The 72,089-nt window shown below is 39.2% G+C and overlaps 3 protein-coding genes across 6 annotated transcripts in view; 1 reads left to right on the top strand and 2 right to left on the bottom strand.

Moving 5' to 3' along the window:
• The window catches only part of zgc:136971 (S9 family peptidase), a 17,695-nt gene extending 384 nt beyond the window's left edge, over positions 1–17,311 (bottom strand). Inside the window, exons 1-22 of one of the 2 annotated variants that reach the window (XM_017468778.3) lie at positions 17,156–17,311; positions 14,966–15,110; positions 13,403–13,529; positions 13,104–13,179; positions 12,938–13,013; positions 12,705–12,823; positions 12,365–12,499; positions 11,631–11,722; positions 11,510–11,547; positions 11,250–11,371; positions 9,072–9,132; positions 8,869–8,963; positions 8,646–8,703; positions 8,443–8,531; positions 6,947–7,085; positions 6,732–6,815; positions 6,540–6,620; positions 6,348–6,436; positions 5,783–5,976; positions 4,926–5,028; positions 4,625–4,731; positions 1–4,488 (exon numbers count right to left, since the gene is read on the bottom strand). The exon at positions 1–4,488 is cut by the window's left edge and continues 384 nt beyond it. In XM_017468778.3, coding sequence (XP_017324267.1) covers positions 4,380–4,488; positions 4,625–4,731; positions 4,926–5,028; positions 5,783–5,976; positions 6,348–6,436; positions 6,540–6,620; positions 6,732–6,815; positions 6,947–7,085; positions 8,443–8,531; positions 8,646–8,703; positions 8,869–8,963; positions 9,072–9,132; positions 11,250–11,371; positions 11,510–11,547; positions 11,631–11,722; positions 12,365–12,499; positions 12,705–12,823; positions 12,938–13,013; positions 13,104–13,179; positions 13,403–13,529; positions 14,966–15,110 — 2,139 coding nt within the window. In that variant the 5' untranslated portion in view covers positions 17,156–17,311 and the 3' untranslated portion in view covers positions 1–4,379. Of the gene's footprint in view, positions 4,489–4,624; positions 4,732–4,925; positions 5,029–5,782; positions 5,977–6,347; positions 6,437–6,539; positions 6,621–6,731; positions 6,816–6,946; positions 7,086–8,442; positions 8,532–8,645; positions 8,704–8,868; positions 8,964–9,071; positions 9,133–11,249; positions 11,372–11,509; positions 11,548–11,630; positions 11,723–12,364; positions 12,500–12,704; positions 12,824–12,937; positions 13,014–13,103; positions 13,180–13,402; positions 13,530–14,965; positions 15,129–17,155 lie in introns of both variants that reach the window. The other variant, XM_017468779.3, reaches the window with a different exon arrangement.
• A 5,161-nt stretch (positions 17,312–22,472) lies between these two features.
• Positions 22,473–55,803, bottom strand: spats2 (spermatogenesis associated serine rich 2). Of its 3 annotated transcripts, none has more exons than XM_017468395.3 (13): positions 55,649–55,803; positions 50,522–50,601; positions 42,803–42,882; positions 41,618–41,726; positions 40,978–41,027; positions 40,509–40,746; positions 38,761–38,970; positions 33,135–33,270; positions 31,206–31,264; positions 26,048–26,157; positions 25,858–25,960; positions 25,595–25,743; positions 22,473–25,120 (listed from the first exon to the last, which is right to left on the bottom strand). In XM_017468395.3, exons 2-13 carry the CDS (start codon positions 50,544–50,546, stop codon positions 24,782–24,784), a joined length of 1,608 nt encoding a protein of 535 aa, XP_017323884.1. In that variant the 5' UTR covers positions 50,547–50,601; positions 55,649–55,803; the 3' UTR covers positions 22,473–24,781. The 3 variants fall into 3 exon arrangements, with proteins under 3 accessions (XP_017323884.1, XP_017323885.1, XP_017323888.1); XM_017468396.3 differs by lacking the exon at positions 55,649–55,803 and adding an exon at positions 51,584–51,894; XM_017468399.3 differs by lacking the exons at positions 50,522–50,601; positions 55,649–55,803 and adding an exon at positions 43,302–43,356.
• Positions 55,804–62,196: 6,393 nt separating this feature from the next.
• Positions 62,197–68,943, top strand: pym1 (PYM homolog 1, exon junction complex associated factor). The gene is made up of 3 exons (XM_017469018.3): positions 62,197–62,255; positions 63,530–63,623; positions 66,387–68,943. The coding sequence occupies exons 1-3, from the start codon at positions 62,225–62,227 to the stop codon at positions 66,877–66,879; spliced, it is 618 nt and encodes a 205-aa protein (XP_017324507.1). The 5' UTR covers positions 62,197–62,224; the 3' UTR covers positions 66,880–68,943.
• Positions 68,944–72,089: the final 3,146 nt, after the last annotated feature.

The raw sequence follows: 72,089 nt of genomic DNA, 5'->3' as shown, positions 1-72,089 counted from the left end.
TTTCCTGGTATTTATATGTAGATGTGTTAAATGGCATAGAATATAGCACAGTTTTGTATCAGACCACCCAATTTGTAAGTGAGCAAAAAATATTGGAGCATGTGACTGACAGGCGTTTCTTGTTATCCAGGTGTGTTCTGGTTGTTTAAACAATAAATAGCTCTGAACCTCTACTCTTAGTTTTAGCCTTCAGTTTCACCAATGAAGACTGCAATTGTTGTTAAAAATGAGCAGTTATTGCAAGCAAGGGATATGCAGACAAATATTAATTGCTATTTACTTTCATTTACTTCAAGATTGAATCTGTTCCTATACTTTTGCTCACCTAAAAATTGGGTGGTCTGATACAAAAGGTTCTATGTTTTATGTTGTTTAACACATCTAAATGTAAACACGAGGAAATAAAAGTTGAAATCCCAAACTCTCGCCTCATATCCATATTTTAATCTCAAACCCAAATGTCTTTGGTGTATAGCCCAAACAATGAATTGGCCTTGTCGTTCCGATAGTTTCCAAGGGACTGTATGCTAAATTTCATTTTCTGAATGATGGCACTGAAATTGGAGGATATTGGGGAGAAAAATACTTGGAAAATAAATACAGAGAGAAAAAAACTATAGTTAAGGACAAGCAAAGAATCTGGAAGACAAAAACAACTGCCAGTGAAATTAGTAACTCTAGAGTACAGGAAAAATTACTTATCACATAATAATAATAATAATAATAATAATAATAATAATTCAGCAGAGTGGATATAGAGGATAAAATAGAACATACAAACACACTTTACTGCCAAGGTGTAACTGATACCAGGGTAGCAGTTTTTAGAAGACAAAGCCTTCATTTGTCACATATACATTACAGCACAGTGAAATTCTTTTCTTCGCACATCCCAGCTTGTTAGGGAGTTGGGGTCAGAGTGCAGGGTCAGCCATGATACAGGACCCCTGGAGCAGAGAGGGTTAAGAACCCAACAGTGGCAGCTTGGCGGTGTTGGGGCTTGAACCCTGACCTTCTGATTAGTAACCCTGATTAACCTTAATCATTGAACCACCATTGCCGCGCTAGCTAGAAGGAGGTTGTGGATGGGAAAAGAAATCTGCAGGTGGCATTGTTTGGGCTAGTTTAAAAGTAGCGTGCAGCCACCAAGTCTTTGGTTTAAAGCAAAATCATTTGATTTGAAGCTAATACATTGTTTAAAATTCCATTCAAATGGATAATTTGCATTTGAAAACCGTTCCACATCATTGTCTATTAGACTGCTGTTTAATATTGCCTGGCATAATAGTTGTAGAAGACCACAGGGGGGTGATATAACAGATCCTCTAGATACACTTGATCTCAATCACTTCTCTGGCATGTAATATGGATAAATCTTGTGGGTCTTCCTGATGCGACAATCATTGGGAAAAATTTCCCACTTACTGATACTTGAAAAAAGGCCAAGCCTATCTACGATGTATTTACAACCATTTATGTTTTATAGAGTAGGTTATAGAGTGGATCATGGCCACACCAGGCAATAATACAAAGTCGTACTGCAGATATTGCAAATCGGAAATGCACGCGCACCATGGTGAACTACGTTTTCAGGCAAAGAAAGAGGAAAAAGAAGCAGACTGTATTTCCCTTTTGAAAACATTTGGAGCTCGTCTTAGATTATTCTGTGCCGTTTTTGAGAAGTAGCTGGGCTGGAAATTTTACTGAAACCTGGCAACCCTGGCCCAGATAGGAATCCAAGGCTCTAAAACAAGATGAGAGTACTAATAAGTGCTACTAATGCCTTGGAGATATGTACAGTAAAGAACTGATTTCACAGTACACTGACTCACTGTATTAAAATATGGGGTTTAGTGGGGGTTATAAAGCTCAGGCATGTGAGAGCCTGTGTCGTTTTTTAACATAACAGAAACAACATTCTAGAGAAAAACCAACTGCTACCTAGACTCAGATGGCTATGACACAAAAACATTCCACAAAACATACCGTCATGGCAACTGCGGTTAGCTTAAATTCGCTTAAACTCAATCAGGCACTTTGCTTGATGGAAAACAAAGTCCAAAAGCCTTCAGCACAATCAAGAAATACTTTATCTAAAAAGATAATTGTGGGAAAGACAGCAACGCTCAAGTTATACTATAATTATGCTAAAACACATAGTACTAATACTGATAAATATTTCACGATGCTCTATAGTCTCACTGCCCGTCCTGGTGTACTGAAGGAAGGCACATGTGATTTTTCATATTGATCACATTTTCAGGGCATGACTGAGGAGGGATTTTCAAGTTGGCTGCAAATGCCCACAGTCCAGATCAGCCTATCTGGAGTTCATTTAACTAAATGTAATCTGTTTTCTGTGAACTGATAAATCAGCCGGCCTGTGATTTGGCTAAATCAGCTCTGGATTTCAAATTATGTTTTGTTTAAATTTTTTTAAGCAGTCTTTCTGAACAGACTGACAGAATCTTCCTTTGAAAGATGGTAAAGGTTTTTATGGAGATTCTCATGTAGATAAAAATTATTTTAAAGGACATTTCCCCATTAAAATAGTTTCTATTTAGGAAGTAACCTGTAAAGATAAAATTACATATTAGTACCAGCCAGTGTTAATTCTGATAGCTGATTTGGACTTGGTTTTAGTATTCTGACAAAAATACGTACAAGTTTTAGTTATTTGGCTAAATAACTAAAAGTAATTTAATTAAAAAGTAAAAGTAAAATGACTTTTTTATGTAAAAGTAATTAGTTGTAGTCTAGATTTACTTTCATCGACCGCCATTTTAACCAGATACAACTGAGCAATTTTAGTCAATGAAAATAAAACTTTTTAGTTTTTATTTCTCAGATTTCAACTGTATACATTTTTTTATTTCCCTAACTCAAATGCAGTCATTTCCCAAGTTTTAAATACTTCTTGTGGAATTGAAATGGAATGACACTATGCCATTATGGGCTTATTAACCCTTTTCTTTCGTGTTCTTTAATATGCACTGGCTAAGATGTTAGATATTATCTAGCTAGTTCGTATTAGTACTATTAGAATTAAACATGAGCCTAACCAGGTTAGGAAAACAAAGATTTTCTTTCTTAGTTATCATGACCAAAATTAACTCAGACACTATCACAACGTTTCAGTCCTGTGGACAACATCCTATTCTGCACTGATCATTATGTATCATGTATTTTTCCACCTCAATCAAGAAAAAAAAAATCTCATCAATTTAATTGTAAAGAGGAACTTTACAGAAACAAAAGAGATACTTCAACTAGTCTAATACTAATCTCAAAGGGCAACTTCAGCTTTTCTGGCTTCTTTTTGTTTTTGTTCATTTTGTTTGCAAAATGCTTCTTGTTGTGAATGGAACATCAGGTCTGCCACCTAGTGGTTAGCATTAGTAGTCACTGACAACCAGGGAAAGGTTACACTTGAGGGTGATCTATAATAATCAATTTAATGCAACGTTAGAGTTCCTTTTCATTTAAAGAGTCAGGGAACAAAAAACTATATAGTGATCCCGATCTGCTCTGACTCACCCCAACATCCTTGTAACCGTAATTAACAGCCAGCACTGTGTCAGTGGGCTGGGGTGAAATTTGGCAGGAAATTTGCTATACATCAGTGCAGACATGTCAAACGTCATCACGTCCTAACTTTAAGCACAAAAGAATTCTGGCTGCACTGTGACAGGCAAGAGCTGGCAGCTAATCAACTATATTTCTCGCTGAACAGCTAAGGCATTTATTCTCTGACAAAGCCAGAGAACTCATGATAGCCAGCTAGTGCCTAATGTGGTGTGTTTGACGAGTTATGTGCATTGATCTCAATTCAGTTTATGAATTTATCTGAAGTTCAGTTAAATTCTATTAAACACGTCAACTGATACTTCTGTTCACTCTTGGTGAGTGTAATGTTGACAGATTTGTGTCCATTTATTCATTTGTTCTGTTTCATCTACTGCACTAACATTTAGACAATTAGTGGCTAACTGGAATTTTGGTTCTTTTCTGTAGTTCAAACTCAGAATGTGGCTTGAGATGAATGTGGCCCTGAACGCTTACTGAATATGTACGTTATATCCACTGTTTATAGTCTGCATAGTCCATTTATTGTTTCATTATGTCCAGCCTTCAGAGTTGCTGCATCTGATTTCACTGCACCTTTGTACCAGCTACGAGTGAGCATGTGACAAATAAAGCTTTGTATCTTGAATCATAAATCTGTTATTTGGGAGTCGTCAGATTAATCTGCACAGTGGAAATGGAGCTCGCAAGTTATGCAAGTAGCACACAATAGCATTTTGTTTTACCAGTGAATTCCAAAGTCTTAACTTGGCAGCTTCAATGATGTTGATGTCTTAATTTAATCAAGTGGAAGTTCAGTTCATGTTTAAATGCTGTTTGAACCATAGTGCAACATTGAGGAAACAGTCTGACTGAGTTTCCACTTTAGACAGGGAATGGCCCTCACTGTCATACCATAACAGCCTGAGAGAGAGTGAGAGAGAGAGAGAGTCAGGGATAGGAACAGAGCGAGCAATAGTTAATGAAAGCTATCATGTTTCTCTCAATAGCAAAACTCTGTTCATTATGTTTGTGTGTGTGTGTGTGTGTATAAACATACCTGACAGGTGAGTTCCTACTCTTGAGGGCTTTGTAAAGCTCCAGACCTTGATAAGGCGACACTCTCTTATCCTTCCCACCTAACATAAGCAAGACTGGGGTGCGGATCTACTCCACACACACACACACACACACACACACACACACACACACACGCATGCACACAGATGAGTTAATGAATATGCAGCGTGCAACAGATGCTTTCAGTAATGTGGTAGTAAAAACATTTAGCAAACATGTGTGTGTGTGTGTGTGTGTGTGTGTGTGTGTGTGTGTGTGTGTGTGTGTGTGTGTGTGTGTACCTGCGCTGCATGCACTATAGGTGATTTGTCCAGCATGGTTGTCAGGGCTTGTGAAGTGGGCAGCTGGTCAAAGCTGTATTCCAGACCTACAGAGGAATATCTCCTGTAGGGGGCAGCAGAGCACACAGCAGCTCATTTACTACAATTAATTTACCGCACTAACCCATCATCTACTGTCTATAGCAATGTTGCCATCTGTTATCAGTCCGTACAGGATTTTGTTTATTCGGTTCGGGGTTTTTATTGTGATTGTTGCGGACATAAATGCTGTGGCTTTATTTTTCCTCAAAATATTTTGTATATACTTGAATTGGCAAAATTGCATTTGCAAAAATTTGTCTTTCGCAGTGATGTTTGTTGGTAAATGAGACCTTTTATCTGCACTCATGTTCGGCACCCATGAATCGAAGAGGGCTTTGGCTGAATGCGCGCTGTGATGACGTCACATGGTGACTCTTGGCCCAAATCTGCAAAAAAGCCCCTCTGAATATTGCAAAGTTTGCTTGATTTTGCCTCCATTTCTAAGGAAATTCCAGGAGGGACTGTTATATTCATAACTTAAGATTGGAGGAGCAGTTTCAGGATGAACATATATGTGTGTTACATGAGATTTATCCAGTCTGATCATTTTAAGAAAACACTTAAATGTTTACAAAAACAATACGCAACAATTTACAAGTATAAATGTTATACATTAGTGATCATTTCTTCAACATGCTGATTGATTTACACCTGTAGTGCCATTATATCTCATAAAGCATTAAAACATTCAGTTCCTGGGGCCCTCATTTATTCGCAGGTTCTAAATTGTTTCTTGAGCTTAAAATGTAGAATTATCGCACGGTGTAAATGTTTACCAGTCAGTGATGTCACTGGTCCCGAGCAGTGTGGCCGCGTTGATGACGGGGTTCCGTGCTGCACATGCTCTGTAGAACTCTGGATACTGACCAATCAGATGACACGCCAGGAATCCACCATGAGACCCACCCATCACAGCCACCCTATCAGGATCAAGGGTCTTGTTACTCTGCAGGACATGCAGCACAGCCCTCTGCGTAAGAGGAATATAAGAATATGGAATATGGGAAAGGTGAGGAGGCAAAAAGGGAGAAAAATAAACGTCATGATGCCATTCATTTCAGATTTAACATGTTTATCATGTTTTGCATTAAAAACAAACAAAAAATACAATCATGGAATGTACTATTTAATTATAATATCATTATTATTGTTATCATTATTGTTATTATAATTATTATGAGAAAACCAGATATTTTTGTTTTTTATCACTGGTAGCTTTTGATTAAATTAAAAGCTTCTTTTGGGTAAAAATGTCTACTGGATATTTTAGCTAGAAACAATTTTATTTACCAGCTTGGACTATTTTCATGAGAATGTGTGTGCGTGTGTGTCTGCACAAACCTGCACGTCTTTGACATCCTGACTGCCGATGTTTCCAAGGAGAGAATCGATAGCGTCTTGACCAAAACCAGTGGAACCTCTATAGTTAACTATTCACACATGTAATTATCCAGTCCATCATTCAAAGTTGTATCAGATTCCTCACCTATATTTTGGTAGCAAACACAACACTCACAGAAATATAACACTCACCCATGAGCACAGAGAAACCCAGTTTAGTCAAAGCTGCAGCAGTGACATTCCATTCAGCTGCAAAATGAGAATGAGGCCCTCCTGCACACACAAACACAGCTGGCACTGAACCAATTCACAGAGCATTATTCGAAGGTAATCGTCTGTGGATACTGTGAAATCTATAGTACTGTACAATGTATGTGCATGCACCATGTATGAAGACAACCAGAGGAAACTTCACAGCTTTGAAAGACCTTGCTGGTTTCAACAGCATGGCACCAGAACATATGCCAGCTAATGAGAGAGAGAGAGAGAGAGAGAGAGAGAGAGAGAGAGAGAGAGAGAGAGAGCGAGAGAGAGAGGGAATAAGATCATTACATGTTCTAATTCAGCAGGTTTATTTTACACATAGACATGCTACTCACAGAACTGATGGTTTTCCTCTTCTGGTGTGGGAGTGATTATCATCGACTCCCAATCAAAGTTCTCGTATGTATTAGCTCCGCCCAAGTGAGACCACTGTACACTCTGTACATGCTTTCCATCAGGTACAAACCCTACTTTCTGTGCACGCGCACACACACACAGTTAAATATGTAAAAACATTATACACATGAAGTCTAGATTTCATGATTTCTGTATCTGAATCAATGTGTGAACCTCTTTTTTTACAAAAAAAAAAGAAAGAAAAAAGTACGGAAACCTATTTACCATCAACTCAATTATAACGGAAGTCTAAGGGCAGTCAGTGAGACAGTCAATAAATAAAATACACAGCAATATAACATTATTTTTTCCAGAAGGTCTTACCAAAGCTGGTGTTGAGGGCAAAATACAGTAAAAGGAATTACAGTAACACTTTTTCTAAGCTTTAGTAGTATGTATCCATGTGCAATCGGGTGCACTCTTCTACACTTTTAACACACGATGCATCTCTGACACCATCAGATTCTTATACAAATGCTTTTGACTTTAGAATTAATGAAAGCTTTGTACAGTCTGTAGCAGTGGACAAATCATTAGCCTGGGATGTGTGCAACAACCAGAATTCATTTCTACACTATTATGCATAGTTGCTTGCCATGCAAGAGGTTCAAGAACCTTTTTGTCTTTTGTATTTTTATTTAATTTTGTTTTGTCTGTTTAAACAGAACTTACTGTACTTCACAATGATGTGACTCACCTTGATACAGTCACTGTAGCATGCACGTTCAAATCCCACCACCTGCTGCACTACACTCATATGTGCACTCTTTTCAGAATCAGGAACATGCAGGTTTGTGGAAACACTGACAAAATTGAGCAAATTAAAGCACAGTGCAAAGCTGCTATATACAGTAAAGTCCTGGTAGCACAACATGCACGGTTAAACACAATGAGAGGATATAAAGGCATTAAGCAGGCGTAAATAATATTCTGACCTGCGATGCACAGAGAGGACACGGTCAAGGTTGTAAAAAAGATGAAAGGAAAAAAAAAGTTTATCAGGAGACGGTAAGGACTATGGCTACCCATCGGAATCCATATACTCATTCATTTTTTATTAATCTGTATTTATGATTTAATTATTAACTAGCTGGCCACATGTTCTTATATTATTATAGCTTCTAATTTAAGCCTAGCCAATTAATCAGCCAAAACATGGGAATGGGCAGCACATTGGAGCTTTTACTGGCTTTCATTTGTCCACCCCTGAGTCTGTGTTGCACATAAATATACCTCAAACTGCCCATAGACTTCCACTATAAATGAGTTCCGGGTTTCATATAAACAAGTTTTCCGTTCATCTGGTGTATGGAGAAATGTGACTTTATGTGACTATGAACTGTGTACATGGATAACATCTGCTACACGCATTCACACCAAGAACCATGTTGTATCATGTGATCTACAGTGTGTGAGTGGGTGTGGTTGGGTGTACCAGGCTAGGTGGGTGATTAGGAGCAGAGCAGGACATCACCATCAGGTCTTTGATTACTGCTAACAGCTTGACACTCCCAAACTCGTTCCCTGAGGACATACACACACATAAATGTAAAACCCGACCTCGAACAAAATGAACACACACTGTCAAATAACTCAAGCACACACACAGCAACAATAAACACACATACACATACATACACGCAGTGTCCTGCACAGGTGTTACTGTTCCGGTTCGTCTCTCCACAGAGTACAGCATCTAGCAGAGAAGAAATCATGAGTTCATTTTACAATATTCAGAATATAACACAGCATATTCTGGCAGAAAGTTTCCGGAAGATTCCGCCTCAACATGTGTGTTTGGTTTTCTAACACCCTCCACTTGCTCTATCGTTCAGTGATGTAGATTTGCTCTTTTCTGTACCTTGCTGTTTTCACAGGCACTGCTGAAGAAGATTCTCTCACTGTCTGACGACCAGCAGTGAAGAGGAAGAGGTTCATACACACCCATAAACTGACCTGCACACACATTTCGATGTCATATCACATACTCACGGTACAAAAATAAACATGAAAACACTAGAGAAAGAGAGTGAGATGGAAAGATATACTTGTGTGTGCAGGTACCTTTCTCTGCTCTTCTCACTACATCCACCAACACTGAGGTAGTTCTGTTCTTCATGTCATACTGAGAAAGAGAGAAAGAGAGAGAGAGAGAGAGAGAGAGAGAGAGAGAGAGAAAGAGAGAGAGAGAGGAGACCTGTTGTCTGTGGAATGCACTGTGCTGTCATTACAGCTGTACTCATTTCCCTGAATGGCCTGCTATCCTCTGTATGATGTCATTATAGCAGCAGTGCTCCTATCAGTCTGCCATTTCCTGTATTTTAGCCCTGGGTGCAGCTGAGTCACTGGAGACACTCCGAACTGCCCTCCTAATTAACCTGCTTGTTAACCTGCTCATTATCTTCCAGTTGGCCATCAGAGAATCACGTCAATGTGTGTTAATGTGTGTCTACACACAAACACACACACACACAGAGTATAAAGAGTGCAGACATGTACATTGATCATGGAAATGTCTTTAATACAGTCTTCTTCCTCTTTGTATCTGATTCATCAGCATAGAAAGGACAGGAGACTGCAGAGAGGTCTCATGTGAACTTTGAACTGAATTTGTCTGCATTCATATACCGCTATGTGTATCACGCACATCTGCCAACAGCCGGTTCTGAAAACCTGTCTGTGTGTGTGTGTGTGTGTGTGTGTGTGTGTGTGTGTGTGTGTGTGTGTGTGTGTACGCAAGAAACTGTTTACACCTGACTGTTTCATGTGTAGGTCTGGACAATGATGATACAATATAATTTATCTCAATAGAGATGTCACGATACATTTTCTGAGATATCACAAGTATTGAGATATGTTTTTAGAACCTTTTTACATTTTTTAATAAATACAAATTGCAAAGAAGTAGCTTCTGTTTTAGTTCAGATGTAGACACTATAAAGATTTACATGCATATTACGTATAGCGATTAATAAGCAAGTAATAAGCTGTAAACTTTTCCACTGTCTACATCTTAACTAAAACTGATAAGCAGTATCTCTTTCGCCAAATGCTTGGAGATTTTCCAGGGTAACACCCTCCGAAAGCACCTACAATGGGCAACTGTGCAATGAAAGAAGCATCAGGATGCACTGTGGGAAGAAGACAAGTTGGTGGAGGAAGTGTGATGCTCTGGGAAATGTTCTGCTGGGAAACCTTGAGTCCTCGCATTCACGTGGATGTTACTTTGACATGTAGCCCCTACCTAAACATTGTTGCAGACCAAGTACACCTCTTTATGACAATGGTATTCCCTGATGGCAGTGGCCTCTTTCAGTAGGATAATGCACCCTAACACACTGCAAAAAAATGTTCAGGAACGGTTTGAGGAACATGACAGAGAGTTCAAGGTGTTGACATGTCCTCCAAATTCCCCAGATGTCAATCCAATCGAGCATCTGTGGGATGTGCTGGACAAACAAGTCCGATCCATGGAGGCCCCACGTTGTAACTTACAGGACATAAAGGATGTGCTGCTAACGTCTTGGTGTCAGATACCACAGCACACCTTCGGAAGTCTCGTGGAGCCATGCATTGATGGGTCAAATCTGTTTTGGTGGCACGGGGGGACCTTCACAATATTAGGCAGGTGATTTTATTGTTATGGCTGATCGGTGTAAGTTTCTACCATGACAAGCTTGGCCGCAATGTTTGAATATATCTGCGCTGATTGATGCAGGAGAGAAAATGTAATCCCTTTCTAATCATCATCATTACCATTTGCAAACTGTTAGATTTGGCCAAAACGTTTTAGTCGTAAAAGTCAATTTTTCAGCGGGATCCCAAATAAGTGTAGTTAAGTGATATTAGAGAAGTCATTATACTTCTCTAATATTATCAAAGTCAGACATACATTCATATATTTTATTTCACATTGACAGTAAAGACAATTGTGGGCACTGCATCTTTCAAGTGGAAAACAAGACAAGATATTACTGTGAGATGGGGGAAGTTAAAAACACCTATGCAACTGTCAATCATTCCAGACATACAGTATATCAAATGACTCATCTGGTAATAAAATGTACTTAGTTTAATTTTCATATTACTCATGATAGTAATCTGTTTAACTGGACACATTTTTGCAGACAAGTGTGTATGCCGTTAAAGTTATATCAGGATACAGTCAAGATATAACACACAAAAGGAGCAGGTGTAAATGGGGTCTGAGATTTTTTTTTTTTTTAAAGTGTCTATCTTTACCAGCATCATGCGGAGACATTGTTGATGTGGGCCAAACACTTGTCCCTGCAGATAGACCAGCCAAAGAGAGTCTGGACTCAGTCGAGGACTCATCACCGAGCCGGAATCACATGACAGGAGCTCTAATGTGGGTCAGAAGTCAAACAGAGATCCCAAATATAGAGTATGTACTGTATGGGAAATAATGAATGTCTACATTATTACTCTACATATATACAGTATGGTCCATGCTGTATTCAATAACATATAGCAAATCTTACCAGAATTTCCTTTCAAGTCAATAGAGAAGACAGCTGACCTGAAACCAGATAAATCTCATTAATAGTTAGCATTTACAAAAATGGTATAGATGTGATAAGCATGCCAACTCTGCCCCCTCACCTCCGATTGGAACAGAACTTCAGGCCCAATCGGAAGGGTTCATGCCACCAGCCCACGAAGATCACGGCCTTGCCGTCACCTGTCCACAAGGCCTGAGTGATGGCACTTACAGGTGAGTGAAGTCACAAAACCAAATTATCTACGTTCTCAGTAGTGCCAGTTCAGCACTGGTTCAGGTTTTCCCTCTCTACAAACACACCTAAGCCAACTCATCAGCTTTCATAGACGATAGGGTATGTTAGCAGTAGCGAAGTGGATTTTGGTCAGTTTTGACAGCTCAAATACAGAGAAAATAAGCGAGTACTGGAATTTTTGTAGGGTTGGGAGAGGGTTTCTCTCGCTATGCGTCAGTATAGTATAAGTTCTGTTAATGGCAGTGTGGCTATACTGAGTCATTATGAGAGAAACCCTCTCTTCTCCCTAAGGATTTTTGGATAATAATTAATCATTCAAAAAATGCCAACAATGATTTCTTGGATTTATTCAAAGCCTCCTGTATGTTGCATTTCTCTCGTTCGTGTAGCTGCTTGTTCTGTGTCATTCTGCTTTACACTATCTGCCTACTGATGAAAGAAAACTCCCATGATGTTCAGCTGAGCCTGACCTGAATATCTCTCTGTGTGTTCATTCATTCATGTACAGGAGAGTGCCTGAGAATTCCTGATTTTAATTATGATGATGATGATGATTATTATTGTTATTATTATTAGAGTAAATTAGCAATAGTGGTTTACCTGTCCAGGTGACACATGACATGGGACTCCAGAACATATGTTCACTTCTCCTTTAGTTAGATTTGCTACACACAACACTGGGGCACTTTTACCAACCAGACCCTCGCCCCAATCTTCCACATACGCATTCTTATCCTGAAACACACACACACACACACACACATAATTGAGAGAAGCTTTATAAATGAAGTACAGCCTATCCTAGTGTATGGATGCCAATCAAAGCTCTATTAATGTAACAAATTGTCATAGAATTGTAACCATCTCCAGATTAGAATATGATGAGTACTTAAGATCCTTTCGTATATGAGAAAGTTTGCTTTTTTTAAAGTCTACTTACCTCTTCTTCAAGCACACTCAAACTTCCACTGTCATTGGCTGATGACCCCTCCCTCTTCTTCTCTGCTATGTAAAGTAACCTTCCCTCACACGGTGACCAAACTAGACATGCAAAGTGTGCTAAATACACAAATACATACAAATAAATGACAAAGTAAAACCAACAGCCCAAATTAATATCTCCAGCAAAACAATAAAACAGGGGAAGAGTTGTGCAAAAGAAGGCCTCCGTACCATCTTCATAGACTTTTCCGTGTTTGTTCAGGGCTGTGAGGTCTAAGCTTTTCTCCAGTCCACCACAGCCCCATACCTGAGAAGTGACAATTCACCCAAGCTTAAAAAAAAAAAAAAAGGAATACACTAATCACTTAGTGGTTTGTGATTGGATGGCCATAATTACCTCAAGGTACTGATGCCCCACACCATCTCGGATGACCGCTCTGCGTACTCCAGAGGGGGAACGGCTACTAAGCAGCCTGCAATTAGAGGAGGAGATGTGGGTTAAAATAAGAGTCATTTAGGTGCATTTATATGATCCTTTTATATTATATGTATACAGTATAAGTGTGTTTATTGTAGATTCATGTTATTTAGTTCAAATGTATCTGGAAGTGTACAGCTCATACAGTATATGTATATATACACACAGTATATACATATACATTATGGGTTTTGTGTATGCGTGTGCCAATGCCTTACTCTCCATGTGTGTGTATAGAGGGTCCCAGACACACAAACTTTTCCAGAGTATATTCATTACACTGAAGAGTCCACTGCTGACTAAAGCGCAATCTAACGCCTCGGTCAACATCACACTGACTCCACTCTGAAAAGAGACAGATGTATAATCTTAGCAATGACTTTTGTTAGAAAGAAAGAAAGAAAGAAAGAAAGAAAGAAAGAGAGAGAGTTGGTACATAGCAGGAATATTGGGCACGTGTAAGGAGGATCTAAGCGACTTTGACAAGCACCAAATTGAGATTGCAAGACAACTGGATCAGGGCATCTCAAAAACGGCAGGTCTTGTGTGGTGTTCCCGGTATGCAGTGGTTAGTACCTATTAAATGTGGTCCAAGAAAGGACAACTGAAAGATCTACATGCATATTATGTATAGCAATTAATAAACTGTACATGTAAACTTTTCTAGTGTCTACATCTTAACTAAAACTGACAAGCAGCATCTCTTTCCCCAAACACTTGGGGATTTTCCAGGGTAAAACCCTCCGAAAGCACCAACAATGGGCAAGTGAGCAATGGAAGCAGCACCAGGATGCACTATGGGAAGAAGGCAAGCCGGCAGAGGATGTGTGATGCTCTGGGAAATGTTCTGCTGGGAAACCTTGAGTCCTGGCATTCATGTGGATGTTACTTTGATACGTACCACCTACCTAATCATTGTTGCAGACCAAGTACACCTCTTCATGATAACAATATTCATTAATGGCAGTGGCCTCTTTCAGCAGGATAATGCGCCCTGCCACACTGCAAAAACTGTTCAGGAATGGTTTGAGGAACATGAAAAATTGTTCAAGGTGTTGACTTGGCCTCTAAATTCCCCAGATCTCAATCCGAATGAGCATCTGTTACACGAGCTGAACTAACAAGTCTGATCCATGCAGGCTCCACCACACAACGTAGAGGGCGTAAAGGATCTGCTGCTAATGTCTTGGCACCAGATACCACAGCACACCTTCAGAAGTCTCGTGGAGTCCATGCCTCGATGGGTCAGTGTATTGCTCCCAACTCTCTCTGAGGCCTGTAATTCAGCTGTACCGTGAAAACATTTCAGAATTTATGGACCACTGGCACTTATGAACATGCTCACTAGAGTAGGAAGAAACCCAGACGTTACTCAAAGTTTTGTAAATCTGGTGGAATGTTCTCGTTTGGTTTTGGCGACAAAACCATTTACAAACACCTGTAATAAATGATTTATAAACGATTTATAAATGAGGCCCATTGTACCATAAATAGCCATAACCACTGGATAGCCATAATGCACTTTCACTAAGAATGATGGTTGCTAAGATGGCAATGTCATTGTGCTTCTCAGACATTAAATTGTAAATGCAGGTCTTTTCTATAGTCACGTGCATTCATTTTGTAGTTTGCTTGGTTACTTTATTGTCCTTAGGTTTGAAACATGTCAAATAATTCTAAACAAAATCATTTCCTTCAACCATGAATTCTGTACCTTATAACAATGTTTAATTTGGAACTACTGTTTTTTTTTAATGCAGGGAATAAACAACTAATCTTACCAGTGCTTATAGTGAGATTCTGGGTCTTGGTGTCAGACCCAATGCCTTTTTCAGTAGTGATGAAGGCAGACACAGGAACAGGATATCTGTTGTAGCTTTTGAACACATTTCTGATCACACCCTCCTCCATCATCTTCATCATCATCTGCAGAAAATACAAGATCTACATGTTCTGTGGCGTTATTCACAGTACACCAATTAGAATAAATGTATATTAACTCACACATGGAGGTTAGATCCGATTAGTAGGATCGACTTGAAACTGTGGTTTAATTCACTAAATAAGCAGTCATATGCACTTACATCTTTTCTTACTGATAAATGGGTTTAGTACTCAGTAAGACCTTTATACATAGCAGACATACTCACAAGACTATTTATTAGATTGTTTAGATGAAGTGTGGAACTATGACAACCTATGATAACCTTATAAATAATAAGATAAATACAAATTAACGTTACACTTCAGTTAGGTTAGATTTGCACACCCATTGAAGGCACATCAGCTTAAGGCCAAACAGATACAGGTAGATAAAGGTCGACCGATAGTGGATTGTACTGATACCGGTAGATAAGTTGGGCAGTACCTACCTGCCTACAACTGATTAATCAAACGATAGTTTTTAAAATTGATACTGAATGAAAACACAACAATCAAAGTAAAACATTGCTGAACTTTATTACAAAAATAAACAGTAATGACTGTACCATGGAAATCTACTGTAATTTTCTAAATGTAGTAAATATATTCATATTAATATATATTAACTATTAATAAATATTAACATAAATAAAAGATATACATCCAATAGAATTTTAATAGAAATAGGGAATAGAGACATCCAAAATGGAAAGAAGAAAAAAAAACACTTCAAATAACACAACAAAATTTGTCAGTGATGGTTTCGCCTCTAGAGGCCGCTCTCGTACTGTATAATCACAGCGGACCATTCTCAGCCACTCCTGCAATGGACGCAAGGGGGAAATACTATTGGTGTGGATTTTCGCCGATAACCGATAGTTCCAGCAACCGCAATCTGCAAAACCGACCAATCTACATGTAGACAACAATTTTGGTCGCATCAATCATTTTTCAGATTTTGGTATAAATATGTCTCCTCTTAGATTGCAATAATAAAAATATCATAACTTTTTTTTTCTCAAGTTTTTTCTTGTGACCTCCACACGTTTGAAAAAGGCTAGAGCGCCGTCCACCTCACAATCATGCCAGGTCATAGTATATCACTGAAAAACCTGTTTCCTGATATTTATATGTCAAGTCATGAGTCAGTATGATACATGTCATCTTTTAAACAATGTTCCTTAAGATCACTTCTCTTCTATATTCAGACTCTGAAATCAGAATCAGTTTCTAGATGACCTGCATTCGTGAAATTTTTAAAATCCTTATTCCTACATAGAAGGAAGAAGAATTTCCCAAAATGTTGATTATTCTTGGAGTTACATTAGATTTTAAGAAGCAGCTTTTTGGTTTGACTAAATGCAAGTATATCAGCGATGAACTGGTGGAAAATGATCGTGATCTCTACCTTTTTTCCACCTGTACTGTCTTGCCTTGTGTTAAATCTGCACAAGGATTACGGCTATCAAGTCTTTTGTAGACATGTGACGTGATGTGATAATTGAGGATGTCATTTTTCCCCCAAAGTAAACCTACTTTTAAACAATGATCAAGCTGGGGTTTTAAAACAGGCTGTTGATGGTTATTCTAGAGTATACGCTGATAAATTACAGAGGCTTGGCCACAGCAGTGCCACCCCAATGGCATGTCAAAAGACGTTATTACTCCTTTATATGCAGCATTAATAAATCCTATCTCTCTCATGTGTATTTAAATCATCACTGTGATGTTGTAGGGATTTTTACTAAGTGCTGTGAGATTTATGAACTACAGGGCCAGTCCAGTAATGCCATTATGTCATTATTTCAGTCACTCATTTTTAATCAATGAATAAATCATCCATTCTGGAAATGTGATCTTGTCCTGTATATTAATAGATGGTGTGAATAAAGAAAAGGGTTTTCACATTAAAAAAATAAACAAACATATATAAAAAAAAAAAAAAAAACAACTCACCCCACCTTTACAAAACATCTTATTTTAAAGAAAACCGAGCAATAAAGAAACTTACTGATTATAATAAACCACAGAGGGAAGACCATACTTACAAATATTAAGTTTAGACTCTGCGAAAATGCGGACGTGAATTTAAACGCTTCATGTAGTATGTCATTACGTTAAAAATTGATTACTGCTCGCGCGCATTGTCCAGCCGCGGCTTATTTGTGTTTGTGGTCGTTTTTCTTCTTCTTCTACTGGTTATGGAAAGCCCGCTCTGTGCACATTACCGCCACCTAGTGGAGACGTTCTGTATACTTCACAAAAATACCTGTGCGGTTAAACATACTCCCCTGAGGCCTATTCGTCCCCGAACATCAAGCGTCGCTTCGTGTTCAGCTTCAGTGACTTTCAGACACACACACACACACACACACACAGTTTCACTAGTACAAAGGGTCATAATGTTGCAGAGAGCAACACAAAGTCTTAGACACCCCTTTTTTTAGTTAAAATAAATGTTGTAGATATTTATTTTATGAATTCTGCATTATTGAGTCAGTACATTTTGATATCCAAACATTAGTTTTCCAGCACAGAGTTAAATGTTACAGGAAAAATGTTTGTTGTATGTCAGTAAAGAATGGGGGTGGGGCATGGGGTGGGAGCGAAGAATCGTCACACCAAATATTGAGTTTCTTTAGTTTATTACTGTTCACTGCACATTGTAGTATTTTTATTTTTAGCAGGAAGATTTAATTTCAATAGTTTTGAAGTAATCTTTAAAATAATCTCTGCATGAGCCTAAGACTTTTGCACAGTACTGTACATGTACACAGATGGTAGAAACAGGACTTAGCTAGAAAGTAAAGCATTTAAATGCTATTGACTATTATCCATTGGCTTTTCCTAAGTCTGGTGAATAACAATTTCAATAATTATTCAGGTTTACTGTGTATGTAAATAAATAAATAAATCAATAAATAAATAAATAAATAAATAACTATTTGTAATATCTTTTACGTCAATAGGGGGCGCAATTGTATTGCCGTGCATGACACTTGAATGAAAACTATTTAATTGAATTAAATATATTTGTAAAATTTCCCCAAAAAATTGGGAAATGTAGCTCTATCCAGCACTTGCTATTTAATTTTCTTTCATGTTAAAGCCTTAATGATCGTGATAACGAGTTGATTATTTCAAACAACTGTGTGCACTGAATATGCAGCTTTTGATTCGTTTGATTCAATCTAATTCATTTAGAGAAGCAAGGACAGACAATCCAAACCTCTTCACTGATTGGACTTAAATAAAAGAAATTATCACATTAAACAAGTTTAATCTTCTTGCTTGTATTAACTTTCTACTGTTTCCTTTGTACTTGGGAACTGATTCACTAGATTGACAAATGACTCATCCATAAATCAACAATTAATAAACACCTGGATAGAAGTACAACAGCTTTATTTCGTGTTATTTGCCTATTCAGCATTTGCACATTTAGACAAGTCTTGAGAATCATTAGGTTTGCTTCTGGGTCTCTCTTGAGAACTCCACCTGCCACAGAAGACAGGCAGCTGGGCTTCATGCACCATTAGTTTCTTCTCCTCACACACAAAATTAATTCATTCACTTTATATATATATATATATATATATATATATATATATATATATATATACACACACACACACACACACACATCCATATGTGTATGTATGTATACACACATATCTAATAACAAAGGTTGTGGTCTACATTTCACACTTTTCATTCTAATCTATTTCAATCAGATGGCTGTAAGCTACACAGCCAGCTTACACTGGCTGGTTTGTTTTACACACAGTACCACTGTGCCTGTTCCAGTTCCCCAGACAATGCCAATTATTTTTGGCAAATACACTTTAGCTAATGCGCTCTGGTTAAAGTACTACAAAATGAAATCGGGTCAAAACATTCTGGATGGAGCCTCAAAACCTATACTAGGACATGAAAAATATTCTTGTGATAAAGTCATTGAATATATATTTCCTAGAGCATTAACAAAAGATGAACACTGGACATTAACATGTACAGGACGTTCCCTTCCAGATGAATGGACCTGTACTGCCGCAGGCTTTGTCAGTTCTCCTGTGAACTAGAAGAGATCTGTACAGGGACCAAGAAGCTAATGAACAATAGAACCATCTTTATGGTAACTGAGGTTTCAGACCTATCTACAGAGACACATACTCTTGGGGCAAATAGACTCTAAACAAGATAGGAGGAAGTGGAGAAAGAAAACCATGAGAGACAAAAGACTGAGTCACTCTCACAATCTCTTATGAACTCTTTACCAGCCTCATAAACTGAAAAAAACAACAACTGTCAAGCAGCATCTTGAGACATCATGGTTCTACTAAGAACAACTACATACTTACACGTGACTCTTTACCAGTCATGTTCTCCTCAAGTACTGAAAATGTACAACATACTGTAATTCATAATACAGGATTAAAGGTGGTGTAAGTTCTCATAGTATGGCAGCTCTTAATAAAAGCTCGGAAACTAGTGGAACAAATATATGACACAGTCCAAAAACATCTAACCAATCAATCAATCAATCAATCATGTTGCCTTTCAATTCAGAAAGCTCTCAGTCAAGTCTACATTTAAATTCCCTCTCCTGACAATGAGTTACCCTGTTTAGCCACAGCTGCTGTTAAGAAGACACAATCCTGAGTCAACCAATGCAAAACTGCTGAACCAGACATCAGCAGTAGCATGGGCTAACTAGTAAATGTCTTCAAAGACCTCTTCAACCATTAACTAAGTCAGGGCAGTCATTCTCATATGTTTAGACCAGTGCCAAAGAAATCAGCTGTGACCCAACTTAATGACTATCACCCTGTATTTACACTGGTTAGCCATCCTTAGTTCAGATCCTTATGCTTCCTGCTTTCAACAAATCAACTTTGAGGACTGACTGTTCACTTGCTGCCTAATATATCCCACCCCTTGACAGGTGCCATTGTAACGAGATAATCAATGTTATTCACTTCACCTGTTAGTTGTTTTACTGTTCTGGCTGTACATCATTCATCATAAGGGGCTTCAAATAACTAGTCACATGTGACATAAAAAGTAGCCTCCCTATGTAACTGGATTCCCTACAGTTTGCATATCACCCTATCCATTACTGGCTCTGTTCCATCCCTTACTTATGTAAGAATGCTATATAGTGATTTCAGCTCCCCACTGAACATAATCCCACAGAAGTTAGTTGTAAATTTCAACCTTCTGTCCTTTAACTCCCTCTGTAACTGGACCTTGGACTGTAGGCAGTCTGGGTTGGGAACATCACCTCCAGGACCCCAACATTGAGCTCTGGTGCCTTCCAGGACTACATGCTCAGCCCACTACTGTTCACATTGATGGCATATCGCTGTACTGGCAAGCAGAGCTCAAACCACATCACCTTGGCTGATGACACAACTGTGGTGGGTCACTTCAGTAACAATGAAGCAATACGCAGAGTGGAAGTGGAACAGTAGTAGACTGGCGGAGAAACAACAATATACCAAAGGATTGTTTATTTCAGAAAGATCTGTGGTGATCAGCTTCCTACTGCACCTCAACAGCTTGCGAGTGTAGACAGTCAAGAGCTTCAAGTACCTGGGCGTGCATACATCAAAAGAGGCCCTACCTGGACATTCAAGATCACATCTCCAGACAAGAAAGCAATGTGGTACCTCCATTTTCTGTGATAGTTGAGGGCAGCAAGTCCACTCACCATGTTATACAGGAATGCAAATGAAGTGTTCTCAGCAGATGTGTAGTTTTAGAACTGCAATGCCTCAGGCTACAGGTTCCCAACACTGGTCTTAAGAGTACCCCACATGTTGCACATTTGAGTGTTTTCCCTGCTCCAATACACCTGATCCTTAATAGCTCTTCTTGTGTTGAAGTGGGTGTGTTAGAGCATGGAAAACACTCATGTGCAGGACAGGGTACTCCAGGACCTGTGCAACTGCAGAAGACACTGAGAATATCATTGGAATCCCCTCCATCCCATTCAGGACACGACCACACTGCTTCAGTAAAGGCCTCCGGTATAGTGTTGGACCCTTCCCACCCTCAATGGATTCTTTGCAGTCCAGCTGTCTATCAAAAGGTATCACAGCATCTAGACCAATTCCACCAGACTCTGCAACATCATCTTCATCCAGGCTGGCAGGATTATCAACTAAAAGTCAATCATAGGCTCACTCCATCACAGCCTGCTTCTCTAGACAGTTAATATTTACCAACAGGCTGTTGGCTTGCTGATGTACATTTTTATGCAGATACTGAGTGGTTAAGTGTCATGCAATGTTGTTGTTCCATATAATTTCATATAATTAGCATTTAATCTACTCTGGTAGCATTACTCGATCTCATTTTACATTCTACTGTCTTGACCTCTGTATTAATTAAATGTATTATGTTTTTTCTTGTATGTTGCACTTGGCCTTGGAGGCAACTGCTTCATCCTGGTCACGTTTGTGCTGAATCCTAAGACTATCCTGGGAATACTGAGTATAAGACAGAAATACACCTTGGACAGGACACACGTTCAGCACAGTGTCCCGACCCCCCTGTTTTTGGGAGGGAGGAGGAAACTATGAGAACACACAGTAAACCCAATAGGACACGAGGGATATGTATGAAACTCCCCAAATAGTAACCCAAATTCAGGATCAAAAGCATCTGCTTTCTATAAACATTTTTGGCTTGCTCAATGCCATTTTCTGTAAAGCTGGGTCAAGCCTGTGTGCCTCGAGTCACAGCAGTGTAGAGTCTGTGTTCCAGAACAAGTGTTCTGACAACTCAAGCTGTAGCAGTGGTGGAAAATAAAATGTGTCTAAAGTAACATTTCTAACCTTGCTTCATGAAGAATGTTTCACTGGTAATCACATGTTTGAATGAGTAGTGATAGTTGAGATTTTTGTCAGCCTAAGCATTCCTCAGAACTAGTACATCAGGTTGACTTCAAAGTTTTGTACAGTGGTTTCCGTAAGCAACTCAAAGAACCTAAGACCAAATCTACGTGAACATTCACTCTTCAAATCAGAAACAAATCATGTATTTGCTAACCATTCTTCTTTTTTTTTTTTTATTCATAGCAACTGAGAAGTGTGCCAATCAGTGACAGAGGGGAAGGAGACTTGTCCAAGTGCTGCTTGTACTGTAGGCAGATGGGGACATATCCTGTACAGTGGAGACTGGAAAGGGCTAGAGATGTCTTTGGTCCACACTTGAAAATGATGGGATGGGACAGGAATGACATGTAGGCAAGGAACTACAGAAGGCACTTGAGTTTACAGTTGTCTCATAATTGGAACCAAAGAAATGAACAGGACATGATTTTTTTTTTTCTATACATCAGGAAGAATGAAACTGCACTATACTTTTTTTTTTAATTATTTTTTTTTTTAAACAACTGTATGTAAACCATAGGCCTAACAATACAACATACATATGTCCCAACACAGGGACTCAAAAACAAAATGTATAGATACATATGTACAGATACTACTGCGGAAGGAAGGGAAGAATGGGCGAATATAAACTGAAGTCAGTGACCCATTAGGAAGAGACACAAATTAGAAATAGGAATATTATTAACAATGAAACTTAAACAAAACAAAAAATAAATGTCTTTGGCAAAAATTTGCATGAAAACAAAAAAACGGGCTGGATTTGTGGTTGAGGTTGAACAACAATCAAGACTTCCCTGCTTAGCCAACAATCTTTAGTATCAGACATGAACATTCAAACGTGCACACAAACAAAGTGAACCAAATCCCAATTTCATGCGAATTCCAACCTAGATGACGACACAAACTTTGTTAATCTTCAAGCTGTATTTTGGTGGAGGGGCAGCAGACTCCAGAAGAAAACAGTGGTGCCATTTCGTCATTGTGACAAGAATGCACAAACGGATGCAAACACTTCACTGTTGCCACAGTAATAGTAAGCATGCAGTGACTGTATTGAGAGACCAGGAATGAAAACCACAAAGCAGCAGCTAATCACAACAGAGTTTCAACCTTTCATGTACTGAAACGCACTGGAGAAAAAGGTCATTCTACAAATCAGCCATTAAAGAGAACAGCCTTATAGGCTGCAGGTTGAGATGTTAAGGCAGTGGAATGGGACTTATCAGGGCATTGAGATTATTTATTTTAAAAACAGACTTTGTTTAGTGTTTATAATGCACTTCTCAAACCCAAATTAAGCAAAGCACAGCCCTGGTTTTCAGTATGGACTATCAGAGTTATAACGGCCGATGTATGAGGTATATCAGTCACTGTATACGAGTGAGAAAGAGATGAAGTCCTACATTTCAGTTTTAGCACCTTCAAAGGGGTCAAATGACATGCACTCGACAAACTTCAACTGTATTTCTTTACTTGGTAAAATTGTGGACCAATGGTAATACAGCATATGTGTTTAGTGAAATAACTAGTTGTACATATGTATGTACATACACACAGCCTTATCATAAAAAGATTAAAGTGAGGTTGTTCTGTGATCAAAGGCAGGTATAATAAAAATGCACCGCTTGCATACTGTGGAAGATCGATAAGGGCGCACAGGTCTAACCTCTGTGCCCATTGTGGCCTTTAAATAGAGGTGAAATGGTGATCAAGGCTGTGAAACACTGCACAGCGCTCTTGGGGAGAGCTGAACAAAACTCAAATCAATAAATAAAAAGGCAATGACGATGACCATACATTCGTACCTAAATGCTGGCTGACCGCGATCAGAACATCTAGCCCCGTGGACAGTCTACATTAATTTTGTCAGCAGCACTTCTTAAAATTTCTACAGAGACTAACGGTCGTGTTTCTACTTTTTACAACCATATCTACCCTTCAACACTGCAGTTAACAATTGACTTCAGAATCAAATGTCAAAATCTAGTAACCCAGCAGCTAAACATATACTTTCCAATTTTAATCAAGAGAGAGAGGAGGGGGGAAGGAAAAAAGAAAAAAAAAAAAAAAAAATCACTAAAAGAAAGGGGGGGGCACATTTGAAGAACAGAAGATATATTAAAGCTCAAAAGCTTGAAGTATGATAAGCGCACTATATAAAAAAATAAAAATAAAGGAAAGACAAAACAATTTTACAAAACTGAAGACAAAATTGAAAGCTAAAAGAAAGAAATACGAACAGTGTAAACACTACTTGTTTACAAATTATGACTAAACAAGATTCGTGAGTGAAAGCTCTTAGCCAGTTACGACGCATCATAGGTCTCTCCCAAATGAGGAAACAAATAAAACAAAATTGATAAGTCTTAAAGAAAGAAGAATGACAAGGGAAACAGCCATTTAAAAAAAAATGTTTTTTTGAAGAATGACATTCAAACTGGGTTAAACATGGAATGCACGACTGAAGGTAGGGGGGTAAAAGACAAAGGGACAAGTGAACAAAATAAGTGAAGATATGGGGAAAAGGAAGAGGTGGCACTACAACTGACAAAAAAGAAAAGAATAAAAAAAGAAAATCAAAAAAAACAACAGCAAGAGATGTAAACTTTAATTTTATTCTTCATGTGTATGGAACAGCTGAGCAAATCAGGGAAGTGGGGCTTTAAGGGAGTGGAGGAAGGGGTGTGGGTAGGGTTTGGATGAAGGATACTGGCGGGGAGGGAGGGAGATGGGAGGGGAACTGGAACACGGGTGCAGGGCATTTAGGGTGTGTCAGGGGTTTTTCGGGGGTGTCCGAGGTTGCCTCTGTGGCAGCCCATTTTGGGCAGGGCGATCTTGCCGGTAGGATAACACAGAGGGGTGGGCGGGGCCTTTCGTGCTGTTTGAGAACTGCAAGTTGGAGGAGTTGCCCGGGGCACGGTCGCCCGGGGCACGGTCGCCCGGGGCACGGTCGCCCGGGGCACGGTCGCCCGGGGCACGGTCGCCCGGGGCACGGTGGTCTCCTGAATAGCGGTAGTTGGTCCGGTTGGAATTACGGTCGTAGTAGGAGCTGCTGCCGTTGTGGCGCTGACCCGGATAACCCTGAAATATACGTCTGTTACCCTGGAACACCTTCACAAAACACACAGAGAGATGAAGAGAAATGAATAAATTCAATGCAATTGTTACACATTGTGTACTTATATAAATAATGTAAAGGAACTTTTTAGATCCCACCCACTAGCTAGGTTCTCCCTCATCACATGATAGCCACCAACTGGGGAGGATAAATGCTAGCACGTGCATACTCTGAGACATGCGAAGCCAGCCGCCGCATTAACACTAACCACCCCCAACCCCCCCATGACATGCTCATGCTATGTCAAAGGGCAGCTGAAGACACTCAGATGAAGGTGCTATACATAGCTCACACACCCACGATTGGCTAATTTTGCTTTGATTGACACTTGAGAGAGTAATCCTCCGCCCACCAAGAAAGCAGGGCCAATTTTGTGCTCTCGGACTCTCTTTGTGTAAAAGGGTGCATGCATGTCATATCTGCCATGGGAGGGACGGCAGGGAAGTTTGCGTTTGTGTGCACATTACCTGTTTGTGTGGGACGTTGGGGCGACTTGTGTAACCAGAAGCCTGGGGCTGAACTTGAGCTGGGGCTTCTACAGGGGCGGAGCCAGTGACTGACGAAGAAGTGGAACTACAGCGAGAGCGATGGGAGTAACCAATCTGTGGATGATATACTACACAAGGAGGCAAAAAAAAAAAAAAAAAAAAAAAAAAAAAAAGCGAGAGGGTGTTAAAACGTCCAACAGAATTTCAATAGTCTCTCACATTCAGATATGTCAAACCCCTACCTGATCCAAAGCCCATGATGCTGGCTTTAAGAGGTTCCAGTTCATAAGTGAATTTAACAGCTTTTCCAAGATCCTCATCATACTTTCTCTCACTCACAAAATGCTGAAATACAGAGAAGAGAAAACAAGGTTAACCATTTCTGTATGTATACGTGTACACGTGCGTATGTGTATATGCACACGTCCATACCTTGATGTCGGCACGGAGTTCTGTTAGTTGCTCTTCGGACATGGAGGCAGACTTGTCAGTGAGTCTCCTTAAATCCTCCGCTCGCTTCTGACGCTTATCCAGGATAGCCACTACACCAGATGAATATGAAGAACAGTCAACATCACACAAAACCACAATGAGAAGGTGCTTATCCTGCTCGAGTAGGAAGAACGCATCTCGACATGTCCACTGTTAACAGGACGCTTCTCCATGTGCACTTTCAAACGCATTAGAAGGAAGGAAGATCTTTTAGTCATTCCACTCTGAAATATGAATATGAGAACATATATTCCAATAATAGAATAGGAGAGTGTAGCTAAAATGCACAAGAGCAGGCATGACTCACAGCGGTTATAACATTGCTTCATTCTTGTGGTAAACCTTTTATATTCGTAAGAGTGCAACTAAACATGCTATTTTATCAAATGATTTATAAGCTTCAGATTAGATTTAAGAGGCAGTTTGCAATTCTATCTACTCAAATTGTGATGAAAATGCTTGTAGCCTTATCACCCCCAAATGATCCCAGTCCACCCCCGTTTAGGGCCCATGAAATCGAATTTTAGAAGTTTTTGTACGAAGCTCTTGGCATTGTGAACAAATACGTTAGTATAGATTTTATAAAATGCTTACATTTTCATATCATTTTTGGGAAAACTTTTGGTGACTCATCCTGTACTTGTCCAATCAAATGCTCTCTAAAATACATGGTGTTTCTTAAACTGCAGGTATCACTCACTAACAGATAATAGCATACAAGTGCTGTGAAAAAAGATTTGCTCCCATGCTGATTTTCTGTGTCTCATACTAAATAGTTTTAGATCTTCAAATGAAATACAAACATAAAGCAAAGGCAACTAGAGTAAACACACAATATAGTATTTATTCATTTAAATAAATAAATAAATGAATGAATATTGAAGAAAAAAAAAGAAAAGAAAAAAAAGAAAGTTATCCAACACCCATCATCAATGTGAAAAACAAATTGCCCCCTTAAACTTAAAATCTGGTTGTGCCAACTTAGCAGCAATTACTGCAACCAAGCCGGGGCAACTGTGGCTCTCGCGGTAGAGCAGGCTGTGCACTAATCGTAGGGTTGGCGGTTCAATTCCTGGCCCACAGGACACCACATGCCGAAGTGTCCTTAGGCAAGACTGTGAACCCCAAGTTGCTCCCAATGGCAAGCTAGCGCCTTGTATGGCAGCTCTGCTACCATTGGTGTGTGAGCAAATGGGTGATTGAAAACAAGTGTAAACTGTAAGGTTAAATAAAGCACTAATATATTTTTTATATTATATTATATTATATTATATTATATATATATATAAATAATATAATATAATATATAGTGTGTGTGTGTGTGTATATACATATAAAATGTGTGTGTGTGTGTGTGTGTGTGTGTGTGTGTATGTATATTAGTGCTTTATTTAACCTTACAGTTTACACTTGTTCTCAATCACCCATTTGCTCACACACCAATGGTAGCAGAGCTGCCATACAGACAAAAAACATACAGGCAAAAAAAAGCTCTCTCATTTTTATATATTTTTATTTATTTATATATATATATATATATATATATATATATATATATATATATATATATATATATATATATATATATATATATATATATATATATAAAAAAATAAATAAAAATATATAAAAAAAAGAGAGAGCTTTTTTTTTAACCTTACAGTTTACAGTGCAGACCATTTACCAAGCACTTAGAGATCAGACTTTCACTTACTTTCACTCTAGGACTAGAACCTACTCCTATGCTTTGGATCATTATGTCTTGGTGCATAATCCAGTTGCGCTGGCATTTCAACTCATGGAATGAAGACTAGCCATTCTCCTTTAGGATTTTCTGGTAGAGAGCAGAATTCATGTTCTCCTCAATTATTGAAAGTTGCCCAGGATCTGAAGAAACAAGCACCACCACACTGGCTTGGCAGTAGGTATAGTGCTCTTTTTGTGGAATTGTGTGCTTGGTTTATGAAAACTGTAACTGGACCCCTGTCTTCCAAACAGGTCCACTTTTGACTCATCAGTCCATAAAACATTCTCCCAAAAAGGTTTGAGGATCATCAAGGTGTGTTTTGGAAAAATTCAGATGAGCCTTAATGTTCTGGGTTAGCAGTGGTTTTCACCTCGCCATTCTTCCATGGATGCCATTTTTGCCCAATGTCTTTTTGATAGTGGAGTCATGAACGGTGACCTTTACTGATGCAAGAGGTAGGTCCTTTGATATTGATTTTGGCTCTTTTGGGACTTCCTGCATGAGTAGTTGCTGTGCTCTTGGAGGAATTTTGAAAGGTTGGCCACTTCTGGGAAGGTTCATTACCATGCAGTTTTTCCATTTAGAGATAATGGCTCTCATTGGGGTCCATTGGAGTCCAAGAGCCTTTGTAACCCTTCCCAGACTGATGTAGATCCCAGATCACTTTCTTCCTAATCATTTCTGGAATTTCTTTCATTTCCAGCATAGTGTTTTACTGGGCAAGATCTTTTAACCAACTTCATACTGTTGAAAAAGTGTTGATTTGATTGAAGATGGTTGTGCCTAGTCCAACTGAACCCCTATTATGAATGCATTTTCATAGATTTGGGGAATTAATAACTAAGGGGGAAAATACATTTTCACATAGGCCCGGTTAGTATTGGAGAACACTTTTTGCTTCCATAAATAACTCATCTAAAAACTGTATTTTGTGTTTACTCGGGTTGTCTTTGTTTTAATTTCTGAAACAATTTAGAATGAGATGCACAAAAACAGAAGCAATCAGGATGGGAGCAAATACTTTTTCACAGCACTGTACATTTAGCATAAAACGGATGCCTTTCAATCCATCCCTTGGGTACTGAAAAGATGTCTGTGTTGGTGTGTGCGCGTGGCATTCGCCCAAAGAAATATTTCTCTCAGCTCCAGCCCCAAAAACATCATGGCTGCACTATTAAGGACAGACTACTGCTACAACATGCAGTTAGTATACACACAGTAATTGTGTGCGTGCATGCGTGTGTGACAGTAATGATCGGCACAAAGGGCAGCATGTTAGTGATCAGTCCAGAAAGCTAATTTTCAATAGTTTTAATTTACTGCAATATAAATTTCTCTGTTTTCCACAGGAAGTCCAGGCACAATGGTTGGAAACCACTGTTCTGGGACACAACATGCTAAAGTCGCAAAGGGCCAACTGGCATTGAGAAATTCTACACAGCTGGAAACAAGCTATCTTTAAATTCTCCACTACATTATTTAGCCAGCTGCTACGTGACTCCCGATTCCGTTTAGATTCTGTAGGAGGAGGTGCTCCCTCCCTGACTTTGTTTCAGAAGGAAGTGTGTCAACATATGGAATGTAATCCACATGCTATTTCGTAAGGACTTCAACTGTACATGCCTCTTTTTTAAAGAAGCATTTGGGGGGGGGGGGGGGGTTTGGCAAGTTCTATTTCTGGACCAGAAAAATATCAAACAGGATCAGTCAAAGAAAAAACTAGTGAGATCCACTGCAGTATTGAAAATAAATAAATAAATAAATAAATAAATAAATAAATAAATTCATTCAACAGTCCCTTTAATATAGGTGTTGAAACACTACAGACAGAAAAATAAGTACATAAATATAGGAACTAGCCAATGCACAGCAATTTTGTAAATCCCTTGTTCTTGGGTATAAATTATATGAGGTCTAAAAACAGTTTGAAACATTACAAAGTGCACTTTTCATGCATTCCATGCGGATCCTCTTTCCGTTTCATTTAAGCAACTTGAAAACAGCGTGATGTACTAAAAAGATTGGAAAGACCTCCATTGTGCCATTTACGCTGCTTTAGAAGACATCTGGAGTACTTAAAAGTAATGTGCGGGCAATCTTGGGGTTTGAATGCGTGTTCAGCTTTCAGAAGAAAGTGACTGAGAAACTGTTGCACAGGGGAAGGACTGTAGCAAGATGAGCTCTCAAGCAGTGCACATTACCCACACTGAGACACTTATCCAGCGAGTAGGATGACATACAAAGGATTGTTTTTTTTTGTTTGTTTTTTTTTTTATAAATGAAAAGGACTGGCAAGAGAGCAAGGGAAAGGAAAGGAGCGGAGAGAGTTGAGCACAGAAGCTGAAAGCCAGATTACTGTAGGCTGCTGTTTCCTAACTGCACACACATACAAAAGAGCCATTGAGGGAAGCATGACACCTGATAGTGTTTCCCAGGGCAAAGAGCAGGAGAATGGACTCCTTGTGAGGTATGCATTCCTCCACAGCTACACTGCCCGCCTGACCAACACACACCCGAGTCATATAAACCGGAATTTGTGCGCTTGAAGGGATCTTTAATAGCACTGAATGAATCTTGTCTTCATTTTTAAATGGTGCTGCTCCTGTTAATTTCCGTTACTGTCCACAGCACAGTCCGGATGGTGGGAGAATGCCTGGAAGAGGCTGTCTGTGGTATAGCAGTGCAGAACCATTAATGAGTTCTGTCAGTTGCTGACTTGAGAGTGTGCTTTAGAGCACAGTGGCTAAGAGGAAGAATGACTTCAACTTCAAGTGTTTCTTCACCAGGAGGACGGTTATGCTCAGGTGCTCACCACGGACCTTGATGAGAAAGCAGAGATACATCAAAAGTGCCCACCTGAAGGCACTTATCAAACCCTGCTTTGCGCCATGTTCCCTTTGAGCTTGTAGCACGGTGGTGGAACGAGCTTCCACTGCCTGTCCGAAATGCTGAGTCACTAGCTGTCTTCAAATAAAGACCTAAGACCTACTGTTCACCAAGTACTACCTCATCTCTAAAAGGGTTTTACATTGATAGTTTTCTAAGGTCCTGACCAATAGCATGAGTACATGTTTTTGATGGAGATTCCAAAGCATTTCTGTAAGTCGCTCTGGATTAGGACATCTGGTAAACTGAAATTGAACATTTTCCTACCAAACATTTTCAGACAGGATATTCAGTGATTAAGTTTTTTGCTCTGTGGGCCCCCAATTACATTTTTAAAAAATCATACCGCCGCTTCGATTTCCAACCAGAGAGTTCTGAATTTCAGTTTAAGCCAAGAATTTTCTTCTTAGCACATAAGCACTAATAAGACAAGCCAAAAAAAAAGAGAACAAGATAAATACTCACTGGCTTCTGCTTTGACTTTATCCATCTCAGCCAACAGAGCCACCTCTCGATCCATAAGACTATGACGGAGAAAGAGAAAACAGTGCTGCAATTTTTCACCATTATACGCAATGGAAGGAAAACGTTCGAGGTGGTAACTGATTCTAGATCATTAGTGCGATCATTAGTTCCACTCTTAAGTTAAATCCAAGATAAATGTTTCCTTCAAAGCTTATAAAGTTAACCGGATAACATCAATAGTCTCTGTATGTCGTTCAGCACAGATTACAATGAAGAGGGATCCCATAAGGACGTTATCAAAGTACTTGTACTCATTTGTGGGGATACACTTTATGACCTGTGATGTAACCTAGCATTTCAACAGTTTCCTAAATGCTTAAATATTTTGATCTGCTTGTCCTTCGCTTGCAGGGGTTTAAATATAAAACAGCATTAACATACCAATTGTACACTTTTTATATTACGATGCGTAACCACTTATAAAAAAAAGCAAAGGGCCAGTGTGGGTGCAGCTTTTCATTCTAATCCAGCAGGAGCCACACCTGATTCCAAACCTGATTCCACCTGTTTAATCAATTGAGCTTAGCTTTCTATAGACTCAGGTGTGGCTTCTGCTTGGTTGGAATGAAAACCTGCACCCACACCGGCCCTTTCCGATTAAGACTGGACAGCCCTACCTTACAGGCCTGACTGCAACTAGAACAGTGATGTCCGATCCTATCCAGAAAGGGCCGGTGTGGGTGCAGGTTTTCATTCCAACCAAGCAGAAGCCACACCTCAGTCTATAGAAAGCTAAGCTCAATTGATTAAACAGGTGGAATCAGATGTGGCTCCTGCTAGATTAGAATGAAAAGCTGCACCCACACTGGCCCTTTGCAGTTCAGATTGGACACCCCTGAACAAGAAGGCCAGGAACAAGATAAAGCAATGTTTAACAGTGCCACTATTGTCAATATTAGTCTTCAGGTTCAGAGAAAAAGCTGACTGTTCATTACTGTGTCTTGCACAACATGTATACTGTATGTTATGCTATCAGGAGACTGCAGAGTACAGCCAATTAAGCTCAAAAAGCAATACAGTGCATAAATATGGCTGTTAAGTTTACTATTAAATTAAAATGTAGATGCAAGTTATATATTTTTGCAGTAAGAGCAGACAATACCACTAACAGACAATTTCACTAATCATTAATGGGGGAAGGGGGGTGAGAGCAACAGTCAAAGATATATTATTGCATATATAAAATTCTTCTGCAGAATCAGCATCAATAACATTCTGCATTTAAGAAGGAGAAAAGCAGAAGCCGATCGCTCTGGGCTTACTCTTTAATGGATCGTTCGTTATTGATGTTCTTGCTTACAAATGATTAACCTGCCATCCCACAAACAAACAGGTTGTGTATTTAAAAAAAAAAAAAAAAAAAAAAAAAAAATGGCTGTTAAGTTTACTATTAAATTAAAATGTAGATGCAAGTTATATATTTTTGCAGTAAGAGCAGACAATACCACTAACAGACAATTTCACTAATCATTAATGGGGGAAGGGGGGTGAGAGCAACAGTCAAAGATATATTATTGCATATATAAAATTCTTCTGCAGAATCAGCATCAATAACATTCTGCATTTAAGAAGGAGAAAAGCAGAAGCCGATCGCTCTGGGCTTACTCTTTAATGGATCGTTCGTTATTGATGTTCTTGCTTACAAATGATTAACCTGCCATCCCACAAACAAACAGGTTGTGTATTTAAAAAAAAAAAAAAAAAAAAAAAAAAAAAAGTGTTCATTTTCATTGAAACCTTGACCGCAAAAAGGCCGAGCAACATATAAAGCCTTGTAAACGCAACTTCAGTACAGTTCTTCAGAACATGACGGAATCCTGATCATGCCAATAGAGCTCTTTTGTGGATGTGTGCAGGACAGAAACTTACCAGCTCTGTAGCTCAGCAAAGGTCTGCTTCATCCTCTTGATAGACGAATCCATCTCCTCCTTCACTACCACTCTATATCGTGTCAGAGATGCCGTACACCGCTGGAGATCCTTCACTGAGCGGTCAATGTTCGATGCTGAGACAGAAAGCAAGAGAAAAACACAGAACAAGACAGATGTTAGAACACTGATGTACCTCATATGAATGACGTGAATAGTTATCAATGTTTACGCACAAACACTGATGTACCTTGTGTGACATACCTGAATAGTAATTCATATCTAATCACGTACTACACATACACTCGATTGCCATTTTATCAAGAACACCACACCGAGAGTACTTTGTTTACTTTTTTTTTTAAACAAAGACCAGTAGAAAAAAAAGGTTTGAATTTAACCACTATTATAAAAAAAAAATTACCATTAAATAAACAAGTGTTAAAGAAACTCTTGAACTTGAACAAATAAAATGTTACAAAATGTGTGCAATGTAAAAGTGGAAACGTAGAACAATCAAGGCAAATATCGCATTATACTGGAGAATGTGACTCCTGGTGCTCTGGTTTGTGCTCAGCCTGTTAGCATAGTTAGCTTAGCCTCGTATAAAACTTCTGCACTACTTTTTTTTTTTTTTTAAACTACTTTTTTTTGGCAAAGCTTACACACAATGGTGTTCTGATGTTGGTCAGACAAAAAGAAACCAAAAAAAAAAAAAAAAAAAAAAAAAAGTGTCACATTGGCGAGCTGACGTCCTTTTTTTTTTTAATTCACAATCAAAATCATGTTTACATTTTATCAAGCGCTATACTGAACATTTTTTCTATCGTTACCGATAAAGGTTTACCGTTGATAAATACCGATACCGTTTTATCGCTCTGCCCTACTTCCAGTCAACTGACTTGAACCCCATAGAAAATCTCTGGTGGGATTTGAAGAAGGCGGTTGCAGCACACAAACCCAAGAATATTACTGAACTGGAGGCCATTGCTCATGAGGAATGGGCTAATATTCCTCAGGAACGTTGCCAGAAGCTGGTGTCTGGCTATGCATCTCGTTTGCAGCAGGTCATAACACCACAAGAGTGCTCTACTAAATACTACAGATGCTTGCCATGAAGAGGTTGAATAATTTTGAGAAATCATTATAAGTTGCATTTTCAGTTGATTTGGGGGGGTTGGGGACACGAAGCATTTGTTGTGTCAATTGCTTTTGTTTGATTTGTTCATTGCAAACAGCTGAAAGTCTGTATATTTTCATAATAAACCTGATTTGCAATGGGGGTTGAATAATTTTGATTGCAACTGAATATAGCAACAGTAACACACTGCTTAATAAAAGACTGAGTGAAAGGCAGGGGAGGGAACAACATGGCAGGTCCACAAGGATACCCAGGCCCACATGGAAATCAGGTCTGTTTACTTTGTCAGGCAGGGACTCAAATTAGCCCCATACAATAGGCCACAAGTAAAAGTATACAGATCTAGCCAGAGTTAGAGAGACAGAAACCATCAGAGACATTCAAGTCCCTGTTGGGACACACAGATCCCTTGGCCAATGTGCCGGTGGGTCTGTGTGTTGACAAACTATGTAGATGCTAAACGAAAGCCTGCCTTCATCTCTAGTCCTTCCTGAGACTTGTTGGAGCTCAGTATATTTATCCTCTCCCTCACTCGCTCTGATACTCGTGAGAGCATTACGGTCTCTTGGCTGAAGTGTGAGGTGAATAACAGAAGCACACCAACACCTGGTCTCTCAGCATCACAACCTTTAACTTGATGCCTGCTACAAATCTGTAAACACACATACACACCCCTTAAGTAACCTCACTTCTGTGACCAGTGTATTTGAAGAATGGGAACAAGTTTAATCCCATGTAACTAGTGCAACAACCTAAATTTACACTGCTTTTGTTTGATCAAAATTGAGTAATAAAGTAAATATCTCACAATTTACAAGAACAGGGGAAACAGGGTGCAAAAACAGACATGTACAAGGACAGAGACAGAGAGAGAGCAAGAGAGAGCGAATGCTCTGCGGAGGAGGGAATTAGAATTAAAGAGCAACCCTAACAAATTTCATTTAAAAAAAAAAAAAGTAACAAACTGTACTGTTGCTTATTTTGACTTTTAAATAAATGCTCTAGTACAAGCATATTTTACACAAAACCCAGTGACGCACATCACATGCACCTTTGGGCCTATCGATCTGACATAAACCTGGTCGTCTACCAACTAGCAAGGTTACAGAAACTCAGACCTCTGTAATAATATAGTGTTAGAGGCCAGGTAGTGGTGGGAGATTTACCAGAAGGTTCTAAATGAGAAACCGAAGAAAACTTTTTTTGGTTAAATCTGGTTTCTACCTCAGTAGAGACAAAGGCAACTAGTGTATTTCTCTGAATACATAACTTTATACGGTCTTGGTTTCTGAACTCCTTAAGGCTGCTTATTTGTTCGTTTCACTTTCACATGTTTTGAATTTACTTTGTTTTCCAGAACCATCATCCTTCAGCACTGAGTAAGGAACAAAACACAAAGTAAATACAAAACTGTATTTACTTGGCAGTTTAGCCTTTTCCCATTACTTATTCAATCGCTGGAGCGTGGCGCTTCATTTCAGCATTTTCTCACTATGAGGAAATCAAGCAAATTGTCTGTTCTGGACCGTCAGAGGGTTACAAACACGCAGTCCCAATGCAGAATATTAAATAAGGGTTATGAAAGCTTTAGAAAATAGCCATGTGTACATACACACTTTCACATGTGGCACTGGTTATTTACCCTCACTGGTACATCGCTCCATCGCCTTACTAGAAATACAAGCAGAGCGAAAACTTACACGTGAGAAAGACAACAGGTAACGGAGTTGAGAACAGCCCAGGGATTGAGGTATTTTGTGTGTAGAGTATTGCAGACATATAGTTACACCCTTACTAGAGTTGCTCTTTAAATACCTTGCCTCTGGACTGACACTAAGAAAAGAGAAAGATTTAAGTGCAATATAATTTGGGCGACAACGACACTTTAGGAATGTAAGGCTTGTTGAAAATCAAACATACATCCATTTCATTCCTATAGTAAGCCTTTCTGGCATGCTTAAACTACCCAAGCCTCATGCTTCTCCATGTCTGCCAATCTGATATTTCAGACAGGATAAATTTAAAGTGGTGGTTTGTGTGTTTGAAAGAGTAACTGAAAAAACACCAATTTTCTGGGGTCTCACTGAGCTTAAAAATTTTCACCATCTTTTGAGGAGGAAAAAAAAAAGTTTAAAAAAAAAACAAACAAACAAAAAAAAAAACAAAGTGTCTGGAAATCAATTTTAAGTTCACAAACAGCATCAATGGCTGAACAAGTGAATTAAACATAAAAGGACCGTGATAACGGGGACATCAAACATAAAGGCATCAGCATTCAGAGAACTCAAACGGTATAATTTGCTATCGGAACGACTGAGTGAGTTCAATGCACCACTGAGAGTGCTGCAGTGTGCCATGCACAAAAGTTACCAGAAGCAGATCAACCTCAAGCAAACATACTATTCTATTAATAGAACTGAAATTATGCAAACACTTGACTTTGCTTTACCTTTCTCAGTTCTGGTTGCTCAACACCTTGTTTCCTTAAAGTCTGTGTTTTATAGCTGCTGTGCAGTTTATTATTTGCTCTTTCAGCTCTGGCACACAAACTATTAACTGCTTAGTCATTATGCTGACTGGATAAAATTTTAGGCATCTACCCTTGTGAATAGACGTACATACAGCGCATCCGGAAAGTATTCACAGCACTTCCCTTTACACATTTTGTTGTGTTACACCCTTATTCCAAAATGGATTAAGTTCATTATTTTCCTCAAAATTCTACAAACAATACCCCATAACGACAACGTGAAAGAAGTTTGTTTGAAATCTTTGCAAATTCATTAAAAATAAAAAAGCACATGTACATAAGTATTCACAGCCTTTGTTGAAGCACCTTTGGCACCAATTACAGCCTCAAGTCTTTCTCCCATTCTACTTTCATTCATTCTCAAGCTCCATCAGGTTGGATGGGGAGCATCGGTGCACAGCCATTTTCAGATCTCTCCAGAGATGTTCAATCGGGTTCAAGTCTGGGCTCTGGCTGGGCCACTCAAGGACATTCACAGAGTTGTCCTGTAGCCACTCCTTCGTTATCTTGGCTGTGTGCTTAGGGTCGTTGTCCTGTTGGAAGATGAACCTTCACCCCAGTCTGAGGTCCAGAGTGCTCTGGAGCACGTTTTCATCAACGATGTCTCTGTACATTGCTACATTCATCTTTCCCTCAATCCTGACTAGTCTCCCAGTTCCTGCCGCTGAAAAACATCCCCACAGCATGATGCCACCAGCATGCTTCACTGTAGGGATGGTATTGGCCAGGTGATGAGTGGTGCCTGGTTTCCTCCAGACAGGACGCTTGCCATTCAGGCCAAAGAGTTCAATCTCTGTTTCATCAGACCAGAGAATTTTGTTTCTCATGGGCTGAGAGTCCTCCAGGTGCCTTTTGGCAAACTCCAGGCGGGCTGTCATGTGCCTTTTACTGAGGAGTGGCTTCTGTCTGGCCACTCTACCATATAGGCCTGATTGGTGGAGTGCTACAGAGATGGTTGTTCTTCTGGAAGGTTCTCCTCTCTCCACAGAGACACGCAAAGCTCCATCAGAGTGACCATCGGGTTTCTGGTCACGTCCCTGACTAAGGCCCTTCTCCCCAATCGCTCAGTTTGGCGGGCGGCCAGTTCTAGGAAGAGTCCTGCTGGTTCCAGACTTCTTCCATTTACGGATGATGGAGGCCACTGTGCTCATTGGGACCTTCACTGCTGCAGAAATGTTTCTGTACCCTTCCCCAGATCTGTGCCTCGATACAATCCTGTCTTGGAGGTCTACAGACAATTCCTTGGACTTCATGGCTTGGTTTGTGCTTTGACATGCATTAACTGTGGGAACATATATACACAGGTGTGTGCCTTTCCAAATCATGTCCAATCAACTGAATTTACCACAGGTGGACTCCAATCGAGTTGTAGAAACATCTCAAGGATGATCAGTGGAAACAGGATGCACCTGAGCTCAATTTTGAGTGTCATGGCAAAGGCTGAAGTACAAATAATTATGTACATGTGCTTTTTAAAAAAAAAAAAAAAATTTGCAAAGATTTCAAACAAAATTCTTTCACGTTGTCATTATGGGGTATTGTTTGTAGAATTTTGAGGAAAATAATGAATTTAATCCATTTTGGAATAAGGCTGTAACATAACAAAATGTGTAAAAAGTGAAGCGCCGTGAATACTTTCTATATGCACTATACTATTGGCTGAGAATGTTGCATATAAGCAATACAGGTTTTAAAATCTACTTGTGCCTCTTTGCTTGAACTAAACAAGAAAGTTGACATTTTGACTCTGTTTCTTATTTACAGCCAACTATAAACTGCTACCAGGATAAAAAGCTACCAACATTTCTTTATAGATCTTCCAGGGAAGAATGTTCTTTTATTGTCAAACTCCATTTGACTGCTTTTCTTTCAGTCTCGAAATGGGACACAAACTAGGGTGAGATATCTCTCAAATCTCACTCAATATGCCAGCCTTCAGTATGGCAGAACTCTTACCAATCTTTTTGGCTGCAGATGAACTTTGTTGGCAGTCATCGGGCAGAAGAGGAGGAGCCAGAACTGCATTGTGAGGGCCGGTAGAAGGCCTTGGGCGGAACTTGTTGCCTCGAGAACTGTGTTGGTTCTGTCGAGCTCCATAATTGGTACTTTGCTGGGGAGATGGACTTGGGGCTGCCGCTAAGCTCTTTTGAGATTCTGCTTCTGCTCCTGTGTGATAAGCAAATAAACAAGGAAGATACTCAAACAAATCAAGAAAGGATACACCTGTTTCTTAAATAGTGCCCAGGCAGGGTATATGCACTTTTTTCTTTTTCAGTTTCAGCGCAGTGCGGTTTCGGTTTTCATTATGGTGCATGAAAATTTGAAACTGTCTCAGCAACTCCATCATGCTGAAAAGTTCCAGTTTTGTTTCATCGCTCCACAGAACAGAATCCCTAAACTTCTGTGGCTTATTTATATGATTTTGAGCAGACTTTTCTTCTGCTTTTGGGTCAGTAGCGGTGTACATCTTGAAGTTCTGGCATTGAAATCTTCTGCATTTAGAACACTCCTTACTGTGCTCACTGAAACCTCAGTGCCTGTTGCCACCAAGTCTCGCTGCATTTATTTTGCAGTCACTCAAGGGTTTTTCACAACCTGCCTTCTCAGAAATCTGGCTGCAGTTGATAGCTTCCTTTTCTGCCCCCTCCAGGTATTTCATATATTTTCCACCCCTAGCCAGTTCAGGTATTTCATGTGTTCCAGCTCAAGCACACCTGGTGCAACTAATGAAGCCCCTGATTAATTGCTTCCGGTGTGCTTGAGACAACACCTGTTTTGCATATTTGTGCTGTTGTGAGGGATTCTATTCAGGGGGTTGAATAAGTCATTATAAGTTGCATTTTCAGTTGCATTTGAGGAAACCACTTGAAGCATTCGTTGTGTTGAATTATTTCAACTGCTTTTGTTTGATTTGTTCATTGCAAACAGCTGAAAGTCTGTAAATTTTGACAATAAACCAGATTTGCAGTGGGGGTTGAATCATTTTGACTGCAAATGTAACAGCAAATTCCAAAGTGTTTTACTCCTCTTATACCAAGGCCAACTACAATTTTAAGTTTATGAACAATAAGTCAAAATTTATCCGTTTACACATACAATGTTGATGAACATCCATGAGACAAATTAGTTCCTGTTATTACTTACCTCATAATAGGTTTTTTTTTCCCCTTTCTTAAAGATAATTATTATTATTTTTTTTTTTTTTTTTAAAAAGCAGCTTGTCAAGTTATTGAAAAACTTGAAACGCTCAAAGTCCACTGTCCTGAAGACATGGTGGAACACTTGCTGACTCATACAAAGCACTGACACTGGAGACTCCTTCCATAAATGTTAAACAAACACTTCAATACAGAAAGCGTCACCATATCAACAATTATACGTTTTTCTACATGTTTTTAACCCATTTATTACTACCATTAATGTGGAGCATCTACTATCAAATTCCATTTGAATGAGCTATTACCATAGAAATGGCAATGTATTAGAAGGAGTGCATGAATATAAACCTGTGTTTTTAATTACAGCCAAAATCACTATCAGAGCTGCTGTTATAAAAAATTAATCCACACGTTCTAACCAATCAGATTCAAGAATTTAGCAGAGCTGTGGTATAATACTGGTCATCACAATGTATTACTGCTATACTGTACAGCCCGCCTACTGTAGGAGGAACAAGGGTTTTTATTGGTGGACATCATGCCTACTTGTGACTGAGAGCTCAGGCATAGCAGGTTCCAACTCAAGCTCGGCTGCGTCCAACGAGGCAGAGTCCAGCTGTTCGCTCAACGAGTCCAGAGACTCACCATCGGCACCAGCTGAACCATTGGCATGGAAACCGTTAACAGCACCTGCACACTCCGTCACTGGGGACGAGGCGGTTTCAGAAGGGGCAGGATCTACCGGAGCTTCCGGCTGGGGTTTGGGCTTCTTTTTCTTCTTGGGCTGTTAAGTCACATATGGATTAATTAACAAACTTATTAACATACATGATTAACAAAGAAAGAAATAAGATATGCAACCTTCTGCCAATATTTATTATTCATTACAATACCAAAAAAAAAAAAAAAAAAACTATAAAAAACTCTAGAGCTACCAAACCACTTTCTTTAGTGCTAAATTTAGAGCAAAGCTGTGACGCAGACATTCGCTCTGCGTCATGACATGCAGGCACACCTTCTTTTTACCCGTGACATTCCATTCCTTCAGAATCTCTACTGCACTGCCTGAGGGTAGAAAAAGAAGAAGAAAAACAACATGACGTATGACATGGTCAACTGGAGATGAAAATCATGTTACATGAAGCACAATAGTAACCAATAGCAGCTGAATACATTCCATATAGTTGTTCCACAATAGTTCAGCTTGTGGGCTACTCAGAAGAGCTGTGATCCTGCTTTTACCGATCAGTGAATTAAATCTGAATGTGTATCGGACATACTCTAATATTCTGACAATTTTAAAAAGCTAATTTTACCAACTTCGTTGAAGATTTCCCTGCTTCCTACATTCCCAATCCATTTCATTAGCTTATTATGAAGCTTTACGATAGCTGGTTTGGGCGTGTTGGACGTACTGAAAGATTAAACCTGTGACGTCTTGTTATAAGCAACACTACTGTCAAAATTCCTGAAGCACATTCTGCCTGCATACGACTGTGTGCACGCAAGCAAACTGACACTAATGCCAGCCAACTTGAATCAAGGATCGGTTTTACCTTTCACGGCATCACCAACGTGTGCAACTAATCCTGCATCAGTCCATGCCGTGAACGTTATATACACATACATAAGCTGTGCTGTTAAATGAGCCGTACCTTCGACAAAGGCCTGCACGGCCCGATCCACGCTGTTCTCAAAGTGCTGCAAGACCAGGGCGATCTCATTATTGCTCTTGTTAGGAACCACTGCTCTAACTGCATGGATCTAGTAGGAAACGAGACAAATGAGAAACAGAATGAAGGTGGTCAGTGTGTGTAGCAATAAACCACAGAAAGCAAAAACATGAAAGTAATAATTTTAGTCCTACATTTTGGAAGGCATGTCAGTTCTGGTGTATACATGTCCATATCAACAATATGTTTTTCTATGTGTTTTTAACCCATGTATTACAACCATAAGAGTATGTGGAGCATCTGCCAAAAAATTCCATTTGAACAAGCTATTACCATAGAAACTACAATGTATTACAAGGAGTGCACTAATATAAACCTGAGTTTTTAATTACAGCCAAAATCACGATCGGAGCTGCGGTTATAAAAATTTAATCCACACATTCTAACCAGTCAGATTCAAGAAGTTAACAGAGCTGTGGTATAATACTAGTCATCACAATGTATTACACAGAAAACACAAACCTGAAAATAATAAATTTAGTCCTATATTTTGAAAGCCATGTCAGTTTTGGTGTACATGTCCATATCAACAATTATATGTTTTTCCAGTTCTGGTGTATACATGTCCACGTGACAAACGTCAGTAAAGTTCTAATTTTACTACAAGGAAATGCCTGAATGCCTTTTTACTAACATGCAATTCCTTGTGTTATTTCATTCAGGAAATAATACTCCTCAGTGCACTTCCACAAAATGTCTCACACCTCTAATTACATTACACAGTACTGAATAACATTGTGCATTGAACTTCAATATACAATGTACTAGAAACTATAAATATTTAACAACATCTGTAACAATTCAGGAAGTTAATGACATATGATTCTTATTTATTTTATTACTTTTAGTCTGAGTCTTCCATGTTTTTAAATGTATCATTATGTTTAGAAGGCCACTCCCTAGACAATACAGTAATGGCCCTGAAAACTAGTGGGGCACAAGGAGAAAAGCAGCAGAAAGACTACACCGCAGCCGTGCAAATACACGGAGAGGAACACAAAAATGCTTAAAAGTCAATGACCCTGTCCTTATTATGGGTGTCAGGAATGCCACTTTTCAGGTCTCCCATTCCAGGACAGGATAAGAGAAGAGGAAATTATGCATTACCTTTTCTTTCATCCTTTCAAACGTTCCTCCTTGGGACATGACCATTTTGGAGTGTGTGTCAAACTCCACCCCTGACGTATCTATTAAAATACACAAAACAAAAGGAAAGCATGGAGTTAATAGTTCAGTCTGAGCTGTAGCGTATGCAGCCTCAGGATTCCACATGACTTGGCAGAAGGAAGTGGGAAAGGGGGATTTTCCTCAAAATATGTAGGTCAGAAGCACAGCCCAGGGAGATGGGAAAGAAAACGGGAGAAAAAGAATGGGACAGAGACCATTATAAAAAAAGGTTTCAGCAGCTTCGTTTAAAATAACACACTAAATTTGAAGTCTTTTACATGAGCTGACAATGACCCTAAACTGCTAAATGGTACCGTTAGTCCCACGTTTCTAAAACGTGGCACTTTTTTAGTCAAAGAAAATCAAATTTTCTTTCAAAGCAGAAAAGCAAGCAGGCAGACTGATAAGACATGAAGACCCATGCACAGCCTATACTTACCCACAGTAATCCACAGACAATTTCAAAATCAAAAGACACACAGATCCCAAAACTCAGTCCCATCCCAGCCTAAACCTCCTGCCGCCCCTTTTTTTCCCTCCGCCCCACCTCTCCCTCCCTTTAGCTTGCTTTTTCACCATTTCCCCACACAGAGCCAGCACCGTATCACATACAGTAGTGGATGCAGATTGATCCTAAATACAAGCCGTAATAAATCCACCGGGTTTATGGTTAGAAGATATTTAAGCTAACTTTTTTCCCCAAAACAACAAATGAGATAAGAACAATTACAGATACTGTAATCTAAGTGCTTTTCTAGTAATGCAACAGTTGCTCATGAAAAGACTGAAATACAAGAGTAGAGCAAATTTCTGCATGAGTATTCATTTCAGTTTACTCCTGAAGTACAGATAAACTTTGAAAGTTTCCCCAAATTAAAATTACACCCCCTGAAAAAAAGAATGAAAGTCAAAAGTAGGTAAGAAGTGTTGCAGATTTACCTGAGGTGAATGATTTGCTGATTTAGTTTGTTAGTCAAGTGCATTAATACAGACTAAAGGAAATAAACATGTACATGATACAAGAGTCATCCTCTTCTAACTATTTCTAATGCAGCATGTTGTGTTTGAACAAAAGGTCAGCAACTCACTGGCCAACGCTTGGATTCAGGAAAAAACCCGAAGTGCATATTGGTGCGGTTTAATATTAAGATTCAGCAGGCCCTGCCTCGACACGATCCAGGACAAGATTAAGCAAGAACAGCTTCAATTTTTTTGTCCTCATGTCATGTGCTGTGTGGGGAGGTATTTCAGTTTGCAGACTTTACCAGAATGGTGTAGAACGTAGTTAGGATGTACTTTATGCTTCTTGAGATCTATCTTTAGGTTAAATGGTACACAGCATGACAGTCAGATATCCAGGCATATGTTTAGCCTCATTAATTAGAATTCTTTGTTATTTCACAGTCTATGATGGATTCTGCCTAAATGTACAGGATAAGCTTTGTTATTAGTTAATAACTGTTATTCTCCAATAACTGTTCCTTGCCTGTACCGAGATCAGCTATTTCTGGGCATTTTCTCCCTACATTAAGCTTTCTAATGTGGCCATATGTTTCGTATTTTTATACTTTACCATACTGCCTTTTGTGATATTTGTCAGCAACTTGCACATACATATTTAAAGTATTTTATATGTGACTAGACACCACTAACCAACCATCACTTCTTTTTTGTTTAACAGCTAATGAGCCACTGAGAATTTGGTTACACTTTTTTTCTTTTAAACACAGCACTTCAGTAGTACATCTTAATTTATCCCAGGCACACAAGCCACTCTGGCTGTAAAAGACGCCTAAAAAGTTGTACAGCTGTTCTATAGCTACTAATTTGCATTATGTTTATGGGGAAAAGGAAACTTGAAGCACTATAAACCTTTAGAATGCTTACTGTGTAAAAGAGAGCGATAAGAAGCACACCTAGTTACAGTCATAACCTGCCAGGCTGTTATGAGGAGGCACGTCAGCACTCAGCTGGGCAAAGAGCATTCGCACTAGTTATTTTGCTACAAGAGGTTACAGTGTGTGGTCTTTTGAACACTGCTTTCCCTTCCACACAAAGCAAAGTGGCCTGAGCACTGCAATCTTTTAGGAAGTGAGTAACAAAAGCTAGTAGTAGTGGCCTTGCAGTGCACCTCATAACTCCAGTCTGGAGGCATTTAAATACAATTTGCTAAACAAAATGAGAACTGGCTAAAGCAGTCACGTGCTATAGCAGTCAAGTGCTAGAACCTCAGACAAACAATATAGTAGGGGTCACAAAAAAACATCATGGAATTACAGCTTCACCTATATACTCACCTAGAAACTTTTCCGTTTGAGTGTTAAAATCCCACAATTTTCTGCACTGTTTCCTCTGCAGTGTTAGCCATAAATTTCAGTGAAATGGCTCAGGTGCTAATGTGTGTTGTAGGGTTTGCGATTCGATTCCTGGCCCACGTGCCGAAGTGTCCTTGGGCAAGACACTGATCCCCAAGTTCCTCCCGATGGCAGGCTAGCCTTGCACTGCTGCCATTGGTGTGCAAGTGTGTGTGAATAGGTGAATGAGAAACCGTGTAAAGGGCTTTGTAGAAGCGCTAAGGTTAAAAGGCACTATATAATCACAGATCCTTCACCATTTAATTAGTAAATGCATTTAAAACTGGTCACCCTCACACTGAAAGGGAAGACAATCATTTCTCACAATTTTAGTAAACAAATGTGGTGATTTAGAAAAACCCCATAAAATGTCAGCATGGGTGACTTCTGGAAAACCGCCAAAAGTGACAAAGTGGCCAAATTTGACTTTTTCTGCCTCTGACTCTTCAATTTTTATATTATATATAAAAATACTAACCTAGATTTTTATACACAAAATTGATTTGGGAATGGTTTTATTTATATTTTAATCTTATCTAGGTTATCTTCCTGCAAACATCATATTGGGTAAGGATCCAGTTCAACAAACGCTAAAGCTTTAAAAATAAATAAATAAAAAGTCTGCCTAAAGATAAGCTTGTTAGCCAAGTGTGATTTCATCACACAGACGAATGATCAAGTTGACTGCTGAATGTTGTAATGAAATTGGTAAAAAAGCCTAATCAATTCTGTTTGTGTCTGTCAGATAGTGGCTGTTAAAATAGGCGCAGTGGTAGCTCAATGGTTAAGAACTTGGACTACTGATCTGATGGTTGTGAGATCAAATCCAAGCACTGCCAAGCTGAGCGGGGCACTGAGCAACCATCAACTGCTCAGATGTATAAAGGAGATAAATGTTAAGTTGCTCTGGATGAATGCAATTTTCTTTAAATTACTTCAAAAACTAGAACATTACTTCCGGTTGAGATACGTTTAAAGACTATTTCAATTCAAGAAATCAAAAGTATCTCTATTCAAGAAAGCCATTACTGATGTTTAGTACACTGAAACACAAATTAAGCTGCAGACCTATACTGGTGGACAAAACCAAATCTATATTAATGGAAAAATCCTGATCTGAGAAACTATGAACATCTGTAACCATTTGGTGGGAGGGTGTCTACAGTATACTGTGCACACAGGTACAGATGGTAGATTTATGCTCCATTCCAAACAAAGTCACATGTGGAAAGTTCCTACTTCATATTTCCGACTTCTAATCACAAAGCGTCCCCTGTGCTCAGAGTTCGAATGTATAAACGAAGAAAATGGCTGAGCTTGAAAAGCCATAAGAGTACTTTTAAAAGCAACAGAGGAGTTTCCTAGTACAGCAAGTATAACAGAATATATGATCAAGTTCAGCAGGCTGTTGAATTTCACCAGAGATTACTATTTTGGAAATCAGGAAATGAGTGGTATTCCATTGCACTTTTACTAGTAGGGGTTTGATGTTCCTGCATTCGTAGTTGAATGGAATGCAGTACAAAAATGGTAGATCAAAAAAGAAAGAAAAAAAGAAGAAGAAAAAGGGGGGGGGGGGGGAGAAAGCTGCCTCAATGAGCTAACATTCCAGGCTGAGATGGAGTTGAATGGAGTTTCAAGATGTTCTGAAAAAACACTAGGAAATTGTACAGTGTACAAATGTAAAACAAATTCATTTATTCATCTTCGAGTATCCACTTTATGCTATTCGAGGTCACGGTTGATCAGGAGGTTGGGAGGTGGGGAGAACCGAGTACTGTTCAGAAAGTATACTGCGTTCAGGTTCGAACCTGGGACCCTGAAGCTGTGAGGCAGCTACATGCTACGCCACTGTGCCACACGTGCAATCTTCTACAATGCGAGTAAAATCACTTGCACATACGACTAAATTTCCCACTAGGCAATAAAAAAATATCTTTAATTAGCCAATGGCTAGTAAATTTTCCGATTTTACTCACCTGTGATTGAGTTAGAGGCAAAGAATAAGTTTAGCGCAGATATAATTTCAATGCCTGCTCACTCCGCTTTACATACCACGTCTTAACTGAGAGCGCCCTCTGTCGCTTTCACACACGTGCACTCAATATGAGCAAAAGAGATAGGCTACTCAAAGAGAATTGACGCTCGAGATCCAAATGGTCGTCTTTCATTATTGTACTGTGGATGCAAAAACTGAAAATTTCAGTCTGAGAAGAAAACGTTTTAGAATGTTTCGTTTTCAAGCACCAAGAAAATTAAAGAGTCCAGTTCCGTGCTGACAGAAGACTGAACGCGCCGGTGAACCCCAGCCAAGCATGTCAAATGTGTCATGGAAAAGCAAAAGTTCCAGATTCAGTGGCTGTCGAACTTTGACTAGCTTTTGTATGATGAGGAAGATGTGATATGCAAGTACTGCAAAAGAAAACCTAGCTTAGCCGGTAAAACGGACTTTGTATCAGGGTCGCGCAGTCTCAAACGTGAAAATCTCAGCGAACTCAAACAGCAAACGGCATGCAGCTTGTCATGACATTGTGACGGCTTCAAGCAAAGAAGAGAAGCTTGACCAATCTGGAGGTCAAGTTGAAGAAATCCCTAGGGAATGGAGATGCTTGAAAAGCCGAGTGTCTAATGATCTTCATGGCAAGTCCTACCTGGACCTGTACCAGACACTGCTGCTGAAGCAACCCTACAGAGATGAGATGCAAAACATTCTTCACTTTGTTCAGATTCTTCTTGTTCTGCCAATCAGCTCTGCCAACTGCGCAAGTGCCTTCAATGTCCAAAAGAGAATAAAATTAGATGTCCGTAGCAGTCTCACATCCTTACACCTTTCAGACCTCAACCTCATTTCAACAGAAGGCTCAGAGCTTCAGCAGTATGATCCATCATCAGCTGTGGAGAGGTGGCTGAAGTCAAGTGGCAAGAGAAAGCCATTTGCTAAGAAATGCATATGCATTAAATCCATATGCAACCATTAAGAATAATTCAGACAGATAAAGGACGTTTGTTTAATTAATGTATTTATTTCAGTTGCATTGTGATGCATCACATGTAAAAAGTCTGGCAGGTAAAAATAAACAAACAAACAAACAAACAAACAATTACTAGCCAATGGCGACTCAAGTTTCATTGTGTCCGTAGAGGGTTGCCATTTAGGAATCTCTGATACGTAAAGACAAGGTGGCGCTCTTCGCAACCACAAGATCAATGCTTTCACCTGATGATGTGGAGAATGAGATATTTAGATAGCGAATCTTCAGGTTAATCAGTGCTGCTTAGTAAGTAAGCTGAGACAGAAAAACACCGTCTTTTGGGAACATACATCAATAAATTCAAATTAGAAATGGCTTCCATGTATCATCTAAATGACTCTCAGATCAAAAGTCAGCCCAGATCACCTGGGTGGTGGTTGTGAAGGTCATCCATTTACAGCACATGCTGTTGGTGTTTGGTAGATCATACACTGATGGCAATTATGTTGAATTCCTCCAATAAGACAACACTGTTAATACAAGGCTAGGCAAAAATCATGGATTATATTAGCTAGCCCAATGGACAAGTAAAAGCTGCCCAGCCTTGTGTTTTGGTCAACTACAAACTGGTAGCTAATGTAACGTAATGTACAGAAAGTTAGCCAAGTGTGTTAATACATACTAAAAGGACAGAATACAGACTAATCCCCTCCGAAGATCCTTTCTAACGAAGACATTATGTCTGTTCTCTTGACAAAGTTTGCAAGTCATTAACCAGAGTTTGAGTCTGAATAAAGTCTTTATTTTCTCTTATTTTCTCTCAATTTTTTAAGTAAATGCCAAGTTATTGCATGCGCTAGCCAGAGAGTATGTGCTAGCCAGGGAAAAGACTGTCGGTCATCTCTGCATGCAAATTAATCCGGCTTACAAAAATAACTCTACCGTCAACCAGACTGCACTTTGGCCAGTGTTTGTAGTGCAGCAGGTGGTGGGATTATAGAACGAGAAACTCATTCTATAATTAAAGCTTCAAGGTGTGTTGCACCTTTATGAAGAACAACATGACTTAAACGTTTAAGCCTAAATACCAAATTCTTGTGTAAATCAATGAGGGGTGGGTGCGTGTGTGTGTGTATATTTTATATATATATATATATATATATATATATATATATATATATATATATATATATATATATATATATATATATATATATATATATATATTATTTTTTTTTTTATTCTTTTGCGGTTTGTTAATCCTACCTGTCCGCCACACAACTGTGAATAGAAAACCAGGCTAATAATTTGTCCACACCTGTAATAATATAAAGCCCACGTTCCCACTCCTGGTTCTGGAGTACATACTTGTCCTGCACATACAAGTGTTTTCACTGATTCAACTAATCAACTAATTAAGAGCCCTTCCAGAGTTGAAGTGTTGAAAAACACTACACTGTGCAAGACAGAGTACACGCCAGGACTCTGTTTGGTGTGATGTAGGTCATATTTTAAATGGTGATTAATGCTTCAGCCATACTACCAAGTACTGGAAGACCAAGTGGATGCTTTAGATCATGGAGAAAAGGGGGAAAAAAGCGGAATTACTGCCCTCTGAGCATTTGGTTTGGAGTTCATATGTTCTGCCCCCCATTTTATTACCACCATCAATTCACTGCATGCGTTTCCAGGTTCGCTAGCATGTCCAGTTAGTGTCGTAAAATAGGGTCTCGAAGGTAGTCCAGTATAGATTTCCGCATTTTCTGGAGAACACTTTGATTGCATAGCACATTTGGCCTAAATCAAAAATTGGACTTCCTACAAATTGTTGAATTAAATGTATACAGAATTACACAAGTAAAAGGGCCGATCTTGGTGCATTGTCCCAGCTCCAACCTCTGCCAACATACTAGCTCTACAGCTGAAGGATTATGAGCAATATATAGCCACTTATTAAATGGAGGTGAGAGATGAACTTTATCGTTTCTGTAGAGACAACTAGTGGAACACATATCAAGGCAGTCAGGGCCATGTGATAATAGTGTGCTGACGTGTAAAAGTCACCATGTCAAAGTTGTTTGTACAGAGAGAAGAATGTGGATGCCCTTGGACATTACAGACAAAGAGTGAAAAATGCCTCAGTTTTAGGAGAGTCACACAACAGAGTTCCCTCCTGCCCTGTGATTATTAATAGCCCAATACTGCACTACAGATAAAGGACACACCAAATTCAGAGAAAAAGCTTCGGTTAGGAGGGTTTTGTGGATGGAGTACACAAAAACCAAGTACAGTGGAAACATACTGCACAGAATGATCGTGGTTACACGACTTACCCTTGTGACTGTTCTTCTTCGCCATAATCCAATTCTCCAACAGCTAAAGTGGACTTCAGTCTTTAGAATCCTCTGGTATTCTGTGAAACACAAAATGAGGTCAGCATGTCGAATGCAATTAAATACTCGGCACACAGACGCTATGAACGCATGCAGTTTTTCTTTCTGTGCTTGGTTAAGGTTTCTTCCCCCATTTTGAAAACAAAAAAATTCTTTTTATTACACTCGGTGCTTTCTAACACTGTCTAGCGCTCGTGCACGCTCACTCACTCTCTCGATTTCCTTTTCTCCCTCTCTTCCTCTCACCCCTTCTGCAAATGCTTGCGTGTCAAAATGAGGCCTCTGTCAGCGCAGGGTCACGTAAGGACATGGACGCCAAACTTCCACATCCACACTTGGACATGGTAATTTCCTAAACGCTTACGCTCACTCCGTCTTGCTCCCATCGCTCACTTTAAAAAAAAATAAATAAAAAAATAAAAAAGGGAAAGGAAGAAAAAGAAAAGGAAAAAAAAAAAAAAACACTGCTATAGGAATCTGGAAAGGGAATAAATGGCCTTCCTCTTGGTTCCTTATTCCAAGAGTATTTTATGTCCATGGCATATAAAAGAAACCATTGAGCCAGTCTGTGCTTTTGAAATGACTTATGCAGATCAATATGCAAGACAGTTTAAGGAAAATCCTACAGCTGGGTTTCAGAAACAGGGACATTTCAGCATGAACTTGCCTAGCTAGTAAAGTGTGTTCACAAATCCCCCTCTTTCATTTGCTCAAAATAACCATGATGCAAATCCAATTTGGTTGAATTACTGTCTGTCTCGCACACATCCACATGCACACACGTTACTCAGTATTACACAAGGAGAAGAACAACCGGCTCGTCATCACCTTTGAATCGTGAGCTCCTTTGGTTTCTTTAGGTAAATGGACACAAAGCAAACAGAAATGTGGAACACCACAAACATTCTTTTTAAAGAAAGAAAGGAAAAGCCAATTAACCAACAATTTCTAGACATCTACTAAACCTATAAATAAGGAAGAATTATTTGAGCTTGACTATACCTCATGACAAAAGGAAATGAGGATCACTGCAAAACTGCCAATTCCCCTCACTTCTGAGCTTTACAGAGTCGAGAGCTGTCACTGCACTCCTTTCAGCTTTACTGCTCCGGGTTTAAAGCAAGACGCGCTCTTAAGCGTGTGTTCTCCCACGTCACCCACTCTCCAAGCAAGCAAACAAACACCAGCCAGAAACAAGGCACCGGCCTCTTTTATGATCCAAAACACGGCCGAGCTTAAGTTTCTGTTTCTCCTCTGGTGCCGAGGGGAAAAGAAACTCAAACACACCCCTCCTGAGTCCCGGCTCTATGCGTGTTCTGTGCAGCATGCCACCGGCATGAAGAAGGCACACCACACCTAAACGCACGTCACACACCTGAACTCGGCTGAACGAGTGACGTCAGAGACTGATATTTATTTAAACCAACAGGAAAATGAACCGGCTGTTTAACAAGAAGGAGGAACAAGCAAATCAAGCCTGTGTTGTATACTCAAAATAGTGAACGCCAAATTAGACATGCACAGGCCTACCTTGATAAAATAGAGCTATTCAAATTGCATAAGTTCCCTTTGGCCGCTTCTATGTGGGTCACGACTTTCGAGTGCTGAGATAGTGGGAAACATGAACTGAGCAATAAAAAAGGTGAGCAGGGTGGAGAAAAAAAGGGGGGGGGGGTGTTTGTCGGAAATTGGGCCAATGCAACATGAAAGAAGAGTGGCAGATTTGAGGAATGCAGTCCTGGATGACTGTGAGGGTGTGCGCACGCACACACACACAATGATGTGGCAGATCTGTGAACACCTGGGAGCTAAAATGGACCGTGTATGCAGGTTACCATTTCCGTTTACCTTTGGACAGACAGAGTCTCTAGTAATAGAGAAATGCTTTGTGGATAAATTTAACATTTGATTAGCTATAAAAAAAAAAAAAGTTTAGAAACTGATGTGGTTAACCATTATAAGAGGGAGAAAATCAATAATGTTCACTCCACGCTGCAATACAATGTCCCTCATGTCAATGGCAGTTTAACTAATTAGTATACAAGAACTTTAATTATTCATGGCAGTGTTGTTCTGCCGATGGCAACTCGTAAGCCACTTGTGGGTGAAAGTCTTGATAAACTCGTTATGATGTCATGCGTCACCGAGAAGTCATTGTAAAATTCACTCTCAGCTTTCTGACGTTGTTTCTCCCTTTGTTTTCATTCTGTTCATTATTAAACACTTTAAAAGGACTTGTGCTAAGCGTTGCTGGAAAAGCATTATCTCGGGTTTGCCCTGTGAGCTTTATATCTGACTGAATCTCCATACACACCCAGTGATAACAGCAAAAAAAGGTCACTAATAGCGATTCCCTTTCGACGCCACAATTTAGTCCACAGTGAACTCTCAAATTCAAGGAAAAACACCACTGATGGACAGAGAAAGAACCACCGCAATGGAATCACTTCTTCTATAAAAGACAGATATCCATCTTTTTCTCCCATAGCCAATCAGAGGTCCACGGGTTTTGATGAAAAGCCAGTGTGAGGATTCAAACAGGGACATTCAAAGGCTACGTTCACGTTAATCTGGAAAAATTTGAAAACGCATCTTTTCCTCTACGTTTTGGCCTTGCGTTCGGACAGACACGCGTTTTTGTCCAAAAACTGAGCTGTTCTCAAAAAAAAACAAAAACGCATCTTTTTCTCTACATTTTGGGCTTCAATCCACACAAAGGCTGCGTTGCTGTCCAAAAACTGAGCTTTTCGTAAGGGGAAAAAACAAACGCTCTCCTAAGTGGATAAATTTGAAAATGCAGTTTTCGTGTTGTAGTGTGGACTGAGAAAATGGAGATATTCAAAAACAATGATGTGGGATTTTTTTGGTCATGTGACCCCTTCGACTCAAAAGGAACAAGATGGTGGACGATGTACCGCAGTTGTTGAGCCTGCTATCCAATACGGGGCAGTGGTGGCTTAGCGGTTAAGGCTCTGTATCATGGCTGACCCTGCGCTCTGACTCCAGCTTCCTGACAGGCTAGGGTATGCGAAGAAAAAACAATTTCACTGTGCTCTACTGTATATGTGACCAATAAAGACTCATTATGATAGTGCTGTCGAGAGATTAACGTCACTTAGTACAACCTTTAGATTACATTTTCAAATAAACTCCTGACGGAAATGACACGGACCAAAGCGTCTTGTGTTTTTAACGCATGCAGAGTATACAGAGCATGCAGGAAGTAAGTGTTTTCAGTGTGGACAAACAATTTATGGAAATTTATTTATTTATTTTAATGCCAGTGTAGACGGAAGGCATTTTAAAATGAAAAATGCAGTTTTTCCCGATCCCTATAGTTCAACGTTGACGTAGCCAAAAAGCCCGCAGTTGTTGGCTTTTACTTCGAGTCAAAAAATTTACTTTTGGACAAATTGACTCTTTGAGCACCATGGATACACTTGAACAGCTCACTTCTGAACATCTACCAAGGTTTCCTATCCAACACAGCGGCACTGGAGCTAATCAGCAGCCCGGTGTTGCCAATTTTGCCAAATACATGAACAGTCTGCGATGGCATGACCACAATTCATAAGAAGCAAATTATAACCCGTTTTCTATTCTGAGAACACTACGTCCAATTCGGTTTTCTTCTGTATGTCTTCAGAAAAATCCTCCTTCTTCCGACGACTTCATTAATATGCAAATGGTATTGATGACGCCATCTGGCGACTTCAGCACGCATTAGCTACTTTCCCCTGAAAAGAGTTGGCAAGTCTGCTTCAGCCGGTTACACTGAGCCTGCCAAGTCAACACGCAGCACTAATCACACGTCATTACGCGCTCTTCCTGCATCACAACCCAGTACATTCAGAAATAGGCACGAAGTTCCACATTGCTTAAAAGCATGCAGAGTTTCCGGAATGAAAGACAGAAAAGTAGCATCACGGGGAGAAAAAAGCATGTGAAAGTTGGCATATTAAGACGTCTTGCCAGGCCAAAGATTCATGACTCATATACAGCTGTATAAACGCAAAGACACTGAAAATAGTGTTAGAAAACGCTGACTTAATAGCTAAAGACAGCCACACGAAAACACCCGCTTCTAGTTGTTAGTTCCCATCAGTGGATATTTAAAATGTATAGCTTTCTTACATAATTAATCTGGAAATGCCTGTAAAACTAAATAAGAGACTTTGCAAGCTTCACCCGCAAAACATCCCAGTCAGTGTACGCTAACTTGGCCAAAAAAAAAGCAAGAGCTAGTTTCAACAAATGTAGTTAGATTAATAGTTTATATTATTTACCTAACGACAGAAACAACCGTGACTGTTTGGTTTTTATTATTCTATTATCTTCACTGAATTAGCCAAACGCAAACTCCGTGCAGTACATGCTGGTTCGCCATCTTTGCGGCTAGCGAGCTAGCATTTCTCACCAATGCGTAGTTTCAATCACAGAGCTCATGTTAGCTAAGCTGGCTGGTGATTTCATTTGAATAACATTTTAATAAGTGACATTATTTTGCACATAAAATCTGAAGGGGGGACTATGTACTCAACTGCGCCAATGTGTAAATAAGAAAACAAATTAGGCCACTGTTAGCTTAGCTGAAAAAGAAAGAAAAAAGAAAACAACAACCATTAGATAACTACGCTAGCTCAGCGGCTAGCTGGCACAACCTCTGGTACAATGCAAGCAGTATCTTAGCAACGCGTTTACTGCTGGCTAGTCGGAGAATTTCGCCTGTTAGCAGCTAGGTATTATTATAATCATCAACATCATCATCATCATCATCATTATTATTATGGAGTTGCGTTATGGATAAAAACGAATACTTTCTCCATGTCTTTATGCAATGCAGGATTATAAAACGATACAGCTTGTTATTTTCAGTTCGTATTATTTCTATTCTATGTAGCTAGTCACTACCCGTTGTATTGCCCAGGCTGCGGTGTCTGCTGAACTGCGCTACGAGCAAGAATCGTCTTCAATTCATTTAACTAGCCAAGACAAATTCGCTCTCAAATCCTGTCTGGCCTGACATCATCGAGATTAAAGATATATGCAAGCAGAAAAAGCGCCTACCTGGCAGCCTGAAGTAACCTGTGGGTTAATTTGAAGCGTCTGGGTGCTTTGTGAGTCGCGCTTGCTTTTTCCCCCCTCTCTTCACACGTCTCTCACAGCCGGTCTGACGCGTCACTTCCGAAAATCGCAGATTTCAGGCATCCGCTATCTGTCGCCTTATTCACCCCCCAGCGTCTTTAGACACACCAAGTGGACACCGAGCTTTCAAACTATAAACCGGCGCATTAAAGCTACTCCTTTGCTTGAACTGAATTAAAATTGTTTTGTTTTGTTTACGCCAATGAAACGGTTTAATATTTCCACGGTATGAAGCTAGTCTAAAAATATCACGGTTTCAACGTACCATGATATTAAGCTAGCACTTAAAAACACACAGAAGTTGGTGAAAATTAAAAGCCAAAATGTACAGCAAACCACCAAATAGCTTTTCTTACTCTGGAAGATCCATCCATTTTCTATACCACATATCCTTGCGAGTCATGGGGAATCTAGAGCCTATCCCTGGGGGCATGGGGCACAAGGCGGGGTACACCCTGGACAGGGTGCCAATCCACCGCAGGGCACAATCACATACAGGATATTTCTTTCTCTTTTCATAACTGGAAGTTAGTTAGAATCTAGTTCACAGTGTTGGTTCTTTGGTCTAATTAATCTTTAACCATGTTACAGATTAAAAAATGTAAAGAAATCTTAAGTGGGGAGAAGGATTTAAAGGAATGAAAACTGATCAATGTTCCATACTGACCTACAGGGTGTCCCAAAAGTCTTAGAGGGAATTAACACTTTTTAGTGTTGCTCAGTTTCTATTAATGTTTTTTGGGGTTTTTTTAGATAACCTTTACGAATGCCTTTGACAAAAGAACGTATTGAAATCATTCTCATGGCTGGATCGGGAAGCTGTTGCAAGGTTGCGATGGACTTTAACAGGAAACATGGCGAGCACATCACACACCACACTGTTGCCAAACTTAAGACTGGAACTGATGCAGACCAACCGAGAAGTGGACGTCCACCAACATCCACTGACAAAGCCACAACCGATGTGGGGCTGGCAAACGTAGTCCCCTATATATGAAGACTTGGGACACCCTGTATTTTCAGACATGGTCTTCCCTGTCTAGAATCCATAGAGCCGAAAGGTAAATATAAAAAAAGTTTTTAAAAAATCGGAGGCTTTGTTGCTTTTCTTGTGCTTTATATAGAAGAACTCTGATTTTAGACTATGGCTGCCTTTTGGACATTTTCTGTTAGAGGGCGGTTTTCCTTTCGTTCTGTCATCCATGACTAAAGTAACAAACCTGTTCCAGGAGTGGAGCAGCTTTAAGCTTCCTTGAGGGAACGTGCAGCCAGATGAATTTGTAATGTATTTCCTTGTTTGTGTAAAATAGATTTCAAGTTCATTTTAATCAAAGTGCATTGTTCATTTTTATTTTGAATTTGTTGATTCAATTTCCTTATAGAGAGTATAGACAAAGTTTCTTCAGTATGATCACATTTAAAGTGTATAATTATCCCCTACTGAGATCACTCCACTGGTTGCCTGTTTCACCAAGGATCAGATTGAAAACCTTGTTTGTAGTATCAAAAGGCTCTGCACTATATTAGCTACAAATACACTTGTATGCAAAGGTCTTTAAATTTGGGGCTGTTGGCATGACCGATGCTCATAAGGTGAAATCTCAGTGCTTCAGTGTCTGAGCAACCAAGTGGTTGCATTCCTACTAGAAAGGCCAAACACATGGTGGCTTAGCACTTTTGCCTTGAACCTCCAGGGTTGGGGGATTGAATCCCGCCTCCGCCCTGTGCGTGTGAAGTTTGCATGCTCTGTCCATGTTTCTGAGGTTTCCTCTGGGTACTCCAGTTTCCTCCCCAGGTCCAAAGTCATGTGTTGTAGGCTGATTAGAATTTCCAAATTGTCTGTAGAGTGTGAATAGGTTTGTGTGTTTGTGCCCTGTGATGGGTTGGCACCCCGTCCAGGGTGTCCCCTGCCTTGCACCACAAGTTCCCTGCGATAGGCTCCAGGCTCCCCCTCAACCCTGTGTAAGATAAGCGGTATGGAAAATGGATGGATGGATGTTTAGTTGTGGGTGGTACGGTGGTGCAACAATGAATTAATAATATAGTCTGTAGAATAGAGTACACTTTGGGAAACATGGGTCTATACTGTGAAACAAAAAAGCACCCTAAAAATGGATTAACTTGTTTGCTCCTCTGGGGAAAACCCTTAGGTTCGATGTAAACCCCTACAAGATGCCTTTTTTGAAAACATTTCAAATTGAACCCGCTTTAGAGAGCTCCAACCTGTGAGGAGCGTCTTTTTTCTAAGAATGTAGGCTGTTTCTGTTACATTCATTAATTTATTCATCCGGTCTCTCTAGAATTTCACAATTTTGCGACCACAGAAATTAACACAAAATCAAGCAAAGTCTGCAATATTCAGAAGAGCTTGCAATTTTTCAAAATTATAGCAGAATTTCTGCAGATTTGGGCCAAGGCGCATCATGTGATGTCATCACATCACACATTCAGTCAAATCCCTCTTCGATTCATATGCCTCGAACATGAGTACAGATAAAAGGTCTCATTTACCAACAAACATCACTGTGAATGACCATTTTGTGCAATTGCAATTTCGCCAATTCAAGTGTAGTTTTTTGCAAAAACACCTACAAAATACTCTGCAAGTTGAATCACGACATTTGAAAAAAGGCACCGCAAAATCAAACATTTTTGTCTGCAAAAATCACAGAAAAACTCAGTGAAATCATTTTCAGTAAATGCTTTATCATGGGCAGAGTTGTGGTGGATCCAGAGTCTATGGCCAGTCTGGAACCCAGAGCGAGAGCTGGGAACACACCCCGGAATGGAAGTCAGTTCGATATAGGACACCATGCACACATATTTACACATTCAATCTCACCTAGCTAATCTTACCAGCATGATTTTTAGGGGTGTGAAAGGAAATCAGAGAGCCCAGAAGAAACCCATGCAGACAACACAATAACATATGGAACTCGAAACAGCGACCCTGCAGCTCTGAGGTGGAAACTGTACCACCCTGTTTTACATTCACTTTCACTTTACAATATTACAAATTTGAGCACGTTAAAAATGTTGGTTCTATGGTGTAGTTGGCATGTTTACTGTAAACTCTGTTTAATCAAATCAACACATAAATAGAACTTTTTCAACAGCATGAAGTTGGTTAAAAGGTCTTACCCAGTAACACACTATAGCAAAGTTGAAAGAAATTATATCCAAATGGAAAAAAAAAACTCGGCACAGTAATGAACCTTCCCAGAAGTGGCCGACCTTCCAAAATTCCTCCAAGAGCACAGCAACTACTCATCCAGCAAGTCACAGAAGAACCAAGGACAACAGCAAAGGACCTACAGACATCTCTTGCACCAGTAAAGGTCACTGTTCATGACTCCACTATCAGAAAGACACTGGACAAAAATCACATCCATGGAAGAGTGGTGAGGTGAAAATAACTGCTAACTCAGAAGAACATTAAGGCTTGTCTGAAACTTGCCAAAACACACCTTGATGATCCTCAAACCTTTGGGGAGAATGTTCTATAGACTGATGAGTCAAAAGTGGAACTGTGTGGAAGACAGGGGTCACGTTACATCTGGCATAAACCAAACACAGAATTCCACAAAAAGAGCATCATACCTACGGCAACTTGCAATAATTGAGGGAAGCATGAATTCTACTCTATACCAGAAAATCCTAAAGGAGAATATCCATTTATCAGTCCGTAAATTGAAAGACAAGCGCAACTGGATTATGCAGCAAGACAGTGATCCAAAGCATAGGAGTAAATCCTAGTCCTAGAAGTAAGTGAAAGACTGCTCTCCAGTTATCGGAAGCATTTGGTTGCAGTTATTGCTGCTAAAATTGGCACAACCAGATTTTAAGTTTAAGGGGGCAATTAGTTTTTCACATTGTTGATAGGTATTTTAACTTTTTTTGCTTTAATTTTAAAAAAAAACTGTATTGTGTGTTTACTTGGGTTACCTTTGTTTTAAGTATGATTTTATTTGAAGATCTAAAACTATTTAGTATGAGATATACACAAAAACAGAAGAAATCGGGCAATACTTTTCCAAATAATTACAGGAACATGGAACAACAAACAGTGCAACCCTTCAACTTGTTTGCTTTCTATCATAAGCTTGAACTGGTGCGTGTTAACGCAAACAGCAGTCAAACCATGGAAGCCCAATTTCTGCACGACAACTATGCACAACAGATTATTTTTATCAGCAGCAGTATGTCAAATCCTTTGACTTATTATCTCTAAATTCTTACTTATGATCTCAAAATGTTGATATATGACAACAAGGCTACGCAACTATCGAAAATAATGTGTCCTTTTGAATCTTATCTAGTGTAGCTCATAGCTGTTTAGAAGGATAACCTGATTAGCTAGCTTGGGAAACCCAGATTCCCCTAAAAATTCATTAAAATGTTTTTATATTATTTATCACTCTGGGTGAAATTCAGTATTTTAGCAAATTGAATGGGTTTTGCATTAAAATAACTATCTGAAACAGTAGACAGAGTGCTCAGAGCTGCAGTCATAGTCAGTAGCCTAATCCACAACATGGCAGACATGACCTGCTTTTACTTATTATGAGAGACTGAGGAAATGCTGAGAATTAAACAGGAGGCCAGACCAACATGCAACAGAACACACACACAGATATATAGATAGGATTATATTTCAGTAAGAGTCACTGGTGCTTCCCCTATTTTAAAAACAACCAACCACCAGTGATTCATACTCACAGTAAACAACTTGTTATTCCTATTAAAAATTATTCAATTTTTCGATATAACTACCATCCAACAAACAAATCTTCTTCAGTTTGCTACATCACTGCAATTCCTTGTGTGACTGGAAGGTAGAATCTTGATCCCAAAGATGGGATCAAATATCAGGGGCTTGCACCTATTAACAAATCATAAAAGTTTTTTTTTCTTTTAACAAATATTTGGAAGTTAGGAGATTCTCATCTAATCTAATTCAATTTAATAAATTATTATTTTGGTATATTATTTAACATAATCTTGCAATGAAAGATTTATATTAGATTAAATTAAAATTTATTGTCATTGAGTGGAGTACAAGTAGGGTGGCCAGACATCCCACTTGATGTTGTAATGCACAGCATTTTAGTCCTTTGTTCTGCATACCACTTGAGATGATGTCCCGCATTTTGATCTGAACTAAAGAGTTAACTCAAATTTGAATGTGGTGTGCTCCAGTACCGGTTTTTCAATGGAGGGCGGAACCCGAGAAGGTGTGTGGAAAGGATTTCACACCTGTGGGGTGTATTGCAGTGATCCGAGGCCAGAATTAAAACAGGAGAGACAGGTGCCTTGAAAGACACAGAGAGAGAGGGCCAACCAGTACACAGCCGTTTGTGTAATTATTGGATGTTTTCAAACTGGGATAGGCATTTTGCAACCGCTTTACCTGATTTGTTAAAAATAACCCAAACCATAAACCATAAACCTAACCTTAACCGTAGTTGACTGGATGGTTGAACAACACCTATCCGGTCTGAAGATGCCCACTGAGACCTATACTTGCATCAAAGGGCTGTCAGCTTTCACTCAAACTGGACACATGTGAGTCCAAGATATAGAAGTCAAGATATAGAAATGCTTTTTGTTTTCCACTTAATTTTTTTTATGCAGTAATGTTTCTCTTTGTTTCATTGTTTGATACAAGAGACTTAAGTGTAAATAAATACAAATGGCAGAGTGCATATGTTTTTAGTTCATTTAGCTAGGCTTCAAAATGGTATGAGTTTGGGTGTCGGAAATATGTCCCACTTTGTCCCACACAAACTTACTACTTGTCCCACATTTGGCCCGTTTACATCCGGTCACCATAAATACAAGTACAAAGCCAATGACTTGAGATGACTGAAGTCTGAATCTTGAGATAATAAGTCTAAAGTTTGAGATAAGCCTTAATTTTAGGATAATCAGTCACAACCTTGAGATAATGTGGCAAATTTATGAGATGTGTCAAACTCTTGCTGTTGGCAAAAATAAAGAAAAATGTTATGCAAATATTGTGCAACAAACTGTTTAATCTTGGAAAGAAAATATACATAATGTAACATAACATAACATAACAGCAACAAGCATAGGGTTTCTCAAACCAGGCACAATTGTAACTATATACATGTAAAAAAAAAAAAAAAAAAAAAAAAGACTATGAAAATTGTTCTCTTTTAATTTTCGAAAATATAAAATTAAAAAATCTAAGATCTAAGCTTTTGTTTGGCCATTTTTCCTCACAGTAACTTCCGTGAGTCAAAGTATATATATATATATATATATATATATATATATATATATATATATATATATATATATATATATATATATATGAAAATATTTTTTAACTAGTAAACCAGGGCAGAGGCTTAATATATTTCCACTTTTATTAAAATAAGCTTTCCCATATTTAAATAAAATATTTTTTTTGTTGTTAATAATCATCACGAACACGTCTTCCTCTACGTTACCGGAAGTACCACATCTGTTAAGATGGCGACTCCCTATGTAACGGATGAGTCTGGTGAGCTTTATGATTTTGTTGTCATTGTTAAAATCAGAATAGTAATCGGGTTTGAGTATTGATGAGTTATTTGCGCTGAACATGCATGAGCAGTGGATTTGAGCACTGTTCGAACTGTAGAATAAGGAAACCACAATCCCTCCAGAGAGTCGGTTAGCCGTGTAGCACGCGCGCTTAGCCAGCTGTCAGTCCCGCAGTCTGAATCAACCTCCTGCATCAAGTCCTGAAATAGCACCGAGTCGCATCGTTCACTCTATATCCATTACATAACGCGTTATGTTTATTAAACACATCTGCATTTAACAGGCATTGGTCATTCGTAAGCGGTCATGTTTTTTCCCCCGCTTTCCTTAGGCTAAGCTAATAAGCTAAGCTCACTGTCTATACCGAATCGGTTGTAACTGGTAGTGCAGTTAAGTTCAAAGCGTTAATAACTCACCAGATAGCACTTCCCAGCTCTTTTTGGTTAGATATATCGAATCAAAATGTAAGACAAATCCAAATTCCATGCAGTTTTGATCAGAGTCATGTCTCTGTATACAAGCTGATTTCTCCAGACTCAGGAATAAGAAGGGATGTACAAACACTGACAATATACAGCACAGAAACTGTTCTGGAACTGCAGTCCTAGGAAAACACACAGTCACCACACATTGCCTGGTGAGCCAGTTGATGTTAATTTCAGATTTGTCCACCCCTGACATGAGTATAATAAAATACAATATGTTTGGCCAGTTCTCAGGTGCATGAGACCAAATAACCGAATAAATGCATTGCACGGTATCATCCATCGAATCAAACTCTCAGTCCGTCCCTCCAGGATTTTCCGTTCGAATAAATAAACGCAAAATCAAGCAAACACTGTAATATGCGATTCAATTTTTCAAAGGTACCGCAGATTTGGGCCAACACGCATTCAGTCAGAGCTCTCTTCAATTCATGTGCGTCGCATATGAGTACAGAAAAAAAGGTCTCATTTACCAACAAACATCACTGTGAAAGACAAGTTCGTGCACTTGTGATTTCGCCAAGTCAAGTGGTTTTCCACAAAAGAAAAAACCTCAGCAAGTTGCAGCACAATTTTTTTTGGGGGGGAAACAAAAACGGCACACAAAAGCAAGCATTTCTGGCTGCAACATTCACAAAAAAACTCTGTACAGAAATCCTGTAGAGACTGTTTCACTGTGCAAAAAAACCCAAAAATCCTTCCATCGCTCCGTATTCATTAACAAAGTCACAACGTTGACATTGGACTCGTCTGCATGTTTTTACAGGAAAGTATATTGCTGCTACACAGCGTCCAGATGGGACATGGAGGAAACCTCGGCGAGTGAAGGATGGATATGTACCTCAGGAGGAGGTGCCTGTGTAAGTGTCACGCATTTCTAAACACACAGCTAGTTGCATGTTGAATCCTACTTAACAATCGGGACAGCTTGTAAATCAGTTAAATCAATTAAATTTTGTCTGTCGAGTTTTTAAATCTGATTGGACTCGTTCTAATGTTGTCGGTTCGTACAGGATTTTGCAGTACAAGTTTTTTTTTTTGTGATTGTTGTGGCCAAAAATGCTTATTTTTGCTACAGCCTTTTCCAAATTTTGCGATGCAATTTGCAAGATTTTTGTGTAATTTTTTTTGTGGAAAACTACTTGAATTGGCAAAATTGCAAGAGCCCAGAATTGTTTTGCAAGGTCTTGCACAGTGATGTTTGTTGGTAAGTGATAGCTTTTAGCTGTACTCATATGCGACGCACGTGACTCGAAGAGGCTTTGACTGAATGCACGTTGTGATGACGTGACACGACGCGTCTTGGCCCAAATCTGTGGAAAATCTGCAATAATCGCAAGCTCCTCCGAACGTTGCGGAGTTTGCTTGATTTTGCGTTAATTTATGCAATCGCAAAATCACGAAATGCTGCAGAGACAGTACAGTGGTGCTTGAAAGTTTGTGAACCCTTTAGAATTTTCTACATTTCTGAACAAATATGACCTGAAACAACATCAGATTTTCACACAAGTCCTTAAAGTAGATAAAGAGAACCCAGTTAAATAAATGAGACAAAAATTTGATACTGGGTCATTTATTTATTGAGGAAAATGATCCAATATTACATATCTGTGAGTGGCAAAAGTTTGTGAACCTTTGCTTTCAGTATCTGGTGTGACCCCCTCGTGCAGCAATAACTGCAGCTAAACATTTCGGGGTAACTGTAGATCAGTCCTGTACATCGGCTTGGAGGCATTTTAGCCCGTTCCTCAGTACAGTACAGCTTCATCTCTGGAATGTTGGTGGGTTTCTTCACATGAACTGCTTGCTTCAGGCCCTTCCTCAACATTTCTATTGGATTAAGGTCAGGACTTTGACTTGGCCATTCCAAAACATTAACTTTATTCTTCTTTAACCATTCTTTGGTAGAATAACTTGTGTGCTGTGGGTTGTTGTCTTGCTACATGACCTACTTTCTCTTGACATTCAGTTTACAGATAGATGTCCTGGCATTTTCCTTTAGAATACACTGGTATCATTCAGAATTCATTGTTCCATCAATGATGGCAAGCCGTCCTAGCCCAGATGCAGCGAAACAGGCCCAAACAATAATACTACCACCACCAATGGTCTTGGATTGCCTCCATTTGTACACAGTCTGTCTAACTGTGGATTGGTGGAGTCCAAACTCTTTAGAGATGGTTTTATAACCTTTTCCAGCTTGATGCGCATCAACAACTCTTTTTCTGAGATCCTCAGAAATCTCCTTTGTTAATGCCATAATACACTTCCACAAACATGTGTATCAAAGATCAGACTTCTATAGATGCCTCTTCTTTTAAATAAAACAGGACACTCACTCGCACCTGATTGTCGTCCCACTGATTGAAAACACCTGACTCTAATTTCACCGTCAAATGATCTGCTAATCCAAGAGGTTCACATACTTTTGCCACTCACAGATATATAATATTGAATAATTTTCATTAATAAATAAATGACCAAGTATAATATTTGTTTAACTGGGTTCTCTTTGTCTACTTTTAGGACTTGTGTGAAAATCTGATGATGTTTTAGGCCGCATGTATGCAGATAGATAGAAAATTCGAAAGGGTTCACAAACTTTCAAGAACCACTAAATTGTTCCCAAAGTAACAGCTCAATCATATGGAATCGTATTATCACATAATTTAAGATTATTTTAAAAAATGGTTTAAAAAAAAAACATGGTGGTGTTTAGGACAGGAAGAGACATTATAATTGTTGAATTGTTGATCTGGTGAAGTTTTCTGTTTGGAGATGTTAAAGATTTCTGGAAGGCGTGACAGTGCTTTGTAACAGTCAGTAGGTTTTCAACCACAAGAAAGTCTTCAGGTTTCTCTGTAACATGACAGTTTCCATTTTTCTTCGTATTAACTTTGAAAGAGAGAGACAAAGAGAAAAAGCAGAGACGAGTGCTGATAATTCCACCGCAGCAGAGAGTGCCTTTCTTAAGATTCTGCTCCGCTCGCTCGGACTGCTCGGTCCATTCGCTTCAACCCAGAACGCACTTGGTGACATGCTGGTTTGAAGAACTGCGAAATAAGCATTAAAAATGAATAAAAGGCATAGCCTGTAACAGAATGTCACCCACAAATATCATCATTATTATCTCTAATACTGTAATTGAGGCATTTATTCATGCAGTGTATTGCAAACAGAAACAAGTATACGACGGCGATATTTCATGTTGGAGAAGGATTTGAGCGGACTTTGTTTTACCAGTGAGCCGTGTGCAACTGTGCAGAGCACACATAAAGGTGCGGAATATTGAGCGGAGCGTCACAGCTCTCCGCTTTGCTCACATGCTCTGTAAGGGAGTGACTGGCACTAATTAGTCGGACTGATGTTCCATGACATTAAACATAACTATGAACAGATAAAAAGCATGATGTGTCATTCATTAATAGACTGTAATCATTGGCAATCATTAGACTGGGGTCTAACAAGAGTAAAACACTTCAGGATGTGCTGTTATTGCAAAAAATACCATTGGAAAATCAACATATTCTTTTTTTTATTTTGAACTACTACAGAAGTCTGTTGCTATCAGGTGACTGATTGATTATTTATTTTTCTTTCTTTCCCCTTCTGTCCATGACCAGCTACGAGAATAAATATGTGAAGTTTTTTAAGAGTAAACCTGATCTCCCTCCTGGAATGAATCCAGAGGACGCGGCTGCAGCCAAGCAGCAGCAGCAGGCGGCAGTGAAAGCGGACAAGGAGTGCGAGACAGCCGGCTTGTCCAAAGCGGCCAAACGCAACATGAAACGCAAAGAGAAACGCAAGCAGCAGCATGCTCAGGGTCAACAGGAAGTGAACAAGGAGGAGGTAGAGACGGTAACGAAAGAGTTGGAGAAGGTTTCGTTCGCAGCTGAAGAGCAGAACAACACGAGCGCCTCCACAGAGCTGTCCGCTGCTAGCACAGACAAAGCCAAGAAGATCAAGAACCTGCGGAAGAAGCTTCGCCAAGTGGAGGAGCTGCAGCAGAAAGTGGACTCGGGAGAGCTGCCGAACCCTTCCAAGGATCAGTTGGAAAAACTGGGACGGGCTCAAGCCTTACGGGAGGAGCTGAGGCAGCTGGAGGCAGATTTGTAAAGCAAGATGGTGTATTACAAGCAGAGTGGGCCATGGTGTAGTGTTTTTCTTTCTGTATATATATATTTTTTTCAGAATTTAGGATAGATCTTCATTGATTCCCATTGGTGTAATTCCAGTTTTGTGAAGCCCCATCCTACAGCCTTGTTCCTTTCTCTTCTGCCAATCTGTGATACAGGGATATTTAAAACAAGTTTATTTTTTAAACGTAATCGTGCAGTTAGTGCTCCTCACCCCCACCCATAAAAACAGTGCTAATAATGATTTTTGTGTAAAGTTTAGTTACAAATGACACTTATGCACTCCTGTGGTATGGACTTTGTCAAAATGGACGTTGGTATAGCTTAGAGGAGGGAGGAAGCCTTCGTTTTTCTCATTAGGAATTGTGCCTCTGGATATGGACATGTCATGGTGGGATTCTTCCGTGACGCTGCGCATTGTTGACACTACCTTTTTCCTGATAATACAGACTGAACAAGAGAACGAACTGAACACCGAGCCACTCTGAGGACACAGCGCAAGGACTTGAATGGCTGCAGTTTTTTTTTCTTGTTTGAACATTTGTGACTTTAATACCGATCGTAACAATGTAAAGCATGTTGTACAGTGCTGTGAAAAAGTATTTGCCTTATCCTGATTTGTTCTGTTTTTGTGTACATCTCCTACTAAATAGTTTTACATCTTCAAACGAAATACAACTTAAAACAAAGGTAACCTGAGTTAACACGCACTACAGTTTTTGTTTTTATTGAAACAAAAATGTGAAAAACTAATTGCCACTTTAAACTTAAAAGTGGCACAACCAGATTTTAGGAGCAATAATTGCAACCAAATGCTTCTGATAACTGGAGATCAGACTTTTCACATACTTGTAGGACTAGGATTTACTCCAGTTGCGCTTGAGTTTCAATTTACGAAATGAAGACTGGACATTCTCCTTTAGGATTTTCTGGTAGAGAACAGAATTCATTTTTTCCTCAATGATTGCAAGTTTCCCAGGCCCTGAAGCAGCACAGAATCCCCACACCATCACACTTCCACCACTATGTTCTACCATAGGTATTCTGTGGAATCCTGACCTGTGTTTGGTTTACGCCACGTGTAATATGACACCTGTCTTCCAAACAGTTCCACTTTCGACTCCTCAGTCCACAGAACATTCTCCCAAAAGGTTTGAGGATCATCAGGATGTGTTTTGGCAAAATTCAGACGAGCCTTAATGTTGTTCTTGGTTAGCAGTGTTTTTTGTTTTGCCACACTCCCTCCACTTTCTGATAGTGGAGTCATGAACAGTGATGTTTACTGGTGCAAGAGAGGCCTGTAGTTCCTTTGATATTGTCCTTGGCTCTTTTGTGACTTCTTGGATGAGTCGTTGCTGTGTTCTTGGAGGAATTTTGGACGGTTGGCCACTTCTGGGAAGGTTCACTACTGTGAGTTTTTCCATTTGGAGAAAATGGCTCTTGCTGTGGTTCTTTGGAGTCCCAGAGCCTTTGAAATAGCTTTGTAACTCTTCCCAGACTAATGTGTTTCAATCACCTTCTTCCTTATCATTTCTTTTAATTGTGGCATAGTGTGTTACTGGGTAAAACTTTTAACCAACTTCATGCTGTTGAAAAAATTCTATTTAAGTATAGATTTGATTGAACAGGGTTTGCAGTAATCAGGCCTGGTTGCCTTTAGTAACTAGAGAGGCAAATACATTTTCACACTGGCTCAGTTTTTTTTTTGTTTCAGTAAATAACTGTCATTTAAAAACTGTATTTTGTGCCTTTGTTTTATCCTACTTTTTTATTTATTTATTTCTGAAACAATTTAATGAGATATACACAAAAACAGAAGAGATAAGGCAAATACTTTTTCACAGCACTGTACCTCCAAAGGTTACTTCAAAAACCTGTATGGATTGGCAATTGGTGGAGTGGATAAGAACGACAGTATTTAAGTTGTCAGCCATGTCATTTCTTTCTTTCAGAAGTCCTTTTTATTATGTGTGTTTTTTTATTGTAGTAGTTGTCAAGTATTAAGCAGTGTTGTTGTATTACATTAAAGTATGAAAGACATCCAGCTTGTTGTAGATGAAAGTGTTTGAATCCTGAAGCAAAACAATACTCATCTGAATCCAATATCAAAAGTGTATCATGGGATATGTTTATAAGAGGACGATGGGGGGCATGCCAATCCGTTGCAGGGCACCATGTACACACACATACACACACCTAAAGAGGATGTAGAGTCACCAATTCATGTACTGGCATGTTTTTAGGAGATGGGAAGGAAATGAAAACCCAGAGGAAAGTAATACGGTCACAGGAAGAGCCAATGAAAATCCACCCAGATAGTAACCTGAGTTCAGGATCAATCCTGGAGCTGTGAGGTGGAAATGCTACCCACTGTACCACCCTGCTGCCTGAGGGTTTATTCATCTTCAGGAACTAAGAAAGGTTGTTATTCAAAGGCTACAATTACGTAGGACAAAAGTGTTATTGGTTACTTGGGAAATACAGACACTAAGCATAAAGTAGCTAATTACTCAGGCTAGTGATTCTGTTAGCTAGCATGTAATAAATGTTCAAATAAAGACTGCTAAGGATTCATATGATAAAATTACCAGCAAGTGATCATGGAAAGGAAATGTAAACATCAAGTCTCATTTCTTTCAGATATGTTGGTATATTAAAGAGAAAATACAGTCTGATTAAACGTACACTGTACTTAGATTTAGCATAAACTTTAAAGCAAACATCCATGGGTTCTGCCTTTAGTAACACTGGCATTATGTTACAACTCTTGAGTTGCAGTCTAAAAAAAAATGATTCTGAGGTGGTGAATACTACAAAAGTTATATTCTGTTTGTTTAGGTGTATTCTTGCTGTCATGATTTCCATAAATTGTTAATATAAAAACCATTCTTGTGGGGGAATCTTTGTTTTTCCAAGGGTTCTTCAAGTTGAAACTCTTGTAACTAGAACTAATTCCCAATTAAACAAACACTCGAGGAAGCTTTTTTCTTCTTCTTCCAAGACCCCAGAGCATGCTGGCCACACTGTGAAAGACTGGTGAGCTTGTTTTGGACAAATTTGTCTTTAAATGTAGCTGATATTTGGCTTATTATTCTTGGAATATTGCTTCTGCCCTGGGAAACTCATCTGGTTGAAATCTTAAAAGCAGAGAGACTTGAGAAGATGCTGTAAATACTCAGTCGGCCTCGGCATGCCCCTTCATCTACTTCCAAGCTCTTAGAAGTTTTTAATAGGTAACACACTGGAAAAAATGACACATTGTTTACAGGAGAAAGTTACTGCACACTGTAATCGCTTCAGAAAAGGTGCAGAATAAAGGGTTCAAAAATAGGTTATCTACAAAAATTAGGGAGGCGGTGTATATGTAACCAAACACAGAAACAGTGCTGTCCAACCATTTGAGGATTTTCACTCATGATGTCAGTTTTATACAACAGCTGGATTTTATTCAGACACATAGACTAGTGATTATCATAAAAGCAATTGTCTGTGAGGTCATATTAACACTTCCTTGATCTATAAATAACTCCTGGATGGATTCCTCACATCCATTAAACTGGATAGATGTTTTTCATGAATACTATTTGAACCCCAATACTCTTTTATACCTTTTGATCATACCACATATGTTTCCTGGGCTAACATTTAATTGTATTGGGTGCAGTGTCTGTGCAAAATAGAGCAGTGACACTTTACAATAAGTGTACATGAATAATCATGCAGTAATTGCTGAATAAATACTATGAACTAATGAATGTGCTAACCTTAACTACGATGTGAGACTTATGAATTCATGCATGAATAATGACCACCTAAGTACGTTAGTACATGTTTGTTAGTTAATATATTAATTAGCACATAGGGGCAAACTAAATCAAACATACTCTATAGGAAGGAATATTTTTATATATATATTTTTTTTACAGTCATTCAGAACTGCTTCAGTGGTTTGACTGAAACAGGAAAATAAACTACAGAACAAAATATAATTCAGCAATTCTGTGAGGAGATAAGCAAGTATTGTTTTAGAATGGTCATGATTTTATGACAAAGCATTTAGAAGTTATAAGCAAAAAAGTAATTATTTCATATTTTGTGAATGCTAGGTGGCGCTGTTCCAAAACTAAGCAGTTACCCTCAAGTCATGATGGCTATGACATTTACTAAGTTTGGTCTAAATACGCTAAAGCTTTACGGAGATATAGCCTCATATGCATTTTGGCATGCTTGCCATCAAATTTGCTTGTGTGTTATTCGAGAATGGTTTGACTAATCAGCTTGCATTCCAGAACATTTTGTCAGCATGGTCTGAAGATGATGTGATTCGATTTTGGTGAAAATTGGACAAATGGTCTAGGAGGAGTTTGAAAAAGTACGTTTTTCAGAAAATTCAAAATGGCGGAAAATCTAGTTGGCAGAAATTGCAACCATCTACTCAGTGGTAAATGGTATCTACTCAACTCGGCATGAGCCAAGGAATCAGAGGGAAAAAAAATTTTTTGTAGCCCTTACGGTTCAAAGGTTATTTGCATAAAAATTAGTAAAACTTGTTGGTGGCTCTAGAGCTTTTGAGATAGAGACTTCAAACTGGTAACAGGTCAGACTGTCCTCTATCTGTGTGCAAAATTTCACAACTTTTTACCATATGGTTCGATGGGCTGCCATAGACTTCCATGGTGGAATAATAGTAATAATAATACTGAAAACAATAGGGGCCATCGCCCATTCTGGGCTTGTCCCCTAATAATAAATAGGAACACTAACGAAATCAATAGGGATCATCGCCCATTCTGGGCTTGTCCCCTAATAAAGGGGTGTACAGATGAGAACGGATAAACATCTGTAAAAATCACAGGGTGGCTTTAATTAAAGTTTACAAAAGCATTTATATAGAGCCATGAAACAGTCGAATTAAAAATGATAGCACCAACAATAGAATCTATTGCTTGCTATATAAAAAAATTTCCATTTGTCACTGTAACTGATTCATTCTGTGGTTTTATTTTCTAACTATGTAAGCTGTGTGGGAACTTCTGAAACCATTCTCCATCTGTGCCCAAACTGAACCACAAGGGATGGGCCATTAATTGTCACAGTTATTGTAGTCACCAGAACTGAATGTTCTAGTTTTTCAATAACCTCTTCCATTAAAAAATAATTTAGGAATGACAGCACTGTCCTGAGACTGGA

The sequence above is a fragment of the Ictalurus punctatus genome, chromosome 5 (genome assembly GCF_001660625.3).
Source record: "Ictalurus punctatus breed USDA103 chromosome 5, Coco_2.0, whole genome shotgun sequence".
Lineage (NCBI taxonomy): Eukaryota > Metazoa > Chordata > Actinopteri > Siluriformes > Ictaluridae > Ictalurus > Ictalurus punctatus.
Note: the sequence above shows the minus strand (reverse complement) of the source record. Positions and strands in the feature narration are given on the sequence as shown.

Bases quoted from the DNA above. Each gene is read 5' to 3' on its own strand.
- pym1 (XM_017469018.3), top strand. From the start codon at position 62,225: ATGGCGACTCCCTATGTAACGGATGAGTCTG. The intron at 62,256-63,529 runs GTGAGCTTTATG...ATGTTTTTACAG, and splicing joins CTATGTAACGGATGAGTCTG to GAAAGTATATTGCTGCTACA. The intron at 63,624-66,386 runs GTAAGTGTCACG...GTCCATGACCAG, and splicing joins CCTCAGGAGGAGGTGCCTGT to CTACGAGAATAAATATGTGA.
- spats2 (XM_017468395.3), bottom strand. From the start codon at position 50,546: ATGGCGAAGAAGAACAGTCACAAGG. The intron at 33,271-38,760 runs GTAAGAGTTCTG...TTTCTGTCTCAG, and splicing joins ATCTGCAGCCAAAAAGATTG to CATCGAACATTGACCGCTCA. The intron at 25,121-25,594 runs GTAATGTGCACA...TGTTTTGTGAAG, and splicing joins CCAACGTCCCACACAAACAG to GTGTTCCAGGGTAACAGACG.